The 53,370-nt window shown below is 36.6% G+C and overlaps 5 protein-coding genes, 1 non-coding gene and 2 pseudogenes across 6 annotated transcripts; 4 read left to right on the top strand and 4 right to left on the bottom strand.

Moving 5' to 3' along the window:
- Nucleotides 1-536: 536 nt before the first annotated feature.
- Nucleotides 537-2,344, bottom strand: LOC126614211 (3-ketoacyl-CoA synthase 12-like). Its single transcript, XM_050281799.1, has one exon. The coding sequence runs from the start codon at nucleotides 2,229-2,231 to the stop codon at nucleotides 825-827; it is 1,407 nt and encodes a 468-aa protein (XP_050137756.1). The 5' UTR covers nucleotides 2,232-2,344; the 3' UTR covers nucleotides 537-824.
- Nucleotides 2,345-18,536: 16,192 nt separating this feature from the next.
- TRNAR-UCG (transfer RNA arginine (anticodon UCG)) lies at nucleotides 18,537-18,610 on the top strand. The gene has a single exon. It is a non-coding gene; the product is annotated as a tRNA-Arg (tRNA).
- A 996-nt stretch (nucleotides 18,611-19,606) lies between these two features.
- On the bottom strand, nucleotides 19,607-21,557 carry LOC126617329 (60S ribosomal protein L35-like). Its single transcript, XM_050285362.1, has 4 exons — nucleotides 21,423-21,557; nucleotides 21,186-21,321; nucleotides 20,939-21,095; nucleotides 19,607-19,830 (listed from the first exon to the last, which is right to left on the bottom strand). Exons 1-4 carry the CDS (start codon nucleotides 21,424-21,426, stop codon nucleotides 19,756-19,758), a joined length of 372 nt encoding a protein of 123 aa, XP_050141319.1. The 5' UTR covers nucleotides 21,427-21,557; the 3' UTR covers nucleotides 19,607-19,755.
- Nucleotides 21,558-24,147: 2,590 nt separating this feature from the next.
- LOC126616943 (protein JINGUBANG-like) lies at nucleotides 24,148-25,111 on the top strand (annotated as a pseudogene).
- Nucleotides 25,112-29,315: 4,204 nt separating this feature from the next.
- On the top strand, nucleotides 29,316-30,943 carry LOC126616798 (protein SODIUM POTASSIUM ROOT DEFECTIVE 2). The gene is made up of 3 exons (XM_050284919.1): nucleotides 29,316-29,956; nucleotides 30,047-30,122; nucleotides 30,495-30,943. Exons 1-3 carry the CDS (start codon nucleotides 29,456-29,458, stop codon nucleotides 30,641-30,643), a joined length of 726 nt encoding a protein of 241 aa, XP_050140876.1. The 5' UTR covers nucleotides 29,316-29,455; the 3' UTR covers nucleotides 30,644-30,943.
- A 2,259-nt stretch (nucleotides 30,944-33,202) lies between these two features.
- On the bottom strand, nucleotides 33,203-34,500 carry LOC126616797 (dirigent protein 25-like). The gene has a single exon (XM_050284918.1). The coding sequence runs from the start codon at nucleotides 34,258-34,260 to the stop codon at nucleotides 33,331-33,333; it is 930 nt and encodes a 309-aa protein (XP_050140875.1). The 5' UTR covers nucleotides 34,261-34,500; the 3' UTR covers nucleotides 33,203-33,330.
- Nucleotides 34,501-34,645: 145 nt separating this feature from the next.
- On the bottom strand, nucleotides 34,646-36,742 carry LOC126616796 (pentatricopeptide repeat-containing protein At1g07740, mitochondrial-like). The gene has a single exon (XM_050284917.1). The coding sequence runs from the start codon at nucleotides 36,635-36,637 to the stop codon at nucleotides 35,237-35,239; it is 1,401 nt and encodes a 466-aa protein (XP_050140874.1). The 5' UTR covers nucleotides 36,638-36,742; the 3' UTR covers nucleotides 34,646-35,236.
- Nucleotides 36,743-37,985: 1,243 nt separating this feature from the next.
- Nucleotides 37,986-40,525, top strand: LOC126616941 (pentatricopeptide repeat-containing protein At3g22470, mitochondrial-like; annotated as a pseudogene).
- Nucleotides 40,526-53,370: the final 12,845 nt, after the last annotated feature.

Below are 53,370 nucleotides of genomic sequence, written 5' to 3'. Positions count from 1 at the left end.
ACTTTACTTTATAGCTAGTCATCATTACTTTGCTTTGCTTTTCTTTTCTCCTTATTTTCCTCTTCGGTGTTTTCCTCATGTAATCATCATTTGGCTTGTTCACTTGTTAGGACTAGTTGTGTAGTTTTTGGCCCTCTATAAGAGATGACTTCCCTCTTGTAAACAAATGATAATGAAGTATATTACAATTTTTGAGAGATAAAACTGGGTTAGATGGGTGAATTTATTTGCCAACTAGAGAAAATTTAGTATAGCAGTCCGGCGTATAAAGCATGTCATGTTACCACAGGTATACACCCATTATTTGAACCCATCTGCTAGCTATTGCAATCACTCCATTCACTCCATAAAATCAAATGCAAAAAGGTTCTTCTTATATGAGCGCATTTCCTTTGCACCACAGAAATAAATACAAAGCAAAATAAATCTGTATAAATTAATTACTCAAGCATATGTAGGATAAACTTGTTTTACATACATGTTTCTGAATTAAAGTAAAAAAAAAATAGAAATAAACTAAAAGAAGAAAAAAAGGGTTTAAATTTCGAAGCAGCATCTTATTGGTTATGAAATCTATAGAGGTATTCAACAATAAGAACTTTATAGTATACAGAAAGAGAAAAAAAAAATACAACAAAAACAACGAAATTGAGAGGTACCCAATCTATAGAGGTATTCAACAATAAGAACTTTATAGTATACAGAAAGAGAAAAAAAAAATACAACAAAAACAACGAAATTGAGAGGTACCCCCCCCCCCAAATTACACTTTTCAGAAGTAATTAAAACAATTAGAGAGATTGATATCACCTTTAATTTATAGCTTAATAATTTTCCAGGTTGAATGTGCTTGGATCCTCCTGATGAATCCAACCAAACTTCTCCAAGAAAGGGTTTGTGAGTGTCTTTGGTGGGTACACAGCAATGTCCTCCTTCCAAACATTTTCATCCCCCAAATCCCTCACTACCTCCCACAAGCAACTGTTGCATTTAAACCCACCTCCGAAGCTTATCATCAAAACTGTATCTCCTTTCTTCAACCTCTTCTTTGCCTCCATGTATCCCAACACGTACCAGAGGCTGCTTGCTGATGTGTTCCCAAATCTGTGGAGTGTCATCCTTGCAGGTTCCAGATCATACTCACTCAGCCCAAGATTTAATCCTACCCCATCGATCACCGCCTTCCCACCAGTGTGGAGGCAAAAATGATCCACCCCAGTTTTGAAATTGATCACAGATTTTGGTGATGGGCTAGAAGTAGCCCCTCCCTTGGTGGGATGTTGGAAGGAGGTCATTTTTTTCACTAGGGTTACAAGCAAAAACCTCACCAGCTCCCTAATGGGTAAAATCTTGGGGGAGATCACCTTTAGGTTGTCCACGAAAGCTCTCGTAGCCGCCTTGGGTAAGAATTTGTCTAGGTGAACCCCTAGATTCCCTTGTGTATCTTCTTGTTGGATGCAGCTCCCGTAGGAATCGTCTCTCGCACCGTGATGGGTTCTCACCAAGCACTTCAACTTGAACATGGCTCGGTGTTTTAAGGCCCGTTTGTTGGTCAGTAGAATTGCGCAACCGCCGGACCTGAACAAACAGTTTGCCAGAATCATGGATCTGGCATTGCCTGAATACCAATTGGGGCTCAAGGACTCAGAAGTGACCACAAGTGCATAAACATTTTTGAGTGACTTGAAAATGTTTTTCACTATGTCAACTGAGATTAGGGATGCTGAGCAGCCCATCCCACAGAGGTTAAAGACCTTTATGTCCTCCCTCATCTTGTAGTGGTTTATAATCCTGGAGGGCAACGATGGAACAGATGCAAACATGGAGACATTCACAACAAGCACATCAATTTCTGAAGGTGAAATCCCTGATTTGTCAAGGAGTTTCTTGATGCTGTCATGGAAGAACTCCTCCATCTCCGAGATGCTGTCTTCCAATGTGGGACATGATTCCCTGCCTGAGAACATGATTCTTGGAGCATAAGTTTGCTCACCAATCCCTGAGCTGACAATTGCCTTGAGGAGGAACTGGTATTCCAAAAGGCCAAGATTCTTGGTCCTCTTGATAATCTCACCTGAGTACTCAGTGTCTAGCTTTCTGTCATCTGTGGGCTTGTGGCACTGGTAGTCCAAAATGTAGCACTCGTGGTCTCTCCTCTCATCAAAAAGCTTCCACATCATAAAAATGAAGAACAAGGCTGAAAAAACACAGACTAAAGCAAGAAGCTCCATTACAAAATGGGGAGAGAGAGATAGATAGATAGATGTGGATGGAAATGTGAGCTTGAAAATGGGAGTCTTATAAGAAGAGGGAGGAGGAGGAGGTACACTACATGTGAAGATGCTAAAGACTCCCATTTACAACTTCCCAACCCCCACCAAACTGATGTGTGTGGCTTAAGCTTTTTAACAAGGAAATGATACCATACAGCTTAATTTTGTCTGTTGTTCTAGTTTGATTTTTCAATTTGATGGCCACGGAAAAAATAAAGAGAGGCATGTCGAAAGAGAAAAATATTTGTGTTTATCATTTCCTTTTGATATCAAACTTTATTGCTTAAGTCACATATTAAGCATGGAAAAGTAAATATATATTGGAGATCGCCGGGGTTCTAGACTTTTTGTGTAACTTCCTCCAATGAGCAAAATTGCAAACGTACCATGCATAAACCTTGCAAGGTCTCCATATCAAAGAACTACTAGCTGCAAGACATTGTATTTAATTCTTTAAACCTTATAATTTTGGGCATGACCAAAGGCTTCAAAATTTTGTAATATTTTTAAAATGGAAAGGTATTATAGTTCACAGTTAGTAGCTTACCCGCATTTAAGAGAGATCAGGGGTAGCTCGAAAGAAAAAGAAAAATATTTTTTGTATGGTTTAGAAGAAAGAAAAGAAAACATAGATTGCATACAACTAGCTAAATTTCCATAGAAATTGGTTGGAAGAACAATAACCAAGAAAAATTAAGCAGAATTTTTTCTACAATATTTGTGGAACAAAAAATAATTCAAAAAATTCTCGAGCTGATGTGTGGACTTTTATTCACATTTGACGAGAAAACCCTTCATTAATTTGGCGAAGCCTACATACGTTCCACACGCAGTTCAATCAATAAGACCTGAGTTGCTGACTAAAATTTCTCTTACTCCACTACCCATGGCAAGGCCATAAAACAAGAGAATTAAAGGTATAATTAATAACTAATTCTTTCCTCATTAAAGACTTATTCATTTATTCAAGGAAGCATCGTGGCATTCAATAGAGGATTACAAAAATAATTCTTAAATATTATTAATTTAATAATATCCGTCCAATAGAGGATTACAAAAATAATTCTTAAATATTATTAATTTAATAATATCCAGATAGATTATTCTCAAGCATAATTCTTAAATATTATTAATTTAATAATATCCAGATAGATTATTCTCAAGCATCTTTAAGATATCTCATCATCTTAAAGATACTTTCCTGCTGCATCTAATGGATATCACACTCTGGCTAGCTGGACGCCGACACATGGTATATCAATCCCTACACATGTGGTCGGCTACACCTCCTTATAAATACTCATTTTACATACTTCTCAAGTAAGTTGAAGCAATTTGTTATGCAACTAAGCACTAAAATCTCTATTTTTAGAGAAACTGACGTAGACATCAAAGATCCATTGGCTAAAACTCCCCTCACCCCCCCCCCCCCAAAACTCCTTGGGCGCATGACTTTGGTCTTTGATCAAATGTGTGTTTTTAGGTACAATTGTTAAGACTAAATACGACGGAATTTTGCTACCATAATATTGATTTAGATAATAAGTCACGTACTCATGACAAAATTAGCATGAGCAAACATTTTCGATTCAGGAAAGGACAAGGAGGATGTGAGTTGAACAAGTATGAATAAAGTGATATACTGCTATTATATATAAGTGTTTCCCTCAGCACTTACAAGCTTAAATACATGTTGTATTAACCTTATTGCAATGTTCTTATCACTCAATTAGAGTCCTCAAACAAATAATGAAAATGCTGGTGATCTATAACTGAACATACATTATCACTTACAGTTAACTAGGGTATTATATATCTTACTTTAATAATAAGTTATATTATTTTAAATTTGGGGATTTTTCTACTGGCTGCTGGTGTCTGTTGAGTTTTGTAATAAGCCAGTTGATTTGTGTTGGACTTGGCACTTTGGTAAAACGTATATTTATGAGAAAACTGTTTGGTTAGGAACTTGGCATTTATGTATTGACTCTGTTCAGTCTATTCCCTGATTTAGGTGTTAGGTATAAACAATGCCTTCCTAACGAAATGAGTCCAAGGCTAGGTCCTCAGCTCTCAACTCAAGTTGTACAAAGGTTTTAAGACCTCAAGAAGAAAATTTATACAAGTGTCATTTATTCTGATTCACTCGCGTCAGGTTCTACAAGTCACTACCAAAAAGTCAATGTATTATATTATAGGAACGAAGTTTTGAAATATACAATGAATCAACCAAAATTATCGTATTTATCATCCATGTGAGTTGAAGCTGAGGTATTCTACTCACAAATAGAGAAGAATTTCACTAAACTAATGATGATTATATATTGTTGGATTTGAACAAGGAACAAAACTATATTAATTATTAGACCATTAAGCCTAAAACTCTTTGCAATTCGTGTGGGTGCAGTGCTTAAATCAAATAAGCTGAGGAACAACTAGCTGAATTAGTAAAATTACCATGGATTCACGAAAAAAAACTAATGGAAGTTGATGAGTTCTTATTGTGAGTGCGGGAGTAAAAGTGCTCTACCACTGGAGCTATAAGTCCACACTTAACTAGTTGTTCAGAAAATCCTAATTTAATTATATAACTAAAGTGTAGTTGTGATGTAACCTATAGCTGAACCTTGCTCCTCATCATATTAGGCCTCTTGCAATCAACCAGGCCTTGAATTTTAAATTATTACTTTGGCGATTAAACGGATGAAGCTGAAAGGCTGAAAGGCTGAAAGCAAACCCTAATAAACACGACAGTTTGTAGCTATCGCCAGTTGATATATGCATTGGACTTTGCTAAATTATACACCAGTTCGATGGTTGGAGACTTAATTACCATTTATGCATTGACTTTCTATTACTTGTTTTAAGCGTTAGGTATATATATATAAACAAAGTCATTTATGAGTTCACGCTCTCTCAGTCTTTCTCTTCGATCGCGTGAGAAGGAAGAAAGGGATATGTTACTTGTAGGGACTCAAAGTCAGAGTTTTTCAAGCTTTAAGAGGTTATGAAGAAAATTTGTACAAGGCGCATGCTCTTTCAAATGGGTATGATCTCTATTCATCCTGTCCTAGCTAGCTGCTACAAGTCAATACCAAACAAACTATATATGTTTAAGGTAACGCTATATGAAATGATCACGTTTATCAACGCTATATGAAATTATCTCGTTTATCAACACTAAATGAAAATCACACAAAATACTTATAAGAGAACAAGATTGTTGTAATATAAACGGTTCAAACAAAGTCGTTTTCCGCAGGGATTATTTAAAACAATTTATGAAAAACCAAAATTTTAGTTAATTATTTAAAGGAAAAAGGATCATTTAATGACCTAAATTTAGAGAAACAAAATTAATTAAAAAGGTTAATTAAAATCTGCAATTTTCAGAGAAATAAAAAGGAAACAATTTTTAGAATTCAAAATGAGAAAATACTAGGGTTCGCAGTCACCCTAACAATCCTTCGTAGTTCTTCTAATTCCTTATGAATTAGACATGCATATTTTGAAGGTTAGGTTTTCCTAAAGTACGCCCTACTTGGAACCTCCAACATAGAATGTATATCTAATATGCAACCTGTCCATGGTGTCCAGATTGAATGTGAACATACAAGACTCATTAAGTTTTGTGAAAACCTTTTGAAAAACCATATAACTCTTAAGACGTGTCGTCCATCCTAAGTAGTTACACATGTTAACCACAAGAAGCCTTAGTTAATTTTAGAGACAGCCCTCCGCCAAAATTACATCAAATTACTTTTCTAAATATTCTAATGGCCGCGAATCACTAAGACAAATAAATAGTTTAAAGCACAGTGATTAACAATCCAAAACTTGCATGCACAAATTCATAAGAAAATTAAAAAGAGACTACATATTCTTGCTAAGGATTATGGCCTCACCCTAGCAAGGAGAATTAGTTATGCATATTTATAATTAAAATCAACATAATTGTATTAAACTAGAAAAAGAATGAAAACACCTAAAAGTATAAGTCTTGAAATCTCTAAACTTTTCCCAAAATCTTCTCCCAAAAATTGCATACGTAGAACAGAAACCCTAGGTCTGCCAAAAGGCTTATTTATACTACTCTAACTAAAATCCTCATAGTAAAAGGTCTTAGAATCAAACTAGGAAACCAAATAAATTGAAATAAAATAGGATACATAATCCTAAATTGACTTGGTAAATTCATCCAAAAATTTGCACAGCCACATTTTGGACCCATATCAACTCCAAAACTGGCCCGAAATAGCTAGATTTAAAGCTTGAACTATTATGAACACTTCTCTAGAAGGCCACGAACCCATCTGAGGTCATATTGGGCTCCAAAATGCAACGCACACTGCTCCTTTATTTAATCGCTAAAAAATAACCGTTTGGTAGAAAAATCTCAAATTTGACCCCAAGCATGCCAAGAGACATGCGAACATCCTCCAATTTGAATCACTCCAAATTTCGTCCGTTTGATTACATTTTGCTCCAGAGTAAGTCAAATGTCCTATATTGAAAATATAAAGCAAAATATCAAAATTTTACCAAAATAATTACCAAATTATATTAAAAATATGGTAAAATATATAATATAATATTGACTCATCAGCTGCCAAGCCGGAGGCGAAGTGGATGATCATGGCATCAATGCCCATGTTGCCGTTGAGGGGTTTCACCATCACTTGATTAGGTGTACCGTAGTCCAGCCTCTGGAATGGCCAACCGCAAGCCCCATGGCACAAGATTTTGGGGTTTTCGACAACGACGTATGGTTTGTTGTCAATTAAGTCGTGGTCATAACATTTGCCACGGCACAATTGGTGCACCGTCACTTGGCTCCCGATGAAGAACACGAAAAGAGTGTTGGGCTTGCCAAGGTCGGCCTTCTTCACCAGACTCTTGAAGTATGTAAGGGTTAACACTTTTCCGATCAAGTACTAGGTGGGGTACGGGTAGTGGGGGTTAGACCAGTGAACAATTGGTAGCTCTCGATAACGTCCCACCACCTGTGCACGGCGGCGACGTGATCGTTCTCAGTGTTCTCGAGGGACCTCAAGAAACTCTGGATCACGTTGTTTTGTTCGGCTGTAAACTGGCCGTAAAATAGGATGGAAAGGTTAATGTTGCCGGTCATCAAAGGCCCTCCGTGGTATGTGATGGTGCCGCCACCTCCATGAGCTCGGAAGTTGCCGCCAGCAGCAGGTGCTGCATCACCAACGTGTACGACACCACTGTTGAATTAGTGGCCAAGTGGCCAAAAGCATATAATAAAAAATGAAGGACATAATGATGTGGGAACATCATTATGAGGAGACAATTGATTATGTTTGTTGAAAAGAAAAAAGGAAGGAATGTCAGGATGATGTTTGTAAAGGAATGATTATTCCTTTACTTTGGATTTTTTATTGTGTGCTTTTGTATGGATGAAGTTATCATCCGAATGTGAGAGAAAGGAAGTGTGCACCATTTTCTGTTTTAGTAGCCATCTTTGATAGAGCAAAGAAAGTTGCAGAGAGCAGAAAACTGAGAGCAGAAAAAGAAGAAGAATGTGCTATTCTCTTTGGTTAGTAATCACCCACCAAGGTAATTGTTGTTGTAATAGCTTTGAGCTTTGTATAGAGAAGAAATTATTCACAATATTTCTTTCTCTATTTGTTTCTTTGGTGTGTGAGAGCTATTGGTTGTATTGGGGTTTTTGGGTTGTGAGCTTGCCAACACTTTGTAAACTCCCATTTGGTTGATAGTGGATTATTGGGTGAGCTCCTACTGCTCCGAGGACGTACTCCAGTTACACTGACTGTTGAGGAACCTCGTTAAAATCTTGGTGTCTTTTATATTTTGTTTTTGTATTCCATTTGATATATTTCTTGTGGGTTAGCTGGAATTGGTTCCAACGGGTTTGGTGCTATCCTAGCACAACAATTGGTATCAGAACACTGGTTGCTCTTGGGTACTGTCTAGTTGCCAAAGATGTCAGACGGGCAAGATGAGAATCCTTTTGGAAGCAACTCCGAGTTTGCAAGAACTATGGTGCAAAATGCAAAGTTCGAAGTGGAAAAGTTTGATGACACAAACAACTTCGAGATGTGGCAATGTGAGTTCAAAGATGTGTTGGCTTAACAAGATCTACTTGCCGCTTTGGGAGAGAAGCCGGAAGCTATGTCGAAACCGGAATGGGAAAAATTAAATTTGTGGGTTTGCTCTTCAATTCGGTTGTGCCTTGCAAAAACTCAGAAGTATTTTTTGATGCGGGAGACATTAGCAAGTGTGTTGTGGCAAAAATTGGAAGACAAGTATATAACGAAGAGTGAAGAGAACCGGCTACACTTGAAGAAAAAACTCTACCGCTTCCAATACAAAGAAGGCACAAAAATGATTAGACATCTTGATGCTTTTAATAAGTTGATTGTCGACTTGTTAAATTTAGATGAGGATATTAAGGATGAAGATAAGGCCTTAATATTGTTGAATTCCTTGCCGGACTCTTATGAGCATTTTGTTACCACTATTATGCATGGTATAGAAACTGTGAAATTTGAAGATGTGTCAAATGCCTTGATGAATTATGAAATGAGGCATAAAGATAAAAATCATAATAGTACCTCTGAAGCTTTATTTGTTAGAGGTATATCATCGGAGAGGAGATCCTCTTCTAGTAGGAAAAAATCACACTCTCGACCTAGAGGAAACTCTAAAGGTAGAAAAACCTTGGAAATGGATGAATGTGCCTTTTGTCATAATAAGGGCCATTGGACGAAAGATTGTCCTAGGTTGAAGACCAAAGGCAAAGAAAGTTCTGAAGCTGATATTGCTGAGGTTGAAACAAATTTTTCTGATTTTGCTTTAGCCACTTCCTCATCATTTGATTGTGCTACTAAGTGGGTGTTGGATACGGGTTGTACTCATTATATGACTCCTCACAAGGATTGGTTTTCAAGCTTGAAAGAGTTTGATGGTGGTGTTGTGTTCATGGGAGATGACAACCCTTGCACAACAAAAGGGATTGGTACAATTCGTTTGAAGTTGGATGATGACATGGTTAAAGAGTTGACAGGTGTTCAGTATGTACCAAATTTGAAGAAAAATCTTATTTCTTTGGGAACTTTAGAAGCCAAGGGCTTCAGGTTTCATTCAAATGGGCAGACAATGAAAGTTACTTATGGTGCACTTGTTGTGATGAAAGCTCCTCGATGTGGTCATTTGTATCTATTGCAAGGAAGCATCGTGACAGGTGAAGTGTCTGTAGTCTTAGAAAATATGGGCACATCTGATTCAGATACTACTAGATTGTGGCATATGAGATTAGGCCATGCCGGTGAGACAGCTCTACAAGGGCTTGTGAAAAAAGGTCTTCTAAAAGGTGCCACGACTTGTAAGCTTGATTTCTGCAAACATTGTGTCTTGGGAAAGCAAACTAGAGTGAAGTTTGGTACTGTAGTACATCAGACGAAGGGTATTCTTGATTATGTGCATTCAGATGTTTGGGGTCCTACAAAGACTCCCTCTTTGAGTGGTAAACATTGGTTCGTGACCTTTGTTGATGATTATTCAAGAAGGTCTTGGGTCTACACTATGAAGCACAAGAGTGAGGTATTAAGCATTTTCTTAAGCTGGAAGAAAATGGTTGAGAACCAGACTGGGAGAAAGATTAAGATTTTGAGATCAGATAATGGTGGTGAATACACGTCCGACCCTTTCTTTAAAGTTTGCAAATAGGAAAGGATTATGAGGCATTTCAGTGTTCGGGGAACTCCACAACAAAATGGAGTTGCAGAAAGATTGAATCGAACCTTGCTTGAGAAGGTTAGATGTATGTTGCCTCAGTTGGGTTTGAGCAAGTCATTTTGGGCAGAGGCAGTTACTTATGCATGTCACATCATCAGTCGGTTACCCTCAGCTGCTGTTCAGGGTAAGACACCAATGAAGGTATGGACTGGGAAACCTTCTACTGATTATGATTATATTCATATTTTTTGTTCACCTGCTTATTTTCATGTAACTGAAAATAAACTTGATCCTAGAGCCAAAAAGGCTATCTTTCTTGGTTTCAATAGTGGTGTCAAAGGTTACAGGCTATGGTGCCCATAGTTGAAGAAACTTGTAATCAGCAAAGATGTGACATTTGATGAAGAAAGTATGTATAAAGACTCTGAGAAGAATGTGAAAGATGTCCAACAAGTGGAGCTTGAGAAAGTTGCCTCTGGTACTTCAACTCTTATTTCTGCTGATGTCGAAGATACTACAAGTGAAGAAGTTGGAGACCATGAGGATGTTGAAGAAGTTGAACTTGAAGATTCTATTCAAGTTGAAGAGGACACCTCAAGAGTCTATTGCCAAGAACAGAGGAAAAAGACAAATTACCAAGCCAGCTTGGTATAGTGACTATGTTGTTTTTGCTCTTCCTATTATCATTGATGATATTCCATCCAATTTCGAGGAAGCCATTGAGAGTGAGGAGAAGGAGAGGTGGTGCAATGCCATGGGTGATGAGATGAATTCTTTCTTGAAGAACAAGACTTGGGAGTTAGCTAAATTGCCTAAGGGCAAGAAAGCTATCAGTTGCAAATGGGTGTATGCCAAGAAGGAAGATGTTGATGAGAAAAGCAATGTGAGATTCAAAGCAAGATTAGTTGCTAAAGGGTATGCATAAAAGGAGGGCATTGACTACAATGAAATCTTTTCTCCGGTTGTGAAGCACTCCTCAATTTGCATTATGTTAGCTCTTGTTGCACAGTATGATCTTGAGCTTGTGCAACTTGATGTGAAGACGGGTTTCCTACATGGTGATTTGAATGAAGAGATCTATATGTGTCAACCGGATTGGTATACAGTGAAAGGGAAGGAGAATTTGTTTTGCAAGTTGAAGAAATCGTTTTATGGCTTGAAGCAATCTCCAAGACAATGGTATATGAGGTTTGATAAATTTATGAGAGGCCAAAATTATTCTAGAAGTCAATATGATCATTGTGTGTACTTCAAGAAGTTGCAAGATGGGTCTTTCATGTATTTGTTGATATATGTTGATGATATGTTGATTGCCTCAAAGAACGTTGAAGAGATTGAAAAATTAAAGAAGCAAATGAAGAATGAGTTTGAGATGAAGGATCTTGGTGAAGCGAAGAAGATCCTTGGCATGGAGATCACTAGAGATAGAGCAAAGGGTTTGGTCAGTTTGAATCAAAGACAATACCTTGAAAGTTGATTCGGAAGTTTGGAGTTCATGATTCAACCAAACCGGTTAGTACCCCTTTGGCTCCTCATTTTAAATTGAGTTCTCTACAATGTCCTAAAACTGATAAAGAGAAGCTGCAAATGAAAAATATACCATATGCAAATTTGGTTGGTAGTTTGATGTATGCAATGGTATGCTCTAGACCGAATATTGCTCATGCAGTTGGCATGGTGAGTCGATATATGCATAATCCAGGTAAATAGCATTGGCAAGCAACTAAGTGGATATTGAGGTATCTCCATGGTACTCGAGACATTGGTTTATGCTTTGAGAAAGATGACTCTGTTATTGGTCATTTTGCAGTTGGTTATATTGATTCAGATTATGCAAGTGATCTGGATGGAAAGAAGTCTACTACACACTATGTGTTTACTATGGCTAAAGGGCCAGTTTGTTGGAGATCCATTTTGCAGTCGTATGTTGCCTTGTCTACTACAAAGGCTAAATATATGGCAGTTGCTGAAGCTATAAAGGAGGCAATTTGAATACATGGGCTGATTAGAGATTTGGGGGTTGATCAGAAACAGGTGGAGGTACATTGTGATAGTTGGAGTGCCATTTATTTGGATAAGTATCAGGTTCATCATGCGAAGACCAAGCACATAGATGTGCGTTATCACTTTGTGCGTGAAGTCGTTGGTGAAGGAGAGATTATTCTCCAGAAGATTCCAACTAAAGACAACCCCGCTGATATGTTGACTAAGGTTGTTGGTGTAGCCAAGTTTGTTCATTGCTTAAACTTGGCTCACATTTTGCCTATATGAAGAAAACGTTGAGCAGTAGGAGTTTTGGAGCATTTGGCTCGACATGAGTTGTTTTCTTGCTAGTGTTTGGGAGTAATTTTTGTGTTGATTGTGTTGGTTGGCTTATCATGGCATTTTCGGAACTTGGCCAAGGTGGAGATTGTTGAATTAGTGGCGAAGTGGCCAAAAGCATATAATAAAAAATGAAGGACATAATGATGTGGGAACATCATTATGAGGAGACAAATGATTATGTTTGTTGAAAAGAAAAAATGAAGGTCATGATAATGTTTGTAAAGGAATTATTATTCCTTTACTTTGGATTTTTTATTGTGTACTTTTGTATGGATGAAGTTATCATCCGAATGTAATAGAAAGGAAGTGTGAACCATTTTCTGTTTTAGTAGCCATCTTTGATAGAGCAAAGGAAGCTGCAGAGAGCAAAAAACTGAGAGCAAAAAAAGAAGAAGAATGTGCTCTTCTCTTTGGTTAGTAATCACCCACCAATGTAGTTGTTGTTGTAATAGCTTTGAGCTTTGTATAGAGAAGAAATTATTCACAATATTTCTTTTTCTGTTTGTTTCTTTGGTGTGAGAGTTATTGGTTGTATTGGGGTTTTTGGGTTGTAGCTTGCCAACACTTTGTAAACTCCCATTTGGTTGATAGTGGATTATTGGGTGAACTCCTACTGCTCTAAGGACGTACTCCAGTTACACTGACTGTTGAGGAACCTCGTTAAAATCTTGGTATTTTTTATATTTTGTTCTTGCATTCCATTTGATATATTTCATGTGGGTTAGCTTGAGTTGGTTCCAACGGGTTTGGTGCTATCCTAGCACAACAACCACGGGGTTTACCGCCAGCAGTTCCAGGTGCACGAGAGATTTTTCAGTGTGACCGTCACACGAGGTAGTACACCACGTGTCTTTATATAAATGGTGGGTTATGTGTATTAAAATGTTAATAACTTAAAAATTAAAATTTTCCACCACTTGCATAAAAACATGTGGTGTACCATCTGTATTTCCGTCACAATTAAAATTTTCTATAGGTGCACCACCTTTTCGATCGCCACCTTTCTGAGCACCGCCACTTTTCTGTGCACCAACACCTTTTTGTGTAGCACCTTTTTTCGCACCGCCGCCTTTTTTTTTTTTTTTTTTTTTTTGGAGAACTGATACTTCAATTCCAGGGTAAAGATGCCAAAAGGATAAAGAGAAAGCCTACAAGGAGGCAATCAACCAAATTAAAGCAAAAAAACACCGAGTAGTGTAAGGGGATACAAGAAACCTTGACGCCGCATCTGATGCTAACAAAACGTCACCCTTCACACTATCAAGGCAGAGAGCGAGAGAGCGATACAAGGCAGAGAGCGAGAGCTGCAAGCCGCCGGTTCCCCAAGCGACTACCCATCACTGGGAGGGAAGATGTTGCTGCCATTATAAATTTATATTCCTTTGTCTTGTTTTTTCTTTCCTTTTCAATTGTCAATTTTCTATCGTTTCCTCTGTTTTGTATCTCGCCCCTATATACATATATTAATTGCAAGAACATTCAAGAAACATGTATGCATGCATGCATGTGCACAAAACTAATTTTCTCGGCCCACATGTCATGAACCTAAGGTGAAAATTATCTATTATAGTTAGAAGAAAAAGAAAGAAGGTAAAGCAGTTTCTGCTGCTGTCACAGAAGATTAATGAAAAAAATGATGGAGGAAGATGAGGAAAAGGAAAAGAAATGGTTTTTGGTATGTTAGGCATCCACCTATCATGAAGGGTTCTTTATTATTATTTTGAGTAGTGTTAGGTAGATTAAATTTGTAAACTAAATGATGGTTCATAATATAAAATAAGTACGTTAATTAACATTTAAGTAATAATTCAATCATTACTTCCATGTCACTTAATTTACAAAGTTCAGTCTATACATTTAATTTCCCTAGCATTACCATATTATTTTTCTAACTTTAGTTTGGTTTTGAATTTGAAGAGGGGAAAAAATGGTGTCAATCTTTGAATATCACCATACGAGAAGGAAAAAAAGAGTTTGGATGAAAGAAACATAACTGAAGGAAAAAAGAAATTTGGTGGTTGGGGCTTTCGCAAGGAAGCGTTAGTTCTAGTTGGATTTTAAAAAAGATTAGCGTTAATTCTAATTAGACTTTTGAAAAGAAGCATAAATTCCAACATATTTCAAGAGATTTATTTATCAAAAAAAAAAAGACATTAGTTCAGCTGGGCTTCGAAAAAAAGGTGTTAGTTATGAGGATGGAGATTTGTTAGTCAGACTTTTCAAAAGAGGTGTTTATTCTAGTTAGGCTTTTAAAAATATTGGCGCTAGTTCCAGTTGAGCATTCAAAATGATGTCTTGTTTTGACAGATTATGATCTGCTATGCTTTAAGAAAGATTAATGTTAGCATATCTTTTACAGATTATGATCTGCTATGCTTTAAGAAGGATTAGTGTTAGTTTTAGCATATCAATGAAGATTCCATGCATGTGTGGCTCACTTACACTATGTTTGGATGAGAGAAATAAACTTGGAATTTAGTTTAAAGTCAAAATTTAATAAATTAACATGCATCAATTCCCTTGTTTGGATTCATAAATATAGAAATTTAGAATTTCTGTGTGGAAAAAAACTTGAAATTAGGGACCTCCAATTCCCAAATTTGAATCCATGTAAATATGTGTCATTTCTCAATTTCTATGATTGAGAGTTTAAAAATAACAAATTCCGTATTCAATTCCTTTTTTTTTTGTTAACCAAACAAGAAAATTTACAAATTCTAGAAAATAAAATCCCATCATTTTAAAATTCTTTAATAATCTTAAATTTCTTCATCCAAACATAATATTAATGCATGGTCGCATGTGAGGGGGGTTTTGAATTTACGAGTTTCAAATTAGATTATTTATTTTGAGGTAGATTTAATTAGGGATATAAGTTAATCTAATTTGGTCCAATTTCCTTGTCTTGTGAACCAGGATTTGATTTAATTATTTCCTATTATTGCTCCTTTATAATCTTATAAAACCTCTTCATGGAGACGAATAAAGTATTCAAATTTGTGAGATTATTAGACAATTCTGAATTTATCCTAAACACTTTATTCCAACTATATATAAGTTGAATTCCAATCATTTTATGGACATTTTCTTAAAATATCAAATTGTAGTAGGTTTTCTCAAATTTTCAGTTTTACAAGTTACAGTTCAATATTCTATGAGAAAAAGGGTTACTTACTTCATGTATACCAACCAAGTAAACGGGAAATGGGCATATTCTCACAGCTAGGTGACTTTGACTGCTAATGCTATGTGCGTATCATTTACAGATATGGAAAATGAATGGTTGTAATTGTAAATAAATCATTTTAATATTTTAAAATCAAATATAACAGTCACAACACCTGTATTATTGAATGATACATATTATTGAAGTCAAACCCGAGTCTCTAACCTATGCTTAGCTTACGATATCGGATAGGGCGGTATATCCTGAACCCTATGCTTGTCATGCATCTGCCTCTACTTTATTGTCTCCCCATAATTAACTTTTTAGCTTCGCCCTTACTTCTTCCATTCTTTCTTAACAAAATTGAAATAGATATTATCATATTAACACTATAACTTTATCAATTCTTTTGGGAAGAAATTTAGATAAAAATATCGATAAATTGATAGTTGTAATGTGTGAGTGGAAAAAGTCTACATATCTTGACGTATAAAATCCTCCTCTGTCACAAGATCGGGAGAGACAAATTAGTAAATGAAGAGACAAGCATCTAACTGATAAAACGGCTACAACCTCCATGTCACTGTCTCATTCTTGTCTTTAATTTTTGACCAAAAACAAAAGAGAGAAAGTTCTTGTATTTATTTTCTTTTACTGCCCAATTAGGAAATAAAAGATTATCTATATAATATATGGAGACTAAGCCTTTGCCGTTCAGCTGATAGTGATAAATATAGGTATATGTATATTATATATTATGATATATATGGACTCGTCACATTATTTTTTTACACAATTTTTTAAATACATTTTTGTGGGCTAACTTTATAATGTATTTCAACGATTTGAACCATCTCTCTTTTAAGTCTTCCCTCAAAGATCATATCTACTAAAAAATCACCAAAATCTGAAGCAATATGACCGTTGAATTAAGGGTTTAGGGTTTCTTTATGAAACCATATTTGTCCCTTTTTTTACTATAAATGAATGTCATAATGGTTTTAAATTTGTCTAATGTTTTACCAGAATGATTTATGAATGATATTTTAAAAGATAGAGGGTTCAGATCATTACAATACATTATGGAGTGACCTTTACAAAAATGTATGTAAAAAACTATGTAAAAAATAATAATGTCACGGATCCCCTAACTCAGATCAAACAATTGACTCAATAAATCTTGATTTAATTGGACAACTAATTCCATAACCCTAACGGAAATGCAATTTTAATGCAAGTTTTAAAAGTACGTACGCATACAGCAAGCACTTTTTGAAGCTGAATCCAAAACTCTAACCGTTTGGTGGACTGTATGGAATTTGGCTTTAGAGAAAAGTAAGACAAGACTTATAATATATGCATAATGATATATTAGATAACTCATTCTATTTTGAAGTCATAACCCATCATATCCAGTTTTGTTTGTCTCACATTGACACAACAAATAAGAATTTGACTCAAGTTTATTTTAATTAGTCACAATCAACTCACCAAACAAACCCAAATATGCAACTTTTCTCTTATCTTATCTCATGCATATATAATAATCACTCAAATTTTAGGCCTTTTGCTTTCAAGTTCTGTCTACTTTTGAACAAACGATATTATCTACACTAAGGGAGATGGGTGAGCTTAGCCTCACAATGTGTGAGTAATAATGTGGTTCAAACTCACCTTTGACGAGAATCGAATCTAAGATCTCTCACTTACAAGTAAAGATGAATATTACTAAACTATAGTATTAAGTGGCTCAATTTCTCCCTACTTGTGTGTGCACAATTCATTGATTTTATAATTAATTTTTTTGGTCACTACAATTTATTTAATATTTTGGGGTAATTAAAATAATGAAAACTCTTTAATGCTCAACAACGATTGCACATGTTAGATGGCAATTTGTCTCACTCACTGTAACTAAAGCTGGAGGCTTAAATGCACGCGGCTATATGATGATCCTGTTCATATAATCTTAAGGCAAAAATCGTTTTCGTTACCCCAGAGCAAGTGCAAGCGGTGGGTGTCATTAAAAACAAAAAACAAAAAAAAAATCTGAATTTATCAATTTATTATGTGATAAATTAAATTACAAATTATATATTGGAATATTAAATCGTCATGTATAGAAAACAAAAGAGAAATATTTTGAGCAATGTGCCAAGGTTTTTATAGAGACGGACTCTCGGTCTATTACTAATCACATTGATATTGTTTTCTAAATTTTATCTTACCAAGGGCTAAGGGTTTTAGCATTTAATATAATTAGAAGTGGAACTACACAATATAAATCATTTAATTTTTCAAATTTTCCGAAGTAAGATTCTTGTATTCTTCAATATACTATTTAATGTAAACTTCTAACCGACAATAGGCACTAGTTAGACAACAAGCAAGAGTCTAGCATCTAGACTTGCCTAAGCGGGTGAGGGCTGCTTAAAAATTCCGTGGCTCTCATGCAAGGGTGGGTCAAAGTCTAGTTCATGATGTTTTAAGGGTCCCCTTGGCCCATTTGAGTTATCCTAATAACTCTCTGTAGTTAGGGCTTAGGAGCTAGGACCCAAAACTCCTTAAGTTCCTCATATGAATTATTGATAAGGTAGTCGATGCATGTAATGTTACTTTTTTAAAACCTTACTAGAAGAAAATTAATTGGATAAAACCTTTGGTTGAAAAAACAAAATAAGACTACAATGCGCTTATGTCTTAGAAGGACTTTTTTTCTAATATTATTAATGTATTTGTGTTATAATTATTAGGAGGATTTAAAAAAATATATATTATACTCCAAATCCATAACATAACAACTTTGCAATCCACTTATATCATAAAACGTTGATTAATATCACTGATTCTGATCGTTAACCCAACAATTTCCAAATTCAAGGAAATTTCTTTGCAAGTTTGGAATATTTTCTGAATTTTACAATTACTCTCTCTCATAAACACACAGAATAATTGAGACGGTAAGGTGCATTACAATTATTCTCTCAACTCTAGAGGGAACCCCACTGTGTACCTACCTAATCCCTTATGCTCTCCTAATTCACATGAAAGACCGCATAGCGCAGTGGATTAGCGCGTTTGACTTCGGATCAAAAGGTCGTGGGTTCGACTCCCACTGTGGTCGCATTCAGTCAATCTTTATTTTTGTTTTGTTTCATATTTTTCCAATTCAAACGGGCCAAACCCATTTTTGTGGTCCATCCGATCATACAAATTTCCAGCCCAACAACCCAAAAGCTTGGGGAACAATGGTATGCTTAACACAAATGCTCTGTATATGTTGTGTAGCTTATCCGAACTCTCACTCCCTTTCGTATAAAAATATTGTTATACTTAAAAAATGCTCTATATATGTTTATTTCCTTTTGACAAAGTAAAATTTACAAGGACGGGAATTTGAACTCGAGTGTAAGGAGGGTAAGTGGTCAAACACTCTGAATCCTCACAAACTGGCCTAATGCATATATGTTGAGTTGCAGAAAATTTGGTATGGGTTTCTGTTTCCCGATTTATTTATTTATTTTTATGAGTACAACAATATATTTTACACTAAATGAAGAGAATTCGGCTAAGTCACATAATAGGCAACCTAATTTGGTGTCGAATTCACCATCTATGATATTCGAACCTAAAACCTCTTACTTACAGGTGAAAAGAAATACTATCAGACTGTTTCTCGAGTTTTAGCTCCACAAGCTTCATCAAAGCTTCACACCGATGCATTTTGCTTTATGTCTACATCTCTACTTGCACAAAATGACCATACAGGTTGGAAGCAATTAACAAAGCAACATGCATCAACTAAAGAACAATGCGAGAGGACGTTTAGAAGTTTTGTTATCAGGCTCGTCACACTGCTTCTGTTGGACAACACGACACGGAACATGCATCAAAAGACCAATAGCCAATCGAAGACATAGAGTTGCCTCGTAAAGCAATATACCCCAAAAAAACAGAAGGATCAAGCAAATGATGAGAAGTGAGCCATGTTCCGATATTCATCATCAGCATCACAAAGTTACAACTCAGTTCTCATCATGAAACGGTTTGGCTTGGGTAAGAAGAAGAGCCCGATAGAGGCAACTCGCTAGAGCAAATCAAACTATAAACCAAATCAAAATCAGCGTTAAAATTCTGGATTAACAAAATCATATTTGGGAAGTGTCTACATAGATAAATTACGGAAAGGGTTCAACATTTTAAACTGATGTCCTTGGAATATCATATAACGGGTGAAACGCTTAATTCCCTCCAAATCTGGATCCGTAATTATGCCTTGATTGCGTACTTCCTCAATGGGTAGTAGATCTCCTTTTTCTTCTCTCTTTCTGTCTTCAAAGATGCCTACAAGAAACAATTTGACAACTGAATTATATAAAAAGATGTTGCCATAAGATTTTACATCGATAATTATTCTGACCGCTACAATACTGCGGCAAGGGCTTTAAATACAATACTGCGGCAAGGGCTTTAAATACAATACTGCGGCAAGGGCTTTAAAGCTAAGCAAGGGTATCCTACAGTTCATGTTACGAAAGAGAGAAAGAAGGGAGGGGGAAGGGAGGGGAAGGGAGGGGAGGGGAGGGGAGGGGGACAAAGATAGACAGAACAATACAGCAATTCACAAAACTCGAGCTCATATCTATCAACTATATGATAGTGCCAAATAGAAGTTAAACCGAAAAAAATCATAAAGCAATAGAGGAATTCCCCAACTACTGGAATCATATAAGATCCTGGTAAAAAAGAAAAACTAAACCTACTCACAAGACTATCTTAACCAGATGAAGTGAATTTACACTCAAGTCAGTCTATCTACGAAAATCAAATAGAAGAACCGTTCTCCCATATGATTGCAAACACCAAAAAAGACTGGACATGAAATTTCAAACAGGAACACATAGTAACCAGACCAGATAGAGAGATTCTCTAGATCACCATTGTCATATGTAAATTTGAGCTTATCAGCTAAGATAGATTTGACATAGCGCTTGCAGGATCATATTGAAAAACCATGAAGTTATATAGCCACGGTCTTGGAAATCATAATTTTGTTTTTAATTTTAACCATGATCAGGCCAAACATAGGTTAAACAATTGCATCTAGATCCTAAAGCCTAAACCGTCTATGAACTATAGAATTAAAAGGAAAAACATCTAACATACCAACACATTACTTTTCACCCCTGGATACTAAGTCCCGGTCTCTCAGACAGTCATTTTACTTATTTCTCAAACAATCATTAAAAGGGGTCGTCCACACAAAGAAACGATTATTACATGGCCCTATATACATATCATATCCAGGCAAAGGAAGCATATAACAAAAGCATACTCGCAAACTTCACTACTTAGCTACAACTTTTAAACCATCAACCAGGCCCGAGTCACTACGCACTAATCAGTATCGAAAATCGAAATTGGTTTCAAATGCGATGCAGATTAGCAGTACCTGGTGCTTGGTGAGACGCCTCCTGATGGCCCTAGTCTTCTTGGGACGCAAATCGAGAGGAAGAAGCTTCTTATTCCTGTAGACTTCCCTCAGAGCCGCCTTCTGCTTCTGAGACATCACCGTCAACACCTGAGCGATTGAAAGCCTCACCACCTTGCTGAAATCACAAACACAAACGAAAACTTATTTGAACAAAACTCTACAAAATCAATCAATCAATAAAATTAGACAGAGAGAGAGAGGGTACATTTTGGAGAGCTTGTTAGGGGCTCCGCCGGTGACCTTGGCGACTCGGAGAAGAGCGAGCTCTGCCTTCAGATCCTTCAGCTGAGCCAAAAGATCAGCCTTGGTTTTGTGCCTGAGTTCATGGACCTTAATCCTCGCTATTACATCAAAAAATTAAGAAACAAAGTTAAATTAGAACAACCAATATTAGACTTCAGAAGAAATTTGATGAGGAGGATGATAATTTTGCAGATCGTACCCATTGCTGCGGTCTGTGTTGCTCGCTTTGGAAGAAGGAGGTTGAGACGACAGTGTAACCCTAGAACTTGGGTTCGGTTTTAATTCTAAAACCCTAATTTGTGGCCATTTTGGTCTTTTCACATTAGATTTGGGCTCAAAGTGATTGCGGATCATTGAGTCCATTCTCTATTTGAGTCGTTGGACTAGAATGGATATGGATTTGGGTCAGTTAGGTCGTCAGCTCTCACCTCTTCTTCTTTAGAAGGGAAAAACCCTGACGCTTGTAAGATCTAAAGCTCATTTGGAAGTGATTTTAAAATAACTGCAAGCGTTTTTTGTAAATATATTTTTGAAAGTAAGCCTAAGTAAAAACGCAAGAGAATCCTAAAAAAATAATTGAGGTGCTTCATGAAAGAATCACATAACTACTTTACGCAAGTGAATCCTTAAAAAAGCACTTAAAGTGTTTCATGGAAGAAGCACTTTAAGTGCTTTTAGAACTCAAAGACATTTTCTCTAAAAACGCTTTCAGTCATTTTAAAAACACTTTCAAATGAGCCCCTAAATTACTAAGGACTTGCTCCTTTTAGGCTTTATGCTTAATCCAATTCCAATGGCTGGGTTAAAACCTAAAATTAGGTTTTAAACCCGCATGACCATCTCTAACCATTGGGCCTAAAACAAGTTTTGGGATAAAATATAAATTTGGGAAGTTTTAGCCCAAAAAGGCCAAACCTATTTTCTGGGCCACCACTGATGCGGCCCACGTCCCACATGCGACAAAGCTACAAAGGGTATGACCCATCGCTGACAGCTTTGTCGGTCAAACAAATCCTCCCCCAAAGGTGATTTTGATCTCACGGTCCAGATTCAAATCCTATTTTTTAAATCTAATAAATACATTAAATCTAACGACGGATCGAATATGATCAAATTTAATGGTAAACAAAAGATCTAACGTTTCAAAACTAAACCCAATGGCTAAAACAATTTAAACAATTATTTAAATTAAATTCACCAAAAAAACTCTGTAAATACCTATGTATTTATTCAAACATCCACACAAAATTCACTTTCATTGTAAAATTCTTATAATTTTTCTTTCTACCCACTTCTAAAATTGTTTCTTTCTATTGCAAACAAAATCAAATGTGTTAAAACGTTTGTATTAGAAGATGAAACATATTTAATGATTTTTCATTATTTGTTGGAATCTAAACATTTTTAAGTTAATGTGTTCATAAAAATAAATTAGAATCATCTACAAAAAAAAAAAAAAAAAAAAAAAAAAAAGCCTAAACTCATCCTTTAATAATCTCAAGCTGAAATTTTAAGCCAAAATCATTGGAGGAGAAAAACTGTTTTTTGGGTTGAAACCTAAACTTTTCGAGCTAAAAATTTAGTACCCAACCATTGGAGTTGGTCATAGTGAGTTTAAGCTACAATTATAGTTACCAAAGCTATAATAAACTTCTTGACCAAAAAAAGATTTAGTAAACTTGTATTGTTGTACTTAGAGTATAGTTGATGGTAATGAGTTGATAATTCAAGTGGTTAAAAATGTTTTAATAGGTTCAATGTTTAGTTCCCTCATACCTGATGCTTATAAAAAAAATCATAGATGGTAGCAACAGCTTTTTGCTACAGTCAGTTTAGTCATGATCAAACTTTGGTAGGTATTAGATGGTAATACTAAGACAAATGATTGTAATGAATGATGTGCAAGTGTAAGATTTATGAGCAACATTGATCATCTTTCAAATTGAGGAACCAAATGATGAATTAGTTCAATTTTATGGAATGATAATTTGAAAAATGGTGATCAAATTTCAACTAATTGGAGCTTTGGTTCCTGAAATAAAAATTCGTTAATATGGTACCTTAACTTGTTATAATATGAAGTAATGATCTTTCTGGCTAACCCCACTAGAATTTCCATCTTTTTCCCCCTTTAAACCCTTTAGTTTGGATAGAAATTATAACGGAGTTAACCAAAAGAATCATGGCTCTACATTACAACAAGTTCAAGAATCAATGCTCACGAATTTCAGCTGACAAATCTTTGTAACATCAATTAATCAAGGCAGTGTTGGATGCCTTATGTTAGTACCATATTATATTGGGTCTCGTTACTTGGGCTTCCAGACATTGATCCCATGATCTATATAAAAAGGGAGGAGCCCTTAGTCTATAAAATGGACTCCTCACTCTCACAATCCTCAAGCCTAAGATCCCCCAAACAGAGGCTCTCATATTCAGGGCATCCCTCTCTCAACTCTCTTCCTCTGTGAACCCAACAGAGGGCAATACCCTCACAAACATAACAACACTTTGTAATCCATACATACAGTTACAGAGGAATACAATCAACATCAGTGTGGACGTAGCCCAAACATTGGGGTGAACCACGATACATCTTGTGTTCTTTGCTTTCTTGCAGATTCACGGTCGGATTTATGTTGTTCCAAGACCTTTCGGTTTTGTGCATCAACATTTGGCGCATTCTGTGGGAAGCGACACGAAAAGCTATGTCGATTTTCTTTCATTTTTTTCATCTCACCACCGCGAAACCTCACCACAATATCCATCGTGAATCTGCAAAAACCCAAGAACCCAAAGCTTTCCCAGAAAACTCACGAAGCCACCTCCTCTCTCACTCAGTCTCACTCTCTGCAACTGCAAGACAAAATCCCACAACATCTCTCTCTCTCTTATTTGAGCACCACCTCTCTCTCTCTGTAACCATGTTTCATCCAATGAATTCCACTCTATTAGAAAACAAGCGTCTCTCAACAAGTCCCTTGCTCTCTTCCTTAACAGCAAACACCACCAAAAGCAGTAGCACAACCCACGAGATTGATGAAAGCCCGCCGAATTCAGGCCCATTTTCACTTCAAGATCACGTCAAGTATCAATTTCCCTGCATACCCTTAATGGGGTCCTTCTCGTATCGATCGTTGGCGATGCTCTCCGGACACGTAGGTTCAATTTTGTGTCTAGCCTTGTGTGGTGAATTCATCCTCAGCCCCTCACAAGGCAAATACATCATAGTTTGGCAACAACCGGATTTTAGTCCGTTCATGAAATTCAGACAAGGCGATGGAAGCGTTAAGGCGGTTGTTGCTGTTGGAAACAAGGTGTTTACAGTGCACCAGGACAGCAAGATCAGGGTTTGGAAGGTTTCCCAGAGGTCGAAGAATGTGTTTAGGCTTGTCGACACGCTTCCCATAACAAAAGACTATTTGGGGAAGTTCATGAAGCAAAGTAATTATGTCCAAACTCGAAGACATCACCAGAGGTGGTGGATCGAACATGCAGATAGTATATCATGTTTGGCTTTCCATAACGAGTTGATTTACTTTGGATCATGGGACAAGACGCTCAAGGTGTGGAGGATTTCGTATTTGAAGTGCGTATAGTCAATTAAGGCTCACGACGATGCAATCAACGGGTTGGTGGAAAGTAAAGGGATTGTGTATTCGGCTTCTGCAGATGGGAAAATCAAAGCTTGGGGCAAAGAGGGGGAAGAAGAGCACACACTGTTTGAAGGGTATTTTGTAGGGGCATAATGATGTTTCGCTTAACTCTGTGATCATTTCTAAGGATGGGAGATGGGTTTATGAAGGTGGCTCGGACGGGTTTGTGATGGGATGGGAAGCTAGTAGTACTAGCACTTCAAATGGTGGTGATGTTCAAAACCAACTTTAGGTGAGTTGGAAGCTGGTTTGCTAAACAAAAACGCATCGAATGGCAGTTTTGTCAATGTACTTGATGGGGGAGCCGTTGAATCAGATCTGCTGGGCTTAGATACCTCATGAGTTGCTCAGAGAGGTGCTTTGTCGAAGCTTGATTTAAGAAACATTTCAAAGCTTATCCTTCCTCCCTTAGGTTCTTCGAATTACAACCAAACTCCTATCCAATCAAATGGATGGATTGTCTCGCCCATGGATTCAAGAGGCGATATTCACTTACACTGCATGAGAAGCACTCATGAATAAGATAAGAAAATGACCACTTTCTGAGAGTACAGATGGGTCACTTTTTACAGGAGAACATGCAGGAAATGGAGTGGAAACAAAAGCAAAAGCAAAGCAGAAAAACCGAGCAAAAGCAAAAAGCAAAGGTAGAAAAAAAGGGAAAAAAATAAAAAGAAGGAAAAAGCAGAGATAATTGCGGGATGATGGCATGATTGTAGAGAAGGGAATTATGGGCGTGACCCATTGAACAGGCCCCCCCCCCCCCCCCCGCAACTACCAGCTGCACATGCTATCCCATTATCCAACCATCTGTCATCCCCACCTTCTGCAGTAGTTTTTCTTTTTTTTTTTTGGCTTTTTTGAATGATGTAATTTACTTTTCTTATTTTTTTGGAGACATTTGTATAACCCCACCAGAGGCTAATCATAAAGAAAGAAAGAAGGCAGCATGCCACAAAAAAAAAAAAAAATGTCGGCAAACCCAAAATAGTGGGCTGGAATGTTATGTGGAGAGCAAATGCCTATATGCCCAAAAGAGCCAGGCCCTCTATTATCACCAACCAAATGATCAAAAGTATGTCCAGTACTCTAAAATTATTCGGCAGCCTGTCGCTATTATCACCAACCAGGTGATCAAAAGTACGTCCAGTACTCCAAAATTATTCGGTAGCCTGCCGCTATTATCACCAACCAGGTGATCAAAAGTACGTCCAGTACTCCAAAATTATTCGGCAGCCTACCGCTATTATCACCAATTAGATGATCAAAAGTACGTCCAGTACTCCAAAAATTATACATGAGCATCACTCATGTCAATCATACATAAACATTCATGAGCATCACTCATGTCAATTATACATAAACATTCAAGACTATCATTCATGTCAACATTCATGCGCATCACTCATGTCAACATTCATGCGCATCACTCATATCAACATTTATGAGCATCACTCATGTCAACATCCATCAGCATCACTCATGTCAATCAACATAAACATTCATGAGCATCACTCATGTCAATCAGCTTCGAAAGCTTCATTTACAGAGCCTTAACTTCGAGAGCTTCAGCTTCAAAAACTTCATGTACAAAAGCTTCAGCTTCAAAGCTTCAATTTCAAAACTTCACCTACAAAGCTTCAGTGCATGGTATACAAAGACCGCCTTTGAACAACCGCCACTTCAGCCCATACATGGATTGAATTTGAAGTCTCTAGCCAAAAGACTCTCTTAACTGAAGACTCGGAGGACTACACTATGTACCATATATTGGGCTTCCGCAACTGGGCCTCATGAAAAATACTTGGGGGACTTAGCCCCATTATTCATGTATTGAGGAACGAACCCTTATTCTATAAAAGGGACTCCCTCACTTTCATTAGAGAGCACCCATTATTCATGTATTGAGGAGCGAACCCTTATTTTATAAAAGGGACTCCCTCACCTTCATTAGAGAGAGACTCTTAGCCTATCACTTATGTATTGAGGAGCAAACCCTTATTCTATAAAAAGGACTCCCTCACCTCCATTAGAGAGCATGGCCGCCTGCTGAGCAATCGCCTCACCGTGAGCATCACTCCTAACTCATCACTTATGTATTGAGGAGCGAGCCCTTATTCTATAAAAGGGACTCCCTCACCTTCAACGCCACAAGCTGAGCCAACCAGGGCAACATAAGCCACAAGCCGAGCAACCTCGCAACATGTGCTACTTCTAGTTGAGCATCATTTCACATTGAGTACCGCCTCATATCGAGTATCAGTTCTAGACGACATCTAGTTACTTCGGCTCACACATGGACTGAATTTCAAGTCTCTAGCCAAAAGACTCTCTTGACTGAAAACTTGGGGGACTACTGTTAGTACCATATTATATTGGGCCTCGTTACTTTTGTTTCCAGACATTGAGCCCATGATCTATGTAAAAGGGGAGGAGCCCTTAGTCTATAAAAGAGATTCCTCACCCTCACAATCCTCAAGCCTTAGATCCCCAAACAGAGGCTATCATATTAAGAGCATCCCTCTCTCAACTCTTTTCCTCTGTGAACCCAATAGAGGGCAATACCCTCACAAACACAACAACACTTTGTAATCCATACATACAGTTACAGAGGAATACAATCAACATCAGTGTGGACATAACCCAAACATTGGGGTGAACCACGATACATCTTGTGTTCTTTGCTTTCTTGCAGATTCACGATCGGATTTACGTTGTTCCAAGACCTTCCGGTTTTGTGAATCAACACCTTACAACCCTAGTCAAAAGGAGAAGCTTTCCATGAAAATTAATTAGAAGGAAATAATCTGCAATTCCCAGCTAATCAGAAGGCAATCGATGGTTACAATACTTGTGGTTTACAACTTTGTACTTCATCTACAAAAAGATGTCGCTGGGGGATTTGGCCCAGTGTGGGTGCAAAATGCCAATGTTTGATGGAACACAACTCAGCCCTTTATCCCATTTCCCATGCGTAATCATTTCACAATCAAATAACAATTAATAACAGCTAAATAGAATCAGGATTCTGGACATTCTATATGACCAGCAAACAGGTATGCAATACTGTACAGTAAACTGCAGCCAAGTTTGGGGCGAAGTAGAAAGTAGAACGTTCTAATCATCGTGCAGTATTGTAGGATAAGAACGAAACGAAAAAAGTAAGACGAGAATGTTCAACTAAGAAGGTCGGCAAAACATCCCTTTTACATTTTTAGGTTCTGATTTAATGTGTAAAATTAATAAATTATGTGTGTTTTAAGCTAAGTGGTCAGATTATCATGCTTTGACCCACTGCCACCTTCTCCCAGTTACACTAATTTGGCATCATCCAACCATTATTGCCCATTGCTTTGTCGCTTATAATTATTTTGAAATTCCTATTGCATATCGTAAGAAGTGGACATAATTTTACAGCATTAAAGGTGGTTGTTTTGTTTCAAATCTAGTTATCAAGGTTTAAAAAAATAATGTATAAAATAGATAGAGATCTAGTCCAAAGGTGCTTGGGAAACTAATGCATGCTTGATTAGCATAACATTTAAGAGTAAATAATTAGTCAGTTGGTAAATGTACATGCACAAGAAAGCCGACCTTCACAAAACTGAAAATCTTGTTGGCTTCAGGCCGTACATGCACAACAAAATATCGAGTTTTTTCCTTTGAAAAAATTAATTTATAAAATTTGAACTCAGAATCTTCTTCAAGTTTCAACAACGTATAGAGGCCTGACAAGTGACAATCATATTCTCTATATATGAGAAAACCAAATGTGATTTGCACCCAACTAGCCAACCATAGGGATATTCATGCTATATATGCATGGCGAGGGTCAAATGTAAAACAATATGATGTAACAATAATAGAACTATACTTTTAGAGAAATAGTTGAGCTACCATACCACACAAAGATGACCACAACTTTAATCAAATTATCCCCACCTCTGAAATCAATGGAAAATGAGATTTTCAAAAAAAAAAAAAAAAAAAAAAAAAATCACAACTTTGAACTTTGGAAATGGATCACTTCTAATCTTCTAAGGTACTATCATCCTCTCTCTTCTAAGATATTCTCTTTTGTCATTGATTCCTCATGTATCAAATGTTTATTAGACAAAAAATAAACGTATATTGAATGAATGAATGATGCCATTAGAATAGTGCAATGGTTGCAAGAATTTTTCCTTCTAGGAATGAGATTCACTTCGGATTTCTGTGTCCTAAGTCTCGACCGAGAGATTTAGGCGTTCAAGTTTTTAAGTGGGTCAGTGGAATGCTAATAGGGCCGTATGGTTAAAAATGAGTGGTCCGAATCTCTCGATCCGCGGATTCCAGACACAAACATCTAGAGTTGATCTCAATCCTTTCTTCTATTCCTTGATGTGGGGCCTGATCAGAACTACATCTTTTTTCTTTGGCTTTCCATTTCATCCAGCAACCTAATTTAAAAGGAGACTAGTTGGCCTCTTTTGAAGAAAATCGATCCTTGTATCACTCATTCACTCTTCAATTTCTCCTCAATCTTCACCAAACAAAAGCTACCCCATTTCTAGTCCAAGTTATTCTCCAGTTAGCTATGAAAGGAATGGATATTTTCTGTGCATCTCCAGCTTCCACAGCCATTTGCTCTAGCCTGGACCAACGTGCTATGGTCCGCCAAGGCCCCGGGCCCCTTGACCATCGTCATCACTATCATCTTCGTGATCGCGATCAACTGAAAAACCAACCTCATCGTCAAACTCACCATGCCCCTTGCTCATCTCAGTTACCTATCGATCCCAAACCGTTTTACGAGAAATGTAGAAAGAGTTTTTCTAGTGCACAAAGTCAGCCACGCAGAAAGAGATCTGCTGACATACATGACTTAACAAGGACTAAGGGTACCAATGGCTCTTCTTCTTCTCGGTTTCTCTTAAGTGACTCGCCCTTCATCGACTGGATACAGAAGCCTGATCATAAGAATCTCTCGGCTGCGTTTGTTCCTCCTGAAGTACCCTCTAAGCCTAGAGGCTTGATGAGCTCAAATGGTCATTCTAATACTGCCTTGAAGTCTTCTTCTACTCGTTTTCGTCACCAGGTAAACCTACTTTTCATTTTTCTTCTGTTTCTTTGTATTTTTTGCTATTGGACAATTGAGCTCATGCATATAGTTGTTCAACTGTTGTAGGTTGTTGTTTTAAGGGTGTCAATGCACTGCAAGGGTTGTGAAGGAAAAGTGAGAAAGCACCTCTCTAAAATGGAAGGTATAGTTATTTACTAGATGGAGAAAGAAAAAATACTTAAAATTTCGTATAAATTTGTATATATCTAATAATTACATTTGTATACATTTCTTTATACTTCAAACCAAATTAGTTTTGTATTAAAAAACAAATTAGTTTAGGTGTTTGTATTATGAGTTTGTCAGTAGAGGGATGTAAAGAATATTCTCATGTCAGAAAATTTAATATGTTATAATGTCAGACATTTTTTTTAAAAAAAATTATAATTTTTTTTGTTTATTGATAATTCAGATAGTCCTTATTCAAGCATGTTAATGTTATGTGCAACATCACTTGGAATCAAAATTGAAATAATAGATGATGTTTCTGTAATGCGATGCTGAATTTCTGCAGGAGTGACTTCATTTAGCATAGATTTCCCGACAAAGAAAGTCACGGTGATGGGGGACGTGACCCCATCGGCTGTGCTCTCAAGCGTATCCAAGGTGAAGAAAGCCCAGCTCTGGCCTTCGCCAACATCATCGTCACCCTCATCAGCATGAACCACTCATGAACCCTAAATTAATTAAATCAGTTATCTCTTTTCTTATGGGTAATGCTACTTACATACCTCTTTTTACCTCTTACACACACTTGTTAATTTTTGTTTATTGATCTTCTTTCAATTCATTCGATCTGACAATCGAAAATTAAATAGGATGTGTGAGAGGGAAAAATAAGTGTGTTGATAGCACTACTCTTTGTTATATATTCTCTGCCATATTTCAAGTTTTCAGGCCTGCATGTGTTTGTAATCTGTATGATTAAGTTTTTAACTAATAAATTGTTAAGTCAATAATCAAGTTTGGTATCTTATATGTAAATGCAAAACAATCTGAGCATTTCACCACCCCACATATCCACGAATTCGTTTCACTTTTCAGTTTTGAGCATATATGTACTTATGTTAACCACCATCACCTTTTATAATTAGTTTTTTTGCATTACTTCAAAATGTTTGACCCTTTCGAGAAGAATTATGTGACACGACCACGTATAACATATGAAAACTCTACCAGTTTTTAAACCGACATAATCTTGTTAATCTGAATTTGAAAGTTCATCTAATGGCTCGTAGATTGTTTGTTTGTCGTATATGTTTGTTGGCAACTTCTTTAACATGATCAGTTCCTTCTTAGCAGATTACCATGGAAAGCATGCATTGCACATATTGTCAGAGAATTAAAGTTACTGGATTAAACCTACCAGTGTCAAACCTTTATATCCGATCACTCGGAACAAATTAGTTATACCACGCTATCGTTTTCCATGCACATATTTTTGAGAAATCACACAAGTTATACAACACCATCGTATATTCAGGTATCACGTAATATTTCCCATCAATTGACTTCCGGGAACATATATTTGACATTTGAGCATCCTACGCCTTTGATGCGGTAGTAGGTAGCAAGTGTGGCAAAATATATAACAACAACGTGAAACATACAAACAAGAGTGCATCGTGACAATGTTCAGAAACAGAGAAATGCATGCGTTGTCAATGTGGTCGGCACTCAAGGACATCTTATTGCTTGGGACAAGAAGCACTTTTCCTTTCTTCTTTCTCCTTTCTTCTCCTATCCTCTGGATTGTACCATAAGTAACGGTAAGTGGTCAAATAAATGGTCAGAATTTGTATGCTAGTATTGAATCTTAGCTCTCTAACAAGATTTCATAATTTAAAGCCACCACTTGTTTCCAGTCACTCAGTACTACTGTCTGGTGATATTCCTCTTTACTTGTACGTAAGTGGTCTTAGGTTCGAATCTCGTGGATGGCGAATTCGATACCAATTTAAGTTGTCTATTGTGTGGCTTAGCTGAACTCTCCCTCCCCCTTAGTGTAAAATATATTGTTGTACCAAAAAAAAAAGCCACCGCTTGATATAGTAGCACGTGATTTTTTTATAAGATCAAATCTCACAAACAATAATTACAAATTTAAATTGATTTTGTGGCATCTGATTTTTTATTAGTTCAAATCTCGTGTACAACAATTAGAGACCAAAGTGTAATCTCTCTTGTACTTTAGCCCAACATGCCATTCCCACAAAACCAAATGAAGACAACAAGCTCTACCAACATTTTTTTGTTGCAAGCCTTTTAATTCAAACGTTGCATACTTTCATGCCTTTTTTCTTGGTCGGCTTAATTTGTTCCTTCTCTTTTTTGCTTTTTTAAACTATATTATCCATCTATCCTCCGACCAACTAATTAGTAGGCAAAAGAGTTCTGCAATATCCATAGATTGAATGCAAGCAAAGTTAGCCATAACTTTTATTTTATAAACGATAGTGTTAATGTGTTAAATTGTTAAATTGTTAAATTGTTAAATTTTAAGAGGAAGGAGATAGATGAAAATCAAACCTGCAATAAAGTGTATATGTATTATTATTTTCCACAACTACAGTAAAACGCCATCAATTAACCATAACTTAAATAATTATTAATCTGTTGTGATCTTTCTTTTTCGGATGTTTCGTGACTTTATTACTATTAAGAAAGTTGGAAAATGATTCACCCTTCAAGCAATCATATCATAGAATATGTTTTTGGTATAGAAATTTGGTATACCTGTTGGTGCAAAAAATTTCGTGATGATCACCATGAAATCTTTTCGTTTTGGCTTTTTAGTTAAATTGGTTCTTAAAATTAGCATAATTCCTCATTTTGGTTTATGAGATTTGAAATCGGTCTCTGAGTTAGTTCACTATAAATCATTTTGGTCCTTTCATGATAAATTATTTTGGTCCTTTCATAAGAAATATTTGGTAAGTAAGGACCAAAATGACACAAATAACCTCAATGTAATAAACAATAAGGCAAAAAGATTTGACAAAATATGAGGGTACTTTTGTAGTTTTAACCTTATCTAATGAAGATTTTTCACAGAATGACGAAAATGATTTATGGCGGACAAACTCAAAGACCACTTCTATCGATTTTTAAATCTCAAAGATCAAGATGAGAAATTATGTCAATTTGAAGAACCATTTTAACTAAAAGTCTTTCTTTTCGTTTGTGAGGAAGTGTTTGGACATTGGATTATCTTTGCCCTCATTTTCATGCAAATAACAATCATTTCTGCAATTTAAATCACAATCCTTTTCGAACATGCATCTCTAGTGCAGAGATTTTAGCGAAACACAAAATTAACAACATTTTAAATTAAAACCTTAATTAGAACACTAGTAAGTAAGATACGTGGTAAACTGCAGCACAGCGTCAACTCCATCAGTGTTTTGCTGATTTGTTGCAGGAATAGTCTTAACAAGAGCATAACCCTTTGCATTGAGATACTTGCCAGTTCCTCCCATGACTGCAAGATGAGACTCCGACGCTGCCACCCGATGCACACCGAAGAAGGTGAGGCTATCAGCATAACCTCCACTCTGAAACATGGCTGTGAAGGCAATGGTCTGGCTCCTCCCATCTTCAGAACTCGCCACGTAAAACCCTTGTGCCCTGCCGAGCAAGCCAGATCCAAGCTCATGCCCTTCAGTCAGCTCATCGTCGAAAACTGTCAGGGTCCCAAACATAAGCTTCTGAAGGGTGATTCCAGGGGGAAGCTGAGCCCCGTTCAGGTACGGAAGCCCATTCCCACCAATGATGTTGTTGTTGCCATTGTTTTGGATCAAGTTGTTGCCGGCGTTTCCACCAAGGCCGGTGAAGAAGGGGACGTTGTTGTTGTTGATGATTCCATTGTTGTTGTTGTTCTGGGGAATGCCATTCCCAATTGGGATATTTGCTCCATTGGGTTTGGCAAAAGGGACTTGACCGCTGACTGCCGGATTGGCCACAATTCCAGTGACAGCTCTAGCCGAGGGGTTTGATCCACCGATAATGTCATGCAAAAAGAAGGTTAGTGGATGATAGGATGCTGCATTGCCAACTGTGGCACTTGTAGCTGCAGCAGGGCCTGCTGGATTTGTAGCTACCTGAGGAGGTGGCACATTGGAAACAGGTGTTTGTGTTTGAGTTGTATCAGTCTCCTCGGGGGCCGCAGGGTTTTCCTCATCGAGGATTCGGGCAGAGGTGGCGCATGGCATGGCAAGAGCTAGAAGCAGCAGCCAGATTGTGAGCTTGAGGGCCAAGGGAGTCGATTTCCGGGTTGCCATAAATTCGAAGGAAAGGTAGAAAATTGAAGAACTTATGATCTGGAGAGGATATTTTGTTTAATGGGTTGATGATGAATTAAGACAGAATTGTTGGGTATATATATACTAAGTTTAACAAGATTAAGTTTAAATTATAAGATGGAGTAGGTGTTCTAGCATTTCTGGTCCTGGTGTGTTGGTTAGAGGCTTGTGTTTCAGTTGTGAACTTAATTGAAACCTTTGGATTCGTTTAGGAAGTTCCCTTTTTAATTGAATTTTTAATTAAAATCGTATTATTATTTTGACTTTTGATCCATTAACAGAGTAAAAAGTAATTTCATAGAAGAATTTCTAAGATATATGGTAACTTTTTATTGTATATAAACTCAAAATATGGAAATAGAAGTAAGATCCATGGAAGCCATTATATTTCCCATCAAAAATGAAACAAAGGAGTTGGTATCAACAACTAAATTGAAAAAAAATGACAAAAAGCTGCGTTTGCACAACAAGCATCATCAATCAGAGCTTCCCCCAGAAACTTGACTTCGCAATCACATCGACAATTTGACTCCGGCGCAAAACTTCCGTCTCTTCCCTCGAGTAGGATTCGCTTCCCTGAAGTCTACAGTGGTCATATATAGGCTGAGTTTACATGCCAACTAAACCTCGAACCACAAGCATAGTGAGCTTCCTCAGACATTGAGTTGGCAACAATAATACATGATACTGGTGAAATGTTTCGATTCATAAACTCCTCTTCTTCCTGAAGCCTTACGGGTGCACAATGCACATTGCTTAGTTGCTTTACATGCCAACCTAATAACTGTTTTCTCACCACAATTACCAGAGACTAGAGCTTCAAGTACCTAAGAGCACAGAAAAAATCTTATCAGAAGCTCCCCATCACCCAAAGAACACCATTCCTCTTACTCTCTGCCGAAGGCCAAGCGACGTTACGTTCCACTTGTGCTGATTATCTCTTCCCGGACGACCATTAATGGGCAGAGCCTAGTTCAGTCACAACGTCACATGCAACAATATCCTCTCCACAAGCATCCACAACTAGAGCTTCCCAAGCTTCCAAATGAAATTGCATGTTTCTCTTTTCCATCTCCTCCAAGACAAAACAAGCATCATTGATCTTCCCGCACTTTAATAAGCCCGTAACTAAACATTCAAATGTTTCTAAACGAGGACAATGTCTACTTGCCAACATTGCAGTCAAAACCTTAAAACCTCCCTCAAAATCTTCTATCTGACAAAACCCATCAACCATCATCCTGAAAGTAGCTGCATTCGGCTCACAGCCTCCAACTTGCATTTCAACCAAGACTTTGTAAGCCTCTGCAGCCCTGCCTTCCTTGCACAGAAAGTTAATCAATATGTTATAAATCACAACATTCGGCTTAAACCGCCTCTTCTTCATCTCCTGAAGGAAAGACTTTGCCTCCTCAATCTTCCCTCTCTTTCCAAGATCACTCATCAATACACCATAATTCACAAGACGTGGTTTACAACCTCGATACTCCATATCAAACATTATCTTCTTTGCTTCATCATGCTTCCCCGCCAAGCACAAACCTTCCATCAATAATGCATATGTCACCGCATTTGGGTATTTCCCTTTCTGTCTCATGTCCTCAAACAAACCAGTAGCTTTCTCCAACTCACCCCTTCTACCGAAAAAACCTATAAGACTATTATACGTCACAACACTAGGTTGCACCTTTTTCTCAAGCATTTCATCAAACACCTTCCATGCTTCTTCCCAGTCGCCCTTCTGAAGCCACCCCTTGATCATTATATTATACGAAATCGAATTCGGACGAAAACCCAATGTAGAACACCTCCCAAATATCTCATCCGCATCTGAAAACCTACCGCCATCAACAAGCACATTAAGGAGCTCATTGAAGCACTGCAACGTACGGACACAGTTAAAAGAAGGCATTTGATGAAAAAGATCGACGGCCTTCTCTACCAAATCGGCTTTCCCGTAATGTTGAATCAGAGCAATGAAAAGGGTATCTTTGCAGTGAATGTTTCGATCTCGGACAAGGCCGAGAACGGCGTCGACAGCTTCGAAATTCCGGCGGCGAGCGAGCTTGTAGAGAAGAGCAGAGTAAGAAGGGTAGTCGTGTTTGAAGCCCATTTGGTGGTACTCGTGGAAGAGAGACAAGGCCTCTTCTGGGTCTTGCGTTTCTTTGACATCGGAGACGAAAGGTATCGGCCTGCGGAGCTTTGCGGTGCTTCTGTGAAGTCGTTGGCGGCGGCGAGGGATGGTGGTCTTGGGTTTGTTGGAGCGGAAAGTCTGATATGGTTGGTGATGGGATTGCAGGGGATTGCTGCCGCAATGGCGGAGAAGGTTGATAGATTTGGCTCTTGAATGGAACATTGGACGCGGGAAAAAGAAAGGAAAACAAAATGAAGCAATCGTTTCCAAAAACAAATTGGAGCAATTATTTACGATAAAATTGGAGTTGTGATCTCTAGATTAGAAATGTTCAAGATAATTAGAGCTATTTTAATTGGGGGTGTGCTATCCACACCCCAAATTACTTCTTACACATCCCTTACTAATTTCTGTTCGTTGATTTTTAATTCATCCGATCTGACGGCCGAAAATTAAAAGGGTGTGTGAGAAGTAAAATGGGGTGTGTGGATATCACACCCCTTTTAATTGTGATAAAATTAAAATAAAAGAATGACGTTAATAAAATAATTAAAAAATGAGCAAATCAGGGTATATACGTTGGCAATGAAATTTCTTCCAACAAATTAGTTGTAAGATAAAGAGTCTGTCTAGGGGAAATTCTTCGAACTTGGTTTTGAACCTGATGTGGCGACCTTCACCACACTGATCAACGAATTCCTCCTTCAGAATAAAGGGGCTGATACTTTCGGGATTCTTAATAAAATGATTGAGAGTGGTAGTTGTAAGTCTTTGCGAGTATACTATGGTTATTGATGCGTTGAATGTTACAACTACCCCCCAATTATTCATATTATATGTGATTTTACCCCAAACTGCCACGTGGTAGCATTCTAACTCACCTCCCTTTTCTCTCCTTCTGTCCCCCCCCCAACCCTGAGACCTCTCTCTCCTTCATCTCTCTCTCTCTGCACTCACTCTCATCTCTCTCCCTCTCATCCTCCCGTGAGCCCACACCCATTACCAACCCTGTATCTACAACACCTTCACCATCATTACCCTATCGTCTCTCCCTCTCTTTCATTGCTGCGGGACATAGAGGAACCCAGAGAAAATCTCCTGCGAGATTTTCCTATTCCTCCGGTTAGGTAAGGTTGGATCCCTTTTTAAATCGCCATTGATGATGTTGGACGTTGTGTGATGAGATTTACATTGTTTTTCCAAGGTTTTGAAGACGAGAACGGCACGGGGGAAGCTCACCCATTTTTCCGGCGAACTAGTGAGTTTCGAGGGAATTTCCAGTCACCTCCAGCCGTGTCGCGACTATTCGAGGGTAGCAATCTCTTCCCCTCATTTTGCTCTTCATTTTGGTAGTTAGATCGGGGTCTAAAACCCCTGTTTGCCGTTGGCCGGAGCTGTAGTAGCTTCGGCGTTCTTCTCTAGCAACACCAGGCCTTTCAGGTCGTTTAGAACACCATGGGCCTTAGCCTGTTTTGGACCAACCCAATACCCTGGCCTGTACCATTTTTCTTTTTAGTTTTATGTTTTTTTTAAAAACCCAAATACCCAAAAGGCCTTGGGCCGGTTTTAAATGAAAGGGCTTAAAGCCCGGCCTGCTTATGTGTGGACTGTTGTGCATGTGTGTGAAGTGGGCTGTGCCCTGCCTGGGCCCCGTGTGTGTGTTTTGAGCTGTGTGTGCGTGTGTGGGTTGTGTGGTGTGTGTGATATGTAGTGTGTGTGTGTGCTGTGTATGTGTGTGTGTGTGTGTCCATGCATGTGTGGTGTGTTTGCGTGTGTTATGCACGTGTTGGTGTGTATGTATGTGCTGTGCAGGTGTGTGTATATGGGCTGGCGTGTGTGTGTGAGTGTGGGTTTGGGTTAAGCCCAAACCACTCTTCTTCACTCTAAAACCCTTTTAACCCAAAAACCTTAGGATTTTAAAACCCATTAGACCTTAACCCATTCAATCTAAATCCCTTATTTTATTTAGTTCAAGCCCAAATCCTTTAGAAAATCCTTTATTTATTTATTACATTTTTGTGCTTATGTGAAGTTGCTAGTGAGGAAATTCTTAATCCTTATCCGCACAACTCTACTGCTAAGGAGTATCTGTGAGTGGACCCTTTCTAAAATTTGCATAAATTCCTAGTTTAATTGCATAAATGAAATGCATGCCTTACGAGTTTATGATTTGATTTTATGTTAAGCATGTTTATGAAATATGTGGTTTATCGTCTCGTTTTTGGTGAGGAATTTATTTGTTAACCTATATTGAGCTATATTTTAAAATATATTATTTTCTATAAAAACCATGAATTGGTAGACTATCTAATGGATGACAATAGGATGCTAGAACATGTTTTAGAAACCTCTATTTATAGTATAGACGATGGATGGCTTTATACTATGAAGTAGTTATTTATGAGAGGCGTAACTATTTGTGCGTATCTAGTGGACACTATGCCGTCTGGGGTGAGGATCTGGTGTTGGCAGATAGGCCGGGAGAAATAATCCCTAGCTACGAGCTGAGGGACACGGAGCAGGCATTGGGCCGGGAGTTGGTAATCTCTGACTACGGGCGCAGAGACCACGGTGCTGGCATAGGGCCGGGAGATATATTTGTTTAGTGATCATTCTAGCAGCACACCGCGTTTACGAGACGATCTATGAGACGTTTACTGTTTTGATTTCTGCGATGTTATTCCACGATATGACTTTTGAGATATTTTTGGCATGCTAGGATTTTTATTAAATCCATCACTTATTATGCTAGTAGTTTTCATTATATATAAATTGTGGGGGTTAATACATTGATAACTGTTTTTTTATTATTATTATATTTATGAACTTGGTCCACTCATCTTTGTTTTGCGCCCCCATTCAGGTCTTAGAAACAAGGATTACGACACGACATACGAGGCATTCCCCTACCAGTAGCAATCTACCACTCACTTGTGTGATATCTTGTAATGATCTTTCCTTTTTGTGACTCTTGATTTAGATTGTGTTCTGTGCACTCTAGACACTTCCTTAAACTTTGTTTATTACTTTTAGATTCTAATGTTTATTCATGAATATTTTCTCCTAATCATTACTCTTGTAATCAATAAATGGCTTTCGTCACCCTCAGGTGTCGGCCAGCACGTGCCTATCCGGGTATTCAGAGAATATCAGGATTGGGACGTGTCATTGAACATTTTCTTTAAAATGATGAGTAAAGGTATTGACCCTGACGTCATTACATATACTTCTTTGATTCATGGAGTATGCAAATTAAGGTGGTCGAACTACGAGATTGTTTGATGAAATGGTGAGCAAAAGTAACTTTCCGAATCTGCACATCTTCAATGTCTTGGCAGACATCTGTTGTAAAGAAGGCTGCAAAAAGCTTGATCGAAATGATGACTTAAAAGAGATATTGAACCTGACACAGTTCTTATACTTATGGATGTTTATTGCTTGCAAGGGGAAATGGAATGCGGCGGAAAAGTTTTTGGAACAAATGCTCAGCAAGGGATCCATTGTTCATGATTATAGTTATGGCAGATTGATAAATGGCTATTGTAAGCTTAGAAGAATAGATGAGGCACTGATGCTTCTTGAGGAAATGTCTAGTAGCAGTCTTGTTCCTAATATCGTTACTTACACCACTCTCATGGATGGTTTTTGCAAAGTAGGGAGAACAGAAGATGCACAAAAGTTGTTCGCTCAGGTGCAAGCTTGCGGCCAATTTCCGAATGTTCAAATCTATGCTGTTTTATTGGATGGCCTGTGTAAAAACCAACAATTTCCCGAAGCAATAAAATTGTTAAAAGATATGGAAATTGGAAAGTGAGAAGTTGGATCCAAATATTGTGATTTACTCTATTCTTATTCACCGTTTATCATCAAGAGGTCTTCAACCTAATACCAGGACGCATAACATAATGATTGGTGAATTTTGTAACGGAGGGCTAATGAGCGAAGCAGTAAAGTTATTTAAAGACGGAAGAGAAAGGCTGTTCTTCTGACGTATAACATAATCATCCGAGGTTTTTTCAATAACAATGAGACATCAGAAGCGGACTTATTCAAAAAATGTTGGAGAAGGGTTTTTTCTGCAAACGCATCAATTGCGGAATTGATAATTGATTTGTTATCCAAAGATAAAGTAGATCGTGCTTTGTTGCCATTGATAAAAAGATCATAATGAAATTAATTTCTATCTTGGAATGTCGAAACAGATCCTTCAAATGATTACAGTTAATTTTGAAAATATTTCACCTTTCATTCCATTAATGCATTGTATATGTTATGTAGTTTAATCCATCATCTGATAGAGAAATTTGCTCGAGTAGCATGGTATTTGAGCTGAGTCTTGAATATTGAAGGCGACTTGCCCAATAAAAATATTGAGGTAGTGTTCTTCAGGTCACTCTGTGGATGCCAAGGATGCTGATCGGGGAATAAATGTTGAAGTTGACTCTGGCCCTGCTTCTTTTATTACACTCATGCGAGTGCAGGTGCATTGCGAGAATAATACTGGTTTTACATTCAAACATGTTCTAAATAATTAGCTTCTCATCTTGATTGAAGAGTTTAAGGGTGTTGCTAGTTTTCTTGATACCAACTGTTTTGCAGGGGGAGGTGGATTGTCTACCCTCCAATTTCCATACTTTTTCCATCCCCTCCTGTTTTGTGTGATCACGGTTAAGCCACGTCAACATTTTATATTCTTATTGCTTTTTGTATTATTATTTTTATAAAATAAGAAAATAAAATGTTGACGTGGCTTAACCGTAACCACACAAACATGAGGGGATGGAAATGGTATGGAAATGGGAAGGCAGACAATCCATCTCCTTTGCAGGAGAAAAACTTGTATGGGGCTTGGCTTGCCATTGGACTTCGCTGAGTGGCACTACAATCCATTTAAAACTCGCTACGTGGCAAGTCTTAAATATAATCTTTTATCATTATTTTATATTTAAAATATTTAAAATTATTTTTTTAACTAATAATATATTATATATATTAATGTTATGTTTCCTTTTTTATTTCTTTCCCCCTATTTTTTTTCTTCCCAAATCCCCCCACACTTGTTGTTTTGCCCTAGGTCTTAGGACTCCCTCCCCTTTCTTTCATTCCCAGTTTTGTTTCTTTCTTTCTTTAAAAAAATAAAATAAAATAAAGTTATGCATCCACTCCATTTTTATCATGGAAAGCAACCAAGAATCTGTAAGTTTCTTTTCTTTCTTTATACAATAAAACTCTGATCAAAACATTAGCTGTTAAAAAACTCTGATCATATTATAAATATAAAAAACCAAAAACCCTCACCCTCACCCAAAAACCCCAATTAAAAGAAAAGAAAATAACCCTAATATAGCTATATATGTGGGTTATTCATGTCACATGATCAAAGCAAATATTGTATAAAGAAAGAAAAGAAACTTACAGATTCTTGGTTGCTTTCCATGATAAAATTGGAGTGGGTGCATAACTTTTTTTTTTTTTTAAAGAAAGAAAGAAACAAAACTGGGAAAGAAAGAAAGGGGAGGGAGTCCTAAGACCTACGGCAAAACAAAGTGTGGGGGGATTTGGGAAGAAAAAAAATATGGGGAAAGAAATAAAAAAGGAAACATAACATTAATATATATAATATATTAATTAGTTAAAAAAATAATTATAAAAATTTTAAATATAAAAGAATGATAAAAGATTATATTTAAGACTTGCCACGGGACGAGTTTTAAGTGGATTGTATTGCCACTCTGCGAAGGCCAGTGGCAAGCCAAGCCCCATACACGTTTTTCTCCCTTTGCAGGGGATGAATTTCAACAAACAATAATTGCCAGAAGAAAATGTCTTGTCTTGGACGCTTATGTGAAGGTACATGTTTTGTGTGTTTAACAATATTGTTAACATAGTATGTTACTGGATCAGGATCCTCATTGTATCCTCTTTATGGGGATCTTGGAGATCAAGCAATAATGTCAGTTTATCGTACATTGTGCAGTCAGTTTTCGTTAAGTACTATTTATATTCAATTTTAAATAATTTCTGACCGCACGATGTAAGATGAACGGATATGATTGATTGATCCTCAGGAAACCAACAAAGAGGATCCGGCGGGGATTCTTATCCTATGTTACTAGCTTTCATGCATGCGCTCACGTGCGTGCAGAAAGCATTTTTTGTATCACGACGTACTACGCGCGACTTACATGTTTTAAATGTATTTATATGCATAAATTGACAAAAGGAAAGTCAAATATTTGAAGTAAATGAATAATCTTAAATCATGCTAGAAGAAACCCCTCAAAAACCAATTAAAGCAACTGAATCGACATAATAAAATCGATCTCTATAGAATTTACATTAAGAATAGGGAAAATAATATTTGATAAAAAATTGATTGAATCACATTATTACTAGTTCATTGTGAGGTTAAGCTCACCCCGTCTCCTTAGACCATCTCCAACCTTTGGCCTAAAACCTAAAATTTTTAACCCATAAAATTTAGGGTATGTTTGGTACTTACTTGAATCCAAAATTTAAACTCAAAACAATTTTTATGTTTTAGCCTTAAAAACTTGTTTGATAGGGTTATTTTCAAAAACTGAATTCAAGACTAACTAAAAAATAAAATCTATTATCTAAAAACATAAAAAGTGAATTTTTAGAGATTTTAAACTTAAACTCACTCATTTCTTTTCTCTCCCTCATCCCTTCTCACTCCAAATCTCTCCTCTCTTTTCTTCTTTCTCTCTCTTTTTTTTTATTTTTTTATTTTTTTACCTTTTTCGTTTCTCCTCCAATCCGCTCTGTTTATTCTCTTGGTTATTTCTCTCACTTATCTTCCTCTTTATCTCGTCTCATCCTCTCTCTTCTTTCTCTTTCCTTCAATCATCTCTTGCTTTCTTTCCTCCTCTCTCCTCTTTCTCTCTCTATTGCGACCCCCTCTTTTTAGATCTCTTTATCTAGTTTAAGTCGTAAGATTTAAAAATTTTAAATTGCAAACTAATCAAGTTTTTGAGTATTAAAGAAAATTGTTTTCAAGAAATGTTATTAAGAAATGTTTTGAGAAATTATAAAAAATTTCAAATAGGATACCAAACAGGCCTTTAGGTTTTAACCCATAAACAACTTTTCTGCTCCAACCCTTTTGGCTTAAAATTTTAGCCCCAGATTATTAAAGAATGAATTTAGGTTATTTTTTTTAAATTAACCTTAAAAAAATTATGTAGGCTATCCTAAATTAATTTTATGAAAATTTTAACCTAAAAATATTTAAATTCCAATAAACATTGAAAAATCACTAAATCGACACATGAAACTCATGAAACACTATAGAAGAATATGAAACATATGATAGAAATGTATAAACACAAGACAAATGAGCAAATACATGGTTTGGGAAGATGGTAGAAAGAAAAATTGGAAGAATTGTAGGAGAAAAGTGAGTCTTGTGTGGATATTTCAATAAATATATAGGTATTTATAGAGTTTTTGCGTGAATTTTGAGTTAAATATTTTTTATTATTATTTTAACTGTTTAATTTAAATTTAGACTGTTAGATCTTTTTTTTACCGTCAAATTTGATGATATTTGATCTCAGTCATTGGATTCAATAAATTTATAAATATAAAAAAAAAATATTAACTAAATTAAATGTGAACCGTTGGATAACCAACATCTCATTTGAATGTGGGCCATTGATCAACCAAAAAAGCCGTTGGGCTCAATGTTATTGGCAGACAAGTGGGAGGCACACCCATGTCGATGGGGGATCCACCACTAATCCTAGCCTAAATCTGGCTTTTTTTTAGGTTTTAGATTTTAGGTCCAAATTAGAACTTGGGTTGGAATGGATTGGGGGGGGGGGGGGGGAAGGGGGATAGAAGGGGAATTACTGGTTTTATGCCATGGGTTGGAGTTAGCCCTAGTGTAGATAATATCGTTTATTAAAAAAAAAAAACAATCATTTGATAATTAATTTAATCATATTATTATCCGCGTGCGAAATACCTTTTTTTGTAACCGGCATTACACGCCTCTTAAGATGTTTTGAACGTGTTTAAAAATAGAGGAAATAATATTTTATGAACTGCTGATTGAATCACATTATTGCTAGCTTATTGTGAGGTACTAATTTATAAATAAATAAAAAATCAGTACAAAAAAATTAATTATATAAAAAACACTGTTAAAATAACTAAAATACCCTTGCCACATTTGATGCATTATTTTGGGTTGGGATGTTTTTTGTATGAGGGACATTTTTGTTAAAGCTTGTGACAAAAAATAATGCATCAAATAATACAGGAGTATTTTCATCATTTTAACAATGTTCATCCCAAAATAATGCATCAAATAATTTTAACATTATTGTATATAGAAAACGTTGCAAACATAAATACACATCAAAATTTGGATTTGATCAAAGAAATGTGACAAAAGTTAGATCTGATTACTTAATCCCCTCTCCTCTCCTCTCCTCTCCTCTAGGGTTCATCCTTATTTCTGGAAATTTGAAAAACATATAATATCAAAGCTCTCATAACTTTTACTTTTATTTCCCACAAAAAACAAAACCAATAGGTTTCATTCGATCATATTTCTTTTGTGAAAAGTGCTAAGAAGACTTTTTCAAAATCTCTTTATGAACTCTTTGCCACTTCACAATTTAATGTCAACTTTCATGTCAACATTATAAAATATTGTGCAAAAAATATGAGACTGTGTAAAGTCTATGAAGCGTCCCACTGTTAAAAGAGTCTCTTTAGCATTTATCTTCTTTCATTCCCCTGTCCTTCCCCCATGGCTTTGGCTTTGGGTCTGAGCTACCAGACTATATTGTTCTTCCCAGAAAGGCCATGGTAAGAAAAAGACACACAAACCCTATTATATGTATATTTTCAAGTACGATTGACTTCCTGATGGATACGTCCCAACTCCTAAATTAATTATGCAAGTTTTGCAATTATTATACAAATTTTATTACAAATCCAGTACGTAGATATTCGTTCTTAGCTCCAACCAGAACTTGGCTCGCCTGGGGGGATTATATTCCGCATGCCACCAAAATGGACTAATTCAAGCGTTTACTTTTTGCTCATTTTAATTTGGCTAATAAAAATATGGGTAAATTACATAGTAGTCTCTCATGTTCGAGGTCTATTGCAATCTTATACAATATCTTAAAAACATTTCACTTTCATACCTCAAGTACTATTTTATTTCAATTTCATACAACCGTTACATTTTCCATCCATGGTTTTTCGTTAAAGTGAACAGTACCAGGTGCTTTTTGTTAAAGTTCCATTTGTTAAATGTTATGTGGCTGCCACATATATGCCACGTGGTTGCCAAATGTCTGCCACGTGGCAAATAAAATATTTTTTAATTTGTTTTAAAAAAACCTGTCTGCCACATATCTTTTTTTTTTTTTTCTTCTTCTTCTTTTTCTTCTCTTTCTTCTTCTTCTTTTGGGTTCGGTCCCTTTTTTCTTCTTCGGGTTCGGTCCCTTTTTTCTTCTTCTTCTTCTTTTTCTTCTTCTTCTTCTGGGTTGCAAGGGGTTCGATCATCCTTTTTTTTTTCTTCTTCTTCTTCTGGGTTTGGTCCCTTTTTTCTTCTTATTCTGAGTTGCAAGGGGTTCGATCATCCTTTTTTTTTTTCTTCTTCTTCTTCCTCCTTCTTCTTCTGGGTTCGGTCCCTTTCTTTCTTTTTTTTGTTTCTTCTTCTTCTTCCTCTTCCTCCTCCTTCTTTTTCTCTTCTTCTTCTTCCTCCTCCTTCTTCTAGGTTGTAGGGGGTTCGGTCCTTTTTTTTTTCTTTTCTTCTTCTTCTTCCTCCTTCTGGTTCGGTCCTTTCTTTTATTTATTTTTTCTTCTTCTTCTTCCTCCTCCTCTTTCTTCTTCTCTTCTTCTTCTTCCTCCTTTTTCTTCCTCCTTCTTCTTCTGGGTTGCAGGGGGTTCGGTCCTTTTTTTTTTCTTCTTCTTCTTCCTCCTCCTCCTCTTTCTTCTTTTTTTCTTCTTCTTCCTCCTTCTTCTTCTGGGTTCGGTCCCTTTCTTTTTTTTTTTGTTTTTTTTTTCTTCTTCCTCCTCCTCCTTCTTCTCTTCTTCTTCTTCCTCCTTCTTCTTCCTCCTTCTTCTGGGTTGCAAGGGGTTCGGTCCTTTTTTTTTTTTTTCTTCTTCTTCTTCCTCCTCCTCCTCTTTCTTCTTCTCTTCTTCTTCCTCCTTCTTCTGGGTTGCAGGGGTTTGGTCCCTTTTTTTTTCTTCTTCTTCCAATTTCAGGTTTTTTAAAAAAAAATTAAAAAATATTTTATTTGCCATGTGGCAGACATTTGGCAGCCACATGGCATATATGTGGCAGCCACGTCAGCATTTAACAGATTCATGGATGAAAAATGTAACGGTTGTATGAAATTGAAATAAAATAGTACTTGAGGTATGAAAGTGAAATTTTTTAAAGATGTTGTATAATATTACAATAGACCTCAAACCTGAGGGGCTACTATGTAATTTACCCTAAAAATATCCAGGTATGAGAGGAACTACTCTGTCATAAGGTGCACATAATTTTAATACAACAACCAAGTGGGATAAAGACTTGGTTAGCAGACTCAAAGTTTTGTTCTTAGTTATATGCGTAAAGTGACAAAAGAAAAGTCAAATATTTGAAGTAAATAAATAATATTAGATTATGCTAGAAGAAACCCTCATAAACCAATTCAAGCAGCTGAATTCATATAATAAAATCGGTCTCTATAAAATTTACATTAAGAATAAAGAAATAATATTTAATAAACAACTGATTGAATCACATTATTATTAGCTCATTGTGAGGCTAAGCCCACCTCCTCTCCCTTAGTGTACATAATATCATTCGTTAAAAAAAAATCATTTAACAACTAACTTAATCACATTATTATCCGCGTGGGAAAGACCTTGTTTATAACCGATATTATACGTTTCTTAAGATGTTTTGAACGTGTTTAAAAATATAGAAAATAATATTGAATGAACAACTGATTGAGTTTATTGTGAAGTACTAATTAAAAAAAAATTACAAAAAAGTTAATTATTAAAAAAACACCGTTAAAATGATGACAATACCCTTACCACATTTGACGCATTATTTTGGATTGCTTATGAAGTTTTTTGTTTGAGGGCCATTTTTGCCCAATTATTTTTTTTGAAGTTTGTGACACAAAAAAAAACAGTATTCACTTTATTGTTGGCTATATATATATATATATAAGATAATTCATTTGCACGATGGGGAACATAAGTGGCTTTGGGCTCAGGAGACACTTAGCATGTTTATCGTTGATGCCAATATGATATTTACGAAGTCCATGATATGAAGATCATATTGTTTGCGGATGAAAATGGTTGCGGATAGATTGGAATTTTGGTTACTTGCGGTCCAGCCATGGAGAATGAAATATCTGTTAGGTTATTCATATACAAATTATGGTTGAGAGCCTCAATTCTATTCAACACGTACAAATTATGGTCTACAAAAAATCAGGCTGAGTTTACATTCCCAAAAGCAAAAAATCAAGCTGAGTTTACAATAGCAGCAGCACCAAAACAATAGTCGTCTCTTTAAGCATGAACTGTATCCCATTGAGATAACTAAATGTTCTCATTTGATACTTGGGCGTCTAGAAATGCCAAAGGAAAACTAGTGATACTTTGTTGAAGAAAAGCTTGAGAACTTGACGGCTGAGATTCTTCACAAGCACTCATGGCAATGGGTTCGGCATATGCGTGTTATTATCTGGCTGCAATTACATTCAACAACCATAATAAGATTAAAAAAATATATATCATGGATATCAAATTAACCAGAGAACGCAAAATTGCAAATAGATGACAAATAAACCTGGAAAGGATGATATGGAATTGGCATCTAAGTATTATTGCCAAACATGTGACCTGGAATCTGTATATCACATACCAAGATTCATTTGGTTTATCCATTTTTTTGTCCCCTTAAAAACTTTATTTTGGATGAAATTTCTAACAGAGTTAGCCAACCAAAACGACCATTATTCCACGTAAGAATGAGTAATCAGGGATCAATACTAACGAATTTTTTTGTTCAAGGACCAAAACTCCAATTACAATAAAATTTAGGAACCATTACTCCAATTACCTTGTTTTTTTTAAAAGTAAAAGGTAAATTAAAGAGTAAAGCCCTTTGGTCTATCAAAGTGTAAGACATTCCTTACAATAAAATCAAGCCAAAACAATCTGAACAAATGAAATGCTCAACCGAAACTATCTATTAGCCACAATGTTGGCTTCCCGATAAACATGAACAAAAGTAATACACTCAAAATGTAGAAAAAAAACTTGCAGAAATCTTCTAGCAACAAACGAATCTTCCAAGAAATTGAGCAAAACCCCACTAAGTTGACGCTCTATTTTATTTTATTTTATTTTATATATATATTTTTAATTATCACCTCGTGGAAATTGCCATTTTAAATTAATCAATCAGGAGATTGAGCAGAAACCCACTAGCTCTACTTTATTTTATTTTATCTTTTGTTTTTTAATTATAACCTCGTGGAAATTGCCATTTTTGTTGTAAAATTAGTGGGATGAATGCCACATGCATTTGGCAAAAGATGAGAAGACTATAGAATAGTGAATTAATAGTGGAGTTGTGATATTTTCAAAAGAAGCAATGATTTTCCTCATTTGTATATCATGGATATGGTTCTATAAATAGAGTACTTCGTGTGTTATCAAAATACACATTGCAAAATAAAGAACTAAAGAAAAAGAGTATTGTTCTTCCCAGAAAGGCCATGGTAAGAAAAAGACACACAAACCCTATTATACATACATATATGTATATTTTCATGTACGATTGACTTCCTGATGGATACGTCCCAACTCCTAAATTAATTATGCAAGTTTTGCAATTATTATACAAATTTTATTACAAATCAAGTACGTAGAGATTCGTTCTTAGCTCCAACCAGAACTTGGCTCACTTGGGGGATTATATTCCGCATGCCACCAAAATGGACTAATTCAAGCGTTTACTTTTTGCTCATTTTAATTTGGCTAATAAAAATATCCAGGTATGAGAGGAACTACTCTGTCATAAGGTGCACATAATTTTAATACAACAACCAAGTGGGATAAAGACTTGGTTAGCGGACTCAAAGTTTTGTTCTTATTTATATGCGTAAAGTGACAAAAGAAAAGTTAAATATTTGAAGTAAATGAATAATATTATATTATAATAGAAGAAACACTCATAAACCAATTCAAGCAGCTGAATCCACATAATAAAATCGGTCTCTATAAAATTTACATTAAGAATAAAGAAATAATATTTAATAAACAACTGATTGAATCACATTATTATTAGCTCATTGTGAGGCTAAGCCCACATCCTGTCCCTTAGGCCCTGTTTGGCAGCCCGTATAAAGAATCGGATAGGATAAATAATACGGACCCGAGTGTTTGGCGTTGTTACGTACTAAATAGCACCCGGATTAATTATACCGGCCCCACTTGATTTATATGGTACACACCTGTTAATTTATCCTCCCTAAAACCTAAGGATTATTAGTCGGGTGAGAAACAACGCTCGCTCTCTCCCTATCTGTCCCTTACTTGTCGCGTTCCTCTCTCTCGCATCGTTCGCAAGACTCATTCTTGTTGTCGTCGTTTATCCGTCGTCGTTCTTCTTCTACTTTGCTCTACTCTGCCCTAAATTATGGGAACTTTAACGAAAAGCACCCGGTACTGTTCACTTTAACGAAAAACCACATTTTTACACTAAAAAGTCAATCCTGGTACTATTCACTTTACCCTTTATTTTGTCCTTATCATTAAAACTCAAAGTTTTCAAGCCCTTTTCATTAGTTTTCCTCTAAATTATTGGGGAAGTTATAGATCCCTTCAAAATAAGTTTTAGAACTCCATAATTTCTATAAAATTCTGTGAAATTACTCGGTGTTGGAAATCCAATTAATAGATTTGGTTAACAGGATCTGAAACCCAACGACCTGCAACCGCCATTTCGCCGGAATCGCAGATCTCATCGATTCCCGGAAAACTTCAAGAGCCAAAAGCTCTGTAAATCCTCACCGACGTGGCTGGACCTTCGTCTTCACTTGAAGCCGCACCTTCACAGTGCCTCGATTTGTCGTAAAACATACCTTTAACAGATCCATGTTGTCTGCAGAAGATCAACCAAAAAGGGTTTTATGCCGAAGATGAACGAAAAATTAAAGGCAGTGCCCTTTGTGGATTATTCTATCATTATTTTTCTTTTTTTTTTATCATATCCGGTATAAAACCAAACACAGTATAAATAATACGGTAATTAGTCCGATATTGCATCAAACGTCCGACTAATTTAGTCAGTACTATCCGGTGGCTATTTATCCTATCCGACAAAAATAGTCAGTACAGTCCGAGCTACCAAACGCGGCCTTAGTGTACCTAATATCGTTCGTTAAAAAAAAAATCATTTGACACCTAATTTAATCACATTATTATCCGCGTGGGAAAGACCTTTTTTTATAACCGACATTACACGCCTCTTAAGATGTTTTGAACGTGTTTAAAAATATAGAAAATAATATTGAATGAACAACTGATTGAGTTTATTGTGAAGTACTAATTAAAAAAAAAGTACAAAAAGTTAATTATTAAAAAAACACTGTTAAAATGATGAAAATACCCTTACCACATTTGATTTTGTTGCCCTGGATATTACTGGGAAGAACTACCTTACTTGGGTAGTGGATACTAAGATCCATTTGGAGGCAGGGAATCTTGGATAAACCATTAGGGAAGAAAACAGTGCATCACCTCAAGATCGGACGAAGGCCATGATCTTTATCCGTCGCCGCCTTGATGAAGGACTAAAGAGCGAGTACCTAACGGTTGAAGATCCATTAGCTCTCTAGAAGACATTGAGAAACATATACAATCACCAGAAAATGGTGATTCTTCGAATGACTCTTTATGAGTAGACTCACTTAAGGATCCAGGATTTCAAGTTTTGGCTGAGTACAATTCTACGATGTTCAGAATTAGCTCACATATGAAGCTTTGTGGGGAAACCATCATTGAGAAAGATATGCTGGAAAAGACTTTCAGCACCTTTCATGCCTTCAATGTACTCCTGCAGAAGCAATATAGGGAGCAAAACTTCACTGAATACAACCAGCTGATATTTGTGCTCCTGGTAGCTGAACAAAACAATAAGCTCTTGATGAAAAATCATCAGTCCCGACCTACTGGATCTGCACCATTCCCAGAAGTGAATGCTGCTTCCCTCGAAGTGAACGCCACATCCTCTGGTGGCAATAATCATAAACGAGGATGTGGCCATAAGCGAGGCTGGTGGAATGGGAAATGCAAGAATCATGGTGTCTAGTTTCATAATCAGGTTCTAAGGCATAATTCAGGCCCGAGCTTCAAAAATGTAAATCCCCACAAAGGCAAAGCTCATATGAACAATGCTCCTAGAAACTCTAAAGGAGCCTGCCATAGGTGTGGTGGCAATAGGCACTGGGTGCATACCTATTGTACCCCGAAACATCTGATAGATCTATATCAAGCCTCCCTAAAAAAGAAAAGTGTCAATACCAATTTCCTCGACTAGGCTAGACCAATGGATATACCTAATCCAATGTTCGACTATCAAGGCAGTTGAACACAACCCACCTAGATGCCTTAGACTTCATTGTGAAAAGTGGGAATGTTTAAGGTACTTTTATTATTCTGAACTTGTAGTTTAAAACTTGCATTTCAATTCAATAAAAGTGGCATTTCAATTTCCTTTTACTATGAATAAATTGATTTTAACCGTGATTCCCTTTACTCAGAAAGTATGGATAAAAACTATGGTTATTCTCAAAATAAGAGAAATGACGGAGATATTTGTCTTGTAGACAGTGAAACCAAGCATACAATACTTCGAGATCGAAAGTATTTCTCAAACTTGATGCTTACTAAAGTAAGGATAACAACAATATCAGGTCAATCAGATATAATTGAATGCTCATGGAAAACCCAGACCATGTTACCAAATGGAACATTATTGTCCATACAAAATGCATTGTATGCTACTCAATCTACTCAAAATTTGTTGAGTTTTAAAGATATACGTTTAAATGGATACCACATTGAAATGACAAGTGCAAAAAATGTGGAGTATCTATGCATTACCTCCAATAATACCCAAAAGCGTATATTGGAGAAGTTGCGTGGTTTGTCAAGTGGATTGTATTATACATACATAAAGACAATTGAATCATATACTGTCATGAATCGGAAGTTCATTGATTCAAAAGTTTACATGCTTTGGCATAACCGTCTGGGTCACTGAAGATCCACCATGATGCGTAGGATCATTACCAACTCTAATGGACATCCATTATTGAGCAGACACATTGCTATCTCAAATGATAACCCTTGCAAGGCTTGTTCTCAAGGGAAGTTGGTAATTAGACCATCACAACTAAAGGTTGATGTTGAATCCCCATCATTTTTGCAAAGAATTCAAGGGGATATTTGTGGGCCTATTCAACAATCTTGTGGACCATTTCGATATTTTATGGTTTTGGTTGATACATCTAACCGATGGTCACATGTTTGTCTCTTGTCTACTCGGAATGTAGCTTTTGCGAGACTTCTTACTTAGATAATTAAGTTGCGAGCACAGTTCCCAGATTACCCCATTAAGTTAATGCGACTTGATAATGTTGGTGGATTTATGTCTCAAATCTTTGATGATTACTGCATGATATTGGGCATTGATGTTGAACACCCTTTCCTTATGTCTATACTCAAAATGATCTAGCAGAAGCATTTATCAAGCAACTTCAATTAATAGCTCGCACTTTGCTCATGAAAACAAAATTGCCAGTTTCTGCATGGGGACATACCATCTTACATGCTGCATCATTGGTTCAATTGAGACCTATAGCCAACCACCAATACTTCTC

Source organism: Malus sylvestris, chromosome 3 (assembly GCF_916048215.2).
Source record: "Malus sylvestris chromosome 3, drMalSylv7.2, whole genome shotgun sequence".
Taxonomy (NCBI): Eukaryota; Viridiplantae; Streptophyta; class Magnoliopsida; order Rosales; family Rosaceae; genus Malus; species Malus sylvestris.
This window is presented reverse-complemented; position numbering and strand designations above follow the sequence as displayed.

Coding starts and splice junctions, on each gene's coding strand:
- LOC126614211 (XM_050281799.1), bottom strand. CDS start 2,231: ATGGAGCTTCTTGCTTTAGTCTGTGTTTTTTCAGCCTTGTTCTTCATT.
- LOC126617329 (XM_050285362.1), bottom strand. Junction 21,096..21,185: donor CCTAACAAGCTCTCCAAAAT/GTACCCTCTCTC, acceptor TTGTGATTTCAG/CAAGGTGGTGAGGCTTTCAA. Junction 19,831..20,938: donor GGCGTCTCACCAAGCACCAG/GTACTGCTAATC, acceptor TGTTTCTTGTAG/GCATCTTTGAAGACAGAAAG.
- LOC126616798 (XM_050284919.1), top strand. CDS start 29,456: ATGAAAGGAATGGATATTTTCTGTGCATCTCCAGCTTCCACAGCCATT. Junction 29,957..30,046: donor CTACTCGTTTTCGTCACCAG/GTAAACCTACTT, acceptor CAACTGTTGTAG/GTTGTTGTTTTAAGGGTGTC. Junction 30,123..30,494: donor GCACCTCTCTAAAATGGAAG/GTATAGTTATTT, acceptor GAATTTCTGCAG/GAGTGACTTCATTTAGCATA.
- LOC126616797 (XM_050284918.1), bottom strand. CDS start 34,260: ATGGCAACCCGGAAATCGACTCCCTTGGCCCTCAAGCTCACAATCTGG.
- LOC126616796 (XM_050284917.1), bottom strand. CDS start 36,637: ATGTTCCATTCAAGAGCCAAATCTATCAACCTTCTCCGCCATTGCGGC.